The 72,089-nt window shown below is 38.8% G+C and overlaps 1 protein-coding gene across 1 annotated transcript; it reads right to left on the reverse strand.

Moving 5' to 3' along the window:
* Positions 1–14,596: 14,596 nt before the first annotated feature.
* Positions 14,597–45,381, reverse strand: LOC308689562 (zinc finger BED domain-containing protein 4-like). Its single transcript, XM_081363344.1, has 5 exons — positions 45,300–45,381; positions 44,535–44,676; positions 16,142–17,199; positions 15,670–15,986; positions 14,597–15,525 (listed from the first exon to the last, which is right to left on the reverse strand). Exons 3-5 carry the CDS (start codon positions 16,903–16,905, stop codon positions 15,155–15,157), a joined length of 1,452 nt encoding a protein of 483 aa, XP_081219470.1. The 5' UTR covers positions 16,906–17,199; positions 44,535–44,676; positions 45,300–45,381; the 3' UTR covers positions 14,597–15,154.
* Positions 45,382–72,089: the final 26,708 nt, after the last annotated feature.

Here is a 72,089-nt window from a genome sequence, read left to right on the forward strand (position 1 = left end):
GTTAATTGGCAGATTTTCTGACTGAAAAAAGAATCAGGCAACCTCTAGTGCCACCCATAACAAAGATTATAATCTTTTCATTTTTAAATGTTTAATTATACCACTACCTTGATATAAAAACTAGTTAACGCTATTGCGATGTTTCCAAAAGTCGTAGAAACAGTGTCGTGCATTTATTATTAATACTTCCGATACTGAAAACCCCCCCCGGAAATGCGAAAATGGTAACTACCAAGAGTCCGCATTTTCGCGGCTAAATTCAAGGTCATGAGTTCAAGAAGTCATCAGTGTTGAGGTTGAGGCTTGGTTGTTTTTATGTACTGTAAATATATATATTTTTTTATTATTATTACTGCTTGTAAAAAAAGAAAAGGCAAAAAAAGAACATGAATCTAACGACAGAGCTTTTACTTCTGCTCATCGATAAGCCAACTAAGAGGACTACTGCACGACTCATAAAATGGCTTCAGAAAAAGAGACTTCTAGCAAGGAAGATGTTGTGTCGGATATGTGGCCGTCGTATGAAGATGAAAAGACGACATGATACATCAGACGGCTTTCACTGTTAAGTTATGTGTTCTATTAGAATTGTAAATTTCCCTTGGTACGATTTTATTTGACTTCTAAAATGCTATTTTATGTCAATATACATGGTAACTTTCCCCACCTAACACAACACCGTGTCTACACCGGGCGCGAGCGGCGTAACGCGATGCGTCAAAGACAATATAACCCATTATAATCAGTAATATTGTCTACACGTGATGCGGCGCAACGCGATGTGACACATCAAATTCCCGACAGTAAACTGATTCCCCTTTCTATTTCTGACATAGTCCAAGTGCTTTGCAATGGTCCATTTATTGTGTCTGGTGTAGACACGGTGTAACGCTACTGTGGCAATCTGTCATCAGCCTAGTTAGACTGTAGTAGTCTATGCTTTTGTTAGTGAACTATTTTACAACTAAATTTCTTTTTGGCTATTACATAATAGAAATGGTCACAGAGCAAAACATACTTTTAATTACATTTAAAGTACAGATGATGTATCTAGATATTGTATTTAACATTGATTTAATGTTACCTTACGGTTTATCCAGGGAATGCAGACATAAGCCACAGAGACAGAAAATGCAGTAGGACTGTCAGAGCATAATCACTATTTCAGAATTCAAAAAGATCCCTGTCTTCATGGATGACATTTATTTACCGGTAAGTCAGCATTGTTTCCCCAACCCATGTGGACTTCAGTAGGCTACATGTTTGACCTGGCTTAGGGAGTAACTTCGCAAAATCAGGATACAAATAATTGGAACTTTAATAATTTACAGTTACATAAAAATAAAAACTATTAAGATTATTGGCACACTTTGACAAAAAAAAAGGAATACATTTATTATTGCATTTTTCCAATTACAACAAAACAAATTCATCTTTTGACATAATGCAATGTAGATGTGTGCATGAGGTAAGAGTTACTGTACCTTATAGTTCTGATTTTCTTTTACCGGTCACTTCCTGGAATATCCATACTGGATTAAATGTACCACATTATGTTTAAGTTTGTTTAATTCAATGCATTTGTTTTAATTGCATTTGGTTAAGAACAAAATTACTAGGCCTAAACATGACATTTAACATGAGAGAGACATTTTGTTTTAAATCTAAAAAGAACAGAAACATTGTATATTAAAAAACGCTTTTTCACGTGACTGTATTTATATATCTGACCTTGAAGTGATCCAGAAAAAAAAAAAAAAAAAAGATTGTTGATTTCATATTGTTCTATATAGGAATACATTTTTACAATAAACCTCCAAACCTGAATTTGACATAATCTTACCTAACCTGAAATGCCACATGGTTTGTTCCAAGAACCATCTGGGTTGTCGTCCTAAACTATTTACAAAAGGGTAGACATAGGTGATTGGATAAATGTCTGTTTATCATGGACTAACTTCAACCAATCCAAATAACAAACCATACCTGAGGAAACAGAATTGATCTCCTGCTAAAGCTAGTTGGTAGGAGAATTAAAACATCTTTGCCAATGAGAAGAGCCTTCAGTGCCATTCTTTGCTTTCAATAAAGAAATACTCTCCAGTCTTGATATAACAGATGCTGTATACTAATTTTGTTATTTTTAAATGAACTGTCTCTTCTGTCATCACACCTAAAACACCACATAACTTCCGGGCATGTTAAATGCAGTCTGTAATTTGAAAAATAACTAAGCTATGCACAAATCGACATGATGCAAGATGGGATTGCAAGAAGTTCCCGAACTATGTCCAAGATGGCTGCAACTCTAAGAAAGGTCTGCAAGTGTGCTATGAGGCGTTATACAAGAAGAAGTGGGCAAATTATAGGACATTCCAGAGAATTTGCTGTTATTGACGAAAGCAGCTTCCGTCATAAACGTAAGGTGAGTTAAAGGGTGACAGCAGAATATTCACATGCTGAAGTCACAAAGGATTAACCTACAGTGGAGATCAAAACTAGTGAACAATTTATGAACACTTGATTTTTTTCAGAAATAATGTTCTTTATCATTCAAAATTTGAAGGAATTTTAGTTGTGGCCATACCGTGCTAGTAGAACAGTGTTTTACAAGCTAAATAAAGGAACTTCAACAAAAAAAACTTATTTTGATCAAAATTAGAGAACCGCAATGATTGTAGCACAAATAAAGATTACAACTAAATTTTCTGACAATTACAGCAGTCAAATAGTAGTAGGAAGTGTACAGGCCCTTTCTTTGAATGACTTCAGCACATCTGCGGCCATAGGACATCACCGGTCTCTCACACTGCTATGCCGTGATCTTGAGACCTCTCCTCTTCCATTCTCTTCCACAGTTCGGTAACTGTAGTGGGTTTCTTAGCCATAACTTTGTCACAAAGGATTTTCCAGAAATTTTCAATCGGGTTTAGATCAGGTCTTTGGGCTGGCCCTTTAATTATTTCAATGCTTTCAGCTTGCTTTCATCTCTGAAGTGAACTTTGGACCGGTTCTCCTCGGTCCACTCAACATGATCCTCAGCAACAGTTATTCTAGCCTTTTGATAAGAGCTTTGGTCACTGCAGTCCAAATTCAAATTCTCTTGAATGTTGAGAAACTGTATTTCGAGGCAGATCCTTATCCTGTTCAGTGCTGAACTGACAAGCGATTCCAGCTGCAGTGTTGAACCGATTGTCATTATCCTGTCCTCTCATGCATTTGTCTTTTGTGGATGACCAGCCTTTTGGGGGACTTGAATGAGTTAGAGACATTGTAAAATGCAATATTCTAGAAATCACAGACTTGGAACTACGACTTCTCTTGCTATGGCAGAAAAGGGTCATCCCTTTGGCCTTCATCTGGACAACCTGCTGTCGGAGGGTTTCAGTCACTTTAGAACGGCTCACTATCTTGCTAAGTCAGTGTAAAATTAGGCTGCTAGGTAAATAGGGTGTGTCAGATAATTAAGAAACTGGATGCCAGATTAACACAATAAACTGGGAGGTATCTGACAGTGGTGTCTACTTTTGATCAGTGTTCTTTTCAAGTATCTCATTTAAGTTTTTATTCTGCGCTTCAGAATATATGAAATATGCTTAAAAAACGACACATTCACTCCTGTTCAGATAACTTCAAATGACCTCGAAATTTAATACATTGTAGGTTGTTCTCTAATATTGATCTCCACTGTATTTTATTTTAATAATCACTTTTGTGTATTAAGTTAACCTAATTACAACAATTTAAAAAAAAAAATTGTTTAAACTATGTGCTGCTGAAGACAGTCATCATTATTCATGGTAACTGCATTTGATCTCCTCTTTAATACTAACTTCTGCCAACTTTGAGCAAATGACAACAGAGACAAATTATTTTTGTAATTAATAGTATCTAATACATATTTTGATCCATTATAGGCATGCTAAGCATGCATATGCATTTTTAAGTGCTTAAATGCAAGCCGTTTCATTACTTTTGCCATGGAGTTATATTTTGTTTTTGTGTCAGGTCTTTGCAGACTAGACGTGTTCTAATTTAATATTCCGTTTATTACAGTATGGCAGAGGGAGGGCAGCCACAACTTGGAGACGAAAAAAATGGGTCTTCGGCATACTAGGAGTAAAGGATGAGCGACGGCATCCAGTTTTATGACTTGTAAAGAGAAGAGGAAGGCAGAATCTTGTACCAATCGTGGTCAAGCATGTGTGACCTGGCACCACCATTATAAGTGATGAATGGAGAGCTTATAGAGGTGCATTAGCTGCCATGGGCTACACTCACTTTAGAGTAAATCACAGACAGTGGTTCATGGATCCCCATAGTGGAGCCCACACCCAGCATCTCGAGAGAGCATGGCTAAAATACAAGTCTACTATTTGGAGACTTAGAGGAAACAGAACAGAAAAAATCCTGAAGCAACACCTCTCGGTCATTGAATGGACTCACTGGCTGGCTGGCAAACATAGCCAGGGTCCCCTTGGTAGACTGTTAAAAGACATTCGTCATCACTATCCAGTGTAGGAGTTTACCACAAAACACACATGTTTTTTTTTTTTTATGACTTGGTGTTTTTATAAATCTGCTGCTTGCTTTACAATTGCTGTTAAAAAAATAAAGGTGTTTCATTACAATGTAATGTGTTATGGAAATGTGTTTTTGTAAAGTGTTTAATAAACAGCTTTTATAAACTCAAGTGATGGTTATTAATGATAAATTAATCATTAGCTAATGGTTTGCAAATATATAATTATGTTGTGACTTTACTTGTTGAGGCACATTATTATTAACTAGTCATTTAGTAATTGTAGTAATTTACACATGAATTTGCACTAATAATGCAGTAATTAATCATGTATTAATGCATATTAGTTTACCTGTATTGTCTGGAAGATGAAATACAAGGCTTTGGCTCATTGTGGTAATTAACATATTAATTAACACTATTAGTTAAAAAAATGAGTTATTAGGGAATTCATCCACAATGACATATTTAATTAATAACAATTCATGTATGAACTAATATATTAACCAGACATACTCTTAATTAGTTCCTAATGTGGTAATCATTAATGAATAGATTAGATAATCATGAGTTACACATTAATTCAGTATTATCTGTGCATTAGTTAAGCATGAATTAATGCTTATTAGTGCACCCGTATTGTAAAGTGTTATCCTGTTTTCTCTACTGTGGAAATGTTTTTTGTTTTTTTTATACTGAGTTTGATTGGTAAAAGCCCCAAAGGTACTTATTCTAATTGAATGTATCGATAAAATGTAAGAATTTGACATGAAAGATGACAGCCTAAGCCGTCCTTGCTTTCTCTCTCAGTTCATTCACAGCCAAATTTAGCTTTCCATTTGCACTTATTTTCAGTTTCAGTGTAGTTTGTGGCATGATCAATTTTGGTCATACCAAGGGTTAAATTCTGTCATTGGCTAGTTTTTTAGGTAATTAAATTAACATCTGCTCTATCTCCCTGCAGCATATAGCCTATATTTCATGGTTCTGTAGGTATCCTCTTACATTTGCCACATGAGCACCTGTACGACGAGTAAAAAAAAAAAAAACATCCCATCATCAATTGGGACAGCCTTTGTCACACCGTGGTGACGCAATCTGCCTTCGAATGCGGCAGCCTTTAAATTGAAGTTAAAACGTTGTCAGTTTTAGGTTCTGGGAAGTAGGTTGGACTGTCAGGCGGCAGGTTTCTATAAACCTTTATTGATTCAAAGAGCTGATCAGGTAAGCTGATAAGATGTTCAGCGAAATTGATAACCTGCTTAATAACTGTGCACACTGTACAATGTGACCTTCTAAATGTAGGCTAAAGTTGTAAAATAAATGGAAAAATAAACAAAGAAAATTAAATAAACTAAGGATATGAAATTAACTTGTAAAAACGTTCTTAGCACCCCTCTTAATTTTCTTGTAAAACATACTCTAATAATCATTGTTTTATTTACATAATTAATTTTTAATTCTTATTTTTTAATTCTTAATTCATAATTCTTTTTTTTTACTGTGTACACAGGTACTATTGAACAGAAATGTAGAAGTTTATTTTAAAGTGCAAAATAAAGTTGTGTAAAAAATTTGCAAACTATTTTTTACAACACTGTTGATTGGGTAATCTGCGCACAAATTTCGTGTTCACGCTCACTTGGGCCAAATACAGGAAATATGTTGGGTGTGTATATATATATGTGTATATATATATATATATATATATATATATATATATATATATATATATATATATATATATATATATATATAGACTTATTTTTCCTCCCATATCATATTTTTTATGAGATGTTTTTTTTTTCTCATATAAATAAAGCCGATATTACAATGTTCTTAGAATGTTTAATGGACAACATATTGAAAATTACATGCATTCACTGTCACTTCAGTGATCAATCAGAATTGGCAAAACTTATTTTTTTTCTTTTAAGTTTAAAGTGTATCACCAAGGCTCAAAGAGTAAAAAGTAAATGTCCAGCAAATGTAGGGTAGTTATGTACATTATCATGGACCCATGTATTTTCCCTGAGACGCACATGAACGTGATCTCCCTCCTCTAGAGTCAAAATGGTAGAACTAGATGCTGCTTCATAGCGGTCACCTAAAGCATTATTGATTGTAGCGATCATCTGCTGTCCATTTTTATAGAGATACAGACACATTTGTTTGGATGTGTGGTGTATTGCACCGAAACTGAAGAAATAGATCCCTTTAACAGGGGCTGTGAAGATGCCTGTAATAACATAGGTATTAATTAGCATGCCATGTCCAACATCCTCAGCATGTAGTTTGCAGAATGTCATGCATATATGCATATTAATACATGTTCCACATACCAGTGGTTGGGTTGTAAACTTTATCAGTATTCACAAACACATTTTTGAATACCAGTGTGACCTCAGTGTTGAATGGACCGGTGTTTCCTGGGACTCCAAGTGAGGCAGCAAATGCCACTTTATATTTTTCTGCACATAAACCAGTGTACAATATAACAAACAATTGTTTTTCATCACTAGAAATGTTTACTAATTTTTCATCTGTAAATTGGATATAAATGAAATGAGACCAGACAGGAGGTTACCTTTTCTCCTTAGCTGCTCCAAATGTTCCTCAGTGACCTCTAGTTTGTTCTTCAACTGTTTCTCATTGACCTCTAGTTTGTTCTCAGTGACCTCTAGTTTGTTCTTCAGAGAACTCACCGTGGATTTCAGCTCTGCCAGCTCAGAGTGGATGCTTGTGAGGCAGCATTGCTGAAACTCACCAGAAGTCAAAACAGCACCTCTTACTTCTTTCAAATGCTCAGTACTATCAGTCTGTACTTCCTTGTCCTCTTTCTGGACCTCAGGCGCACAAGCACAGCGGGACATTGTTACCTGTCACAATCATATAACCTGAACAGCTGTGGACTGAATGAGTTTGAATGACCACTATTAATTTTTTCAGTCTGTCATAAACATTTAACCTGACACTTAAGACTGGAGTAATGGGTGCTGAAAATTCAAATAAATTACATTTTTAAAATATATTCACATAAAAAAGTCATTTAAGTTTCTAGTAATATTTAAAGTACTATTTTGACTGGATTTTTGATCCAATAAATGCAGCCTTGGTGAGCGTTCAAAAAAAAAAAAAAAAAAAAAAAACTTCATTATTCCAAATATTTTACCAGTATTGTTTTATGTTTGCTCAGATAATTGCGGTTAGCTAAAATATTTTTAGAATGGTATACAAGCATACACTGACAGAAGTAATACCACATAAGAGAACGTACCAGTGGTTGGATTTTCTTTAAACCAATGCGATTTCAGAGTTGAAGGGTCCAATGTTTCTTGTATTAACTTGATGTATCAGATCCGAGTAGTACAACTGTTACAAGAAAAATGGAAAACCAGCTGATACTGACTTGATACTTTATACCATGTGGATTAATGTTTAATTTACAACGAGGAAAGAAAATCTATATTTTAATTGGCCGGCAGTTCAGCAACGTGAAAAGTTGTTTATGTTCATGTGTGTAAGATTGGCTTGATTTAATGACAAAACTGGACTCATGAACTTTCACAGAAGTAGTACACCATGTAATAAAACAATAAATATACAAACCTGGAGAAGAGATCACGAAGCAAGGGCACAAAAAGTCATTTGCCTAATATTCTCTGCTCACCCATCCTAAGCCCCTCTCTCTTTCTCTACCAGGCTCAGGTCACCAAAAGTTCATGCAGAATGGCAAAAGATCACTAAAAATGCTTGTATACCTCATATAATGTATCTTGTGTTTCCATTGTTTTGTTCATGTTTGGTATAATTTCAAAAGTTTCAGACAAGCATCAGAAAAGACCTTTACACTAGTTACTAAATTGCAGAGGGGAAAGATGATATTTCTCACATTCAAGGTGTGGACGAACACTGATCCGTGATTGCCCCACATGGTGAAATAGTTATTTTCATGGCCCTCAGAATATTTTGTTGTATGAATATCTGAACATGCAGTATATCAGACTATAAGAAAGAACAGAGCCTCATTTAAAAAAAAAAAAAAAAAAAAACCTTAATGCATTATTTTTTATCAACACTTGAATGTGGGTAAGTTTCATGAAAAAATATTTTGAGAATTTTTTTTGAGAAATTTGAAAGAAATCGGCCACCGGGGGCGCCTTCGTGTTTTTCACATGCATAAAGGATAGTATACCACGCCATTTTTTTTTACATGCCCACGGCATTCATACAATATGGTAGAACTCATTCTAAGCAACTTTGCTGTCAGTCGAATCGTTCGTTGATTATCGGAGATTATTTCAAAAACCTTCTTTCGCGAACTAGTCCTAGGTTTTAGACTAAACCTCAACAACTGCAAAAAAGCTTTAAAACTCCTAAATTTCCTTAGATCATAGATGAAAAGGACAATTTACAGCAAATACAGGCAATTTACTTAGTAAATTACTCTCATGTTGTTTGAACTCTGTAAGAGTTTCGTTCATCTTTGGAACACAAATTAAGATATTTTGATGAAATCTGAGAGCTGGCTCAGTCTTTCATAGGCTTCTATGTAATTTCATCTGGCTGGACTATTTTAACTGAATCCTCTTAATATTCTTATTTTTCCACCTCTATTTAGTATGTATGTTTTTTTTTTTTTTTTTTTCCTTTTTGTTTGTTTTGTTCTTTTGTCTCTGGTATGGTATGTCTGTATAAATGTTTGATTGTATATTGATGGTTTTACACGTTTGTTACCTTCAATAAAATTAAAAAAAAAAAAAAAAAAAAAAACGATGTATTTACTAACTTTTCTTTGCTTGCAGATGAAATTATGTAGAAGCCTATGAAGGAGTGATCCAGCTATCAGATTTCATCAAAATAACTTAATTTGTGTTCCAAAGATTAACAAAAGTCTTAAAGAGTTCAAACAACATGAGAGTGAACAAGTACTGACAGAATTTACATATTTGGGTAAACTAACCCTTTAATAGTTGACCAATAACAATGCTAGTATGGCATACAATGTAGTATTTTAAATTCATTTTAAATTTTAAATTAAGTAAAAACAAAAACAAAAAAACAGTACATTTACTTTCAAGTCAATTTTTATAGATTTATTATATAGAACATACTATCAATTACAATTACGTCTTTAACAGAAGAGCAGATGCATTCATAATTATGTATTTTAATATCTTTTTAACTGTGTTGTAATTGAACAGTGTAACTCTGGAACGCTTGAACTCTGGAACATCAATGTTCAGTCTGAAAAGCATTAGCATAAATGCTTTATTAGCATAAACAGATGAAAAATAAAAGCTGTAACAAGTATGTACTGATGGCCACTTTTAATAGATTAAAGTGACGTTTATTTATCATACATAAACAAAGTTGTGTTCAGTTATGTAATGCAGTATTGTAATACAGATAGATAAGGTAGTTGATATTCATCAGTGAAAATTAACTCCAAGTGTAAGCAAGTATAAGTAGTTGAGTCAATGTCTGGAATGTGTGTGTGTGTGTGTGTGTGTGTGTGTGTGTGTGTGTGTGTGTGTGTGTGTGTGTGTGTGCGTGTGTGCATTTGATTTATATTACATTGTGGGAACCAAATGTCCCCACAAGGATAGTAAAACCTGAGATCCCCTCCATTGTGGGGACCAGCCAGCGGTCCCCATGAGGGAAATGGGTTAATAAACATACTAAATTATATTTTTTTGAAAATGTAAAAATGCAGAAAGTTTTCTGTGATGGGTAGGTTTAGGGGTAGGGTTAGTGTAAGGAGATAGAATATACAGTTTGTACAGTATAAAAACCATTAAGTCTATGGAGAGTCCCCACAAAGATAGTGAACCAGACGTGTGTGTGTGTTTGTGATTTTTTGATTGATTGAAATCTTTATTTCGAACATGAGAGAAGAATATGTAAAATAAAATACAAAAATGTTTAAAGCATTTTTTTTAAAAGAAAAGAGAAAAAAAGAAAAAGAGAAAAAAAAATAACACCAGATAAGCCGTAACAAATTACAATTTTTTTTTTTTTTTTTTTTTTTTGTGTGTTGTGTAACATACCTCTGAAGAGTTACGTTTATGGTGGCAATGAACTTGTCTTTGTTAATTATTGAAAGGGTGTTGAATTTTAGTGGTCTAGGTGAGGTTCAGAGATAGTGCTGAGAATTATTTATCGTTTGTTGTTTTAGGAGACTGAAGATCATTTTTTGTGGGTTGACTTTTTTGGCTTGTTATCATTTTTTGTGGGCAGGCAAGGCGCTGGAAGATTTCTGTCTTTTTTTTTATTGTTTAAACTTGGAAAAAATATGAACTTTTTCTTTCTTCTTATATGAAGTATTCAAGCAGGATGTCTGCAGGTTGGGAGATGATGGGTAACTGCCAAATGCCTTACCAATCTTTTACAGGGACGATCACAAATAGGACATTCTAAGTCAATTTGTCAATTCTAAGTCCTCTTTACTTTTGAATCGTCCACTTGCAAAACTGAGGATTAACCTCAGCTCGTCTTTATTACGCAGTCCATGAGTGTTTTTGAGGTGTTGGCTCATGTTTTGGTAAACATTACCACACATAGGGCAAGTTGATGACATTCTCTATCACTGCTGTATTTTGCCCTCCCGATACGTAAACTTTTCTTTTGTCTTCGTCTTCCACTTCTACTTCTTCGATTTAGTCTTCTACTTCTACTTCTACTTCGATTTCGTCTTCTACTTCGATTTCGACCACTTCTACTTCTACTTCTACTTCGATTTCGACTTCTACTTTAGATTTCTGTCTTTTGTGGTGTCTTCAGTAGTTGTGGTTTGGGCAGTGGATGTAGTTTGTGTTGTGTTTGATTGTTTTTTCATTTTTTCTGGTAGTTGATCATCTGTGTTAGAGAGCTTGTCCTGTGCAAGGTGCTTCGATGTCTGTGGAGTGTCTTGTTGAATGGTTGTTGTAAAAACAGATGTGTCTTCAGATGTAGAATCACACAGCTCTTCATCACTGGCGTGATGTTGTTCTCCATCTTGGGTATGAATAGTGATGGTTTTGGAAAGTGCAGTTATTTGGTTTTCATTGGTGTACTGTACCATCACAGGGCCTGCTGTTATCAGTAACTCCTCAATGTCTTGTGAATCCATGTTTGTCAAGTCACGTTGCTGTTTTATGAATCTGCTGAGTACAGAATTGCCAATTGAAAGTCGAATTTCTTGATCATCAATACGGAAACTGAGCGTGCCGTTGCATTTAGTGAGGTAGCTTTCTGTTTTGCGAAGGATTTTGCAGCTGTGGCATCTGTGGAACTGATTTTTTAAGGTGAAGTCTTTTTGTGGGGTGTGGCACTTTGGGCAAAGCTTTAGTAGGTTAATTACTGCACCTTCTAGTTCTGCGGTCAGATTGTGGTGTAGTGTAGTCTTCTGGGTTGTTGCTGCCACTGGTGAGGTGAATAAGATTGCAACCCACCATCACTCCATTAGAAATGCCAGTGTTGTGGTGAGTGTTGTTTCTCCCATGAAATGTCTTGTGTGAGATTAGTGAAGATGTAGGAGTTGTTCGGTTTGATTAAGTCAATATGACTCTCCCACAGTGCCAGTTCTATATCTGCTGTTGAATCTGCAATAAAGCAAGTTTGGACCTCACATGTGACCTCTAAATGTGACTGTGTTGCTTTTGATGGTGGCATGTTGTAGACTGCAGCTTCTAATCTGGAGACCTGCAGGTGATAAATGATATTCATTAACATTTTCAGTAAATATAGTTAACCTTTTTTTACCATGATAAAAGGTATTTCACAGGAAATATAAATGGTTGCTTCATATCTTTGTTGCATTGTAAATTTTAATTTATTTATAGTGGGTAGTTTTTTTGTCAATTCTTTTGTATTTGTTTTCTTTCTTCAAAAAAAAGATCAAAATAAAAAGGTTTTATTCATTAAACATAATTTGGTCATAATAATTATTTGCTTATTATGAGACTTAACTGGTTACAAGTGTTAACAACTGTAAGATGTTGTGTATATATATATATATATATATATATATATATATATATATATATATATATATATTACCTCAGGTGCTCTTTGGTCATTTCTGACTGGAAAATTTTCTGTTTTGAATTTTAAAAAAATCACTGCTTCCTCGGAATGTTACGAAACTTGGTCACTTTTATGTGAACAAAAAAATTCTCACATTCTCACCCACATCTGAATTGTGCTTAAAAATATATATTTTAATTTTTAAAAAATCACAGCTTCATCTGAATGTTACGAAACTTGGTGACTTTTACGGCATTAGGTATGTAAATACACAAAAAAATTAAGGTATGAATCGAGCAGACTAAATTATTGTAAAAAAAAATGCTGTAATTAAAGCATTACTGTTTTTTTTTATTATTAAGTTGTAATGTTACCTGTAACAAAATGCTTTCTCTTATTCAGGTTTGACTGAAGTAATAATGCAAAAACGTGTGCACTTCACATGAAATTTATTTATTTTATTTTTTATAAACCTTGGCAAAAAATATTATTTGAGAATTTCTAAAGAATGCATTCAAATCCACATTAAAAGTAAGTAATTTGGTCCAAAAACAAATAGAGAACTCACAAGCCTCTCCATAAGAGAGCTATACAGGCATCTAGTGGTAAACCCATGCAATAACATGTTTTATTTAATTTTCTATCAACAGATGGCGCTAATCTGACTTAAAAAAATGGATTTAAAAGGCCTAGTGACTATTGGGCCTGTTCATGTTCACATATATACATGTGTGATTGCAAACATACAGCCGTTCGACTTGTGCAGTTGTGGATACATGCATAAACACGCTACCCAAATTCATTATCACCTTGCTTTAAAACACACATATTATCGTCTTTTTCATAGAGAGAAATTTTATCCTAGTCTGAACTGTAGCCTACCTAATATCCATTTATCCATCTGACAATCCTGAACACACACACACGCAAAATATCTTTAATTTGCAGTGACCTTGTTTCAATAGAATCTTTTACATGTTCTTTGTTGTAATAATATTATAGTTTCCAGTCATCTTCTAATGGAACTTCACTGCAAGATTTAATGTGCAACGTCTCCTTCTCACTAGTGTTTTGATCAATGATCTGATGAAGAACATCATGCACACAAGGTTTCTCACCATTGTGCTGCTATAAAATGAATGATGAGTAAAACCGTGTGAAGCATTTATACAGTTCTGTGCTGTAAAATCTATATGTACATTTTAGTCCCAAAACACAATGTAATAATATTTTGCCTGGAAACTGTGATGAAACAAAGAACATGAAATAAAGATTCTTTTGAAACAGGGTTACTGCGGATTAAACGTTTGTGTGTAAACCTTTTTGGTTGTTTTTGTGTTGTATTTTTATATTGATGAATGGATATGTGATGCAATTAAAGGTAGGATCATTTTTTTCTCAGTGTGTAATACTTACAATAGTTTGTGTTGTAACGTGCCTGTGTGTGTGTTTGGGTAGTGTGTGTATGCATTTATCTACACCTGCATAGGTCTAAGGGCTGTATTAGGGCTGTGCGATCTTCGATCGTGGACGATTAAAATGTCTCTACGATCTGCTTTTGAAGAATTATCGGAGTATCAGCTTACAGTGCATTCTATCCGTTACAGTTCTGGTGCCTCTGTCTCAACATGCTGTACAACACGACGTACACATCACATGTTAATGCAGATGCGGGATACTGCAATTTACAAAAGCCAGGGCTGCAAACTCTCACGCATTGGCCGTGAGACATGCATTTGATTGGTTTCACACACTCACACGCAGAGGCGGACAGAGTACACAGCTTCATTACTTGAGTAAAAGTACAGATACCCCTTGCTAAATTTGACTCAAGTACAAGTAAAAGTACTACAGTCAGATGTCTACTTAAGTAAAAGTACTAAAGTACTTGTTTTTAAAAGTACTTGAGTATCAAGAGTACATTTTCTAAATATTGCATTACTACTGCCACAGTGCTTACATTTATGTACAGAAACGTCCTACATGGAGTTATGAAAAATGTTAATGTTAATACCTTGGAGAATGTAAAAGGAATTGAAAGTAAAATCAAGTCATTTTCATCTTTTTACCATGTTGCTTTATTTAACATTTCTCACTTGCCCACAAGGCAATAGCACAATGGCAACACTCTGACAAACCTCTGCTAGAGTTTTAATGGATTTTTTGCATCCACATTTGAACCTGCCTGTGTTAAACACCGGCATACTCAAGAACATCAAAGCAAATGATCAGCTTACATTAATGTGTAATATCAGAAAAGAAAATTCAGCTAACAATTGTGTACATGTGAGTTTTTTCATCAATCAAATCAATAAACTTAAACCAGCAAAGAAGGCAATATAGCAATGTTCTGACACACCTCTGACCGTGTTATACACGCAGCATAGAGCAAAGAAGAGAAAATAATAATGATTAAAGAAAATCAGCTGTGTTTAGGTCAGCATACAAAGAAGGAAAAATAAAATTCAGCTCATTTGAGTGACAGTATTAAGCCCCTTCCTCTCACACTGACATACAGGCAAAGGCAGGTGAAAATACTTTCAGCTGAATAACACCATTCTCACACACACAATCTATGTGTGACAACTCTGTGTGTGTGTGTGTGTGTGTGTACTGTACTTCAATTCAATCAAATGTCATGAAGTCCTTGTTCAACTTGAGGAGAAGTTGGTTCTCAAAATTCTGTGAATGAATTGATCCCCTTCTTGGGGTGAAAAGCAAACCCGCTATGCTAAAAAGCCTTTCACACGCTGCTGAAGCTGGCAGCGCTGTGTTGAGCTTTAGTGAGAGGTTACGCACAGCTGGATAGGGGGCCAGTGTATTCACTCCTTCAGCTGTAGCGGCTAGGTATCCATCAAGTTGCTTACTTATCTCATGGGAATGCGTCTGCTTGACATTGGAGAAGAAGTCATCTTCATCAGAAGAGGTTGATGTGGTATCAGGAGACTGAAGACCTTCATCGTGTTCTGGCAGATGTTCCTTGATGTAACTAAGGCCTTGATTAGAAACACAGAATCACAACAACAAACACATATTTTTGTTATTATTACTCTGCAAGTAAACAACTGCATAGAATCATTGTTGGATGTAAAGGTTTTTGAAAAAACAAGCAAACAAACAAACAAAAACATTTTCCTTACCAAGCTGTAGGACTGTCTCATTGCTGGTCCAGGAGGTTTTGAACCTTGGAACGAGAATGGCTGCTGCAATTAGCTCTGGCTCTGACATCATGCTCTCAAACCGCTTCTTCAAACCTTCAAGAAGAGCATCAACAAGTGGCTTGCAAAATCTGAGTGGCGGTCTGGACTTTTCAAGCTTGGTTGTGAGGGCGGTGATTGTCGGGAGCAGCCAGCCCATCTGAACGTTGACTTCTCCTTGTAGTATGTTCAAGGACTTCGCAACTGGACTCATGGTGGTGACATATTCCCCTAAAAAGGCCATGTCAGCCAGACTGTACCTAATAGAAACAGAAGAAAATAAACAAACACATATTTCAACAAAATGTATACAGAACCTGGACATTTATTTATTTGTGTACCTACAGCAGATAATGTGGTAAGCATTACTCTAACAAAATAAGAACACAATTATACATTAACATAAGCTACTTACATTGGAACATTGAGTGCAGCACAGACCGTTCTCACAGACCCCTCTCCTTGGTCTCTAATGATTCTGACCACACGTTCCACGGCCATGAAAGAGGAGTTCCATCGAGTTGAATTAGGCTGTACCAAGTGAAGCTTACAGTGTTCCTCTATAAGCTCTGCATTTTGAGGAGACCTTGATGCTTTATTCCAGAGTGCCTGACATTTAGAAAAGGCTGATCTGGACAATTTCTTGTAAGCTTCTGTCTTATTAGCCCGATCAACATCGACTGTGGAAACTAAATTTAGTAAGTGGCATGCACACCGATGATGTTTCGGCAGCTGATACTGAAGCCCATCATCTTCCTCCAGAATGGCTTCCACATCCATGAATTCCACCTCCTCTTCACCATCAGATGCATCACAATCTTCTCCTACTTCTTCGATTGTGCCTTCTGCAACTAACTCTTCATTGTTATTTTCGTCCTGCTGACCAAAGACACGGAACGCTTTGACGAAATTCGACCCGTTGTCTGTTGTAGTTCTAACAACCTCTAGACTTATTTCATACTCTGCATGAATGTCGGTCAAAACAGCTGCCAAGGCATCGAATGTGTGGGAGCCCCTTAGTTGACGGCAAGCAAGGGCAGCTGAACGGCGTTCAAAACTGCAAGGATCGAGCCAGTGGGCTGTTACACCTAAAAAGCTCCTTCTCCTGGCCGTCCAACAATCAGTAGTGGTGGCAATGTATGGTACCTTTTTTATTTCGTTCTTGAGACGTTCTTTCATTTTAGAAAGCTGAATCAATCTTGCGCCGAATCAAACTGTGCGGGACATGACGGCACTACTCGGTTGTAATTCTACAATAAGGTCTTGGAAGGATGGTTTCTCAACCAGGGAGAAGGACTGGAGACCTTGAACGATGAAGCGGAGGATAGCCCGATCAACCGTCTTCTGAGACATCTGCTTGGTCTCCATCAGCTTCAGTTGCTTCGCCTTGAAGCCTGTTCCACCTTCTGATGGCCTCTTGCAGGCTGTTGAAGTCAGTTGACAGTATTCCTCCAAATGTGTCTCATGCCTTCTCTGTAAAACAGTATAATATTTCAGTTTGCACTATAATAAACTAATAAATATTAGAAAAGATACCCATCATTTAGTCTACATTGCAATATTATTAATTATGAAGTGCTGGTTGTTCATAATTTTCCAATGGCTCCAGACTAACTTTTTAAATTGGTTTTACTGGTTCAACAAACTTTAATTTCCATGGACCAGCAAAGTATTTAGGTGCTTCTGACATTCTAACAAGTGCTGCAATATTAGGTCAGGTCAATACAAGACTTTGGGTAACATATCTCTCATGTATTTAACCCTCTGGGGACGGATTGGGCGGTACCGCCCAAAATGGCATACTTTTACAAATGTGTAATTATCTTAAAAACTATTAATGATAGAGAGATGCAGTCTTTTTTGCCGTCTTCCTCAGATTCCGCTGAAAACAATGGTATATGGTATACACACTTCCTTGTTGCGCAATACCACTGCGTATAAGGCCAATGAAATCGATGTTGTTAGGAATATTCCACGCGCTAAGACCAATGGAAAAATTGCTGCTGGGAGGAATATTTTTTTTACCCAATCAGAGGAAGGTTACCATGATGTATTATAGCTTATCAGAGGACTCTGTAGCCTTGCAAGGGGTGGTACTATAGTAAATGATATGACGCAAACAGCGTTGAGTGGAGGAGACAGCGAATGAAGCGGATTGATTTATATGACACACAGAGATTTATATGACAGAGAGACAGAACGATTATAATATTTATTTATTTATATATATATATAGCATTATTATTATTATAGCATTATTATTTTATTGTTTTATCACTTTTATGATGGCAAGCAGTAAAAGATTTACCTCAGAACAAGCTCTGGAACAATTGCTACTGGAAAGTGATGAGGAGAAATCCGAAGCTGACAGCTTTTTGACAGATGACGAAATATTTTACCAGGATGGGGAAGATCCATTTGAGGACTGGTATGTAACTTCAAATAACCTCTTTGTCATTATTTATTGTCTCATGCATCTTGAGTATATTGTATGTACTGGATTTTTAGTCAGAGAGAGAGATTGAAACATGAAATGTTTGTTTTAGTGTACCCCTCCTCCCTTCCCTGTCAACTCAGTTCAAGAGTGGTGTGAAATTTGTTTCAATAAACTGACTTACCTCAAGAGAGGTGAAATGTGTTTTTAGTGTAAAGTGGAGTTTCATGAAGTTACATGAGTTTATAGTGAAGTTTTTATTTTTTTTCTACATTGAATTTTGACACAAAAATAATCTTCCAGTTTCATTGTGTAATTGCTCTCTCCTTTTACATTTATTTCAGTAATGATAATGACCCAAGCACGTCATCTACACTGGCAACAGCACCTCAGCTTCCACAGAGGAGCGAAACAAACCAACCAAACACATCATCTACACCGGCACCAGCACCTCAGCTTCCACCGAGGAGGAGATTGAGCCATCCAAGCACGTCAGCAACACCGGCACCAGCACCTCAGCTTTCACCGAGGAGGAGACGCAGACAATCTACGCAGAGTGTTCAGAGGCCCACACTGAGCCGTGATCGCTCCCCACACCGTACAACACCTGAACAACACTGGAAAACCGAAAGCGATCTAGATGTGGCACCCATTCTCCCCAGGTTTGCCCCTGCCAGGCCCCCAGGAGTGCAACTGGATAAATCCAAAGTGTACAGTCCACTTGATTTGTTCCAGCATTTTTTCAGTAATAATGTAATCAGAAAATTGTGCAGTAACACAAATAAGCAAGCTACAAAGAGGATAGCAGAAGGACTGCAATTCAGATGGACTGATGTCACCCCCACAGACTTTCTAAAATATCTTGCACTTGTCATTTTCATGGGACTGCTAAAACTTGGATCAGTGAAAGCTTACTGGAGGCAAAAAAACATTTTTTCAGTGCCATTTCCAAAGAAAGTGATGCCAAGGGACAGGTGGCTCTCCATTTCCTCAAATGTGCACATGAGCAATCCGGCTGAGGACGTTGTGAATGACAGCAAAAAGGGCACATCAGACCATGACCCACTGTTTCGGCTCAAGCCTCTGATGACAGAAATCAAGGCAGCATGCAAGTCCTTTTACCAGCCAAACAAAAATCTGGCAATAGATGAGAGGATGGTGCAACAAAAGTCAAAACAGGGATGACACAGTACATAAAGGACAAACCAACTAAGTGGGGATTCAAACTGTTCATCTTGGCTGACTCTTCAAATGGATACACTTCTAGCTTTACCGTGTACACAGGGAAGGCAAAGTTCCCCACTGGCTTTGGACTTTCCTATGACGCAGTTGTGGGCATCCTGGACAAACCGTATTTGGGAAGTGGTTATCACATTTATTGTGATAACTTTTATACAAGCCCTCAGCTATTCAGACACCTGTCGTCTCTGCACTTTAGAGCCTGCGGTACATATAGAGAGGGGAGGAAGGAAACCCCTAAATCCACCGTGAATGCCCTCTCCAAAAAATCCCAAAGAGGCACAATCAGATGGATCCGAGATGGTGACTTGCTCTTTGTCAAGTGGATGGACACAAGAGAGGTGTCCATCTGCTCGACCATCCATCAAGCCTACACAACTGAGAAGGTCACAAGAAGGCAAAAAAAGAGAGATGGAACCTGGGAGAAAGTGAGCATTCCAGTTCCCACTCCAGTTGTGGAATACAACAAATACATGGGGGGTGTGGACTTGTCTGATCAGCTCATCCAGTACACCTCTGCTCACCACAAAGCACACAGATGGTATAAGACTATGTTCTTACACTTTGTGGACATAGCCACATGCAACAGCTACATCCTCCACAAAGAACTGTGTAAAGAACAAAAGAGTACACCGCTGACACACAGAGCCTTTACGGAGGAGCTCTGTGCTCAACTTGCTGGGGTGACAACTGAGGTTCAGACAACAGTGGCTGCAGACAGGACAACTCATCACACACCCCTGCCCATTGCCCCCTTGGACCCAGCAAACCCTGCACACAAGCCTGCAGATACCAGAAAGTACTGTGAGCACTGCAAGGCAAGCAAAGTGTACAACAAGACCCCCTGGCAGTGTGGGGCATGCCAGGTGGCCCTCTGCAACTTCCTGGAGAGGCCTTGCTTTGCTCACTGGCATGCCTAAAAAACGCCTGGGACTGTTTGTATATAGTTAATTATTTCATTGTTCTTTACACTTTTTATTGAAAAATTACAACTGTCTGTCAAGCAAAGGGTTTGAAAAATATATTTTTTGTTCAAAAACTGTTCACTATTGTTGAGTGAGGTGTGATTTTCAGTAACAAATGACTAAAATAAAATTTTCGTTTTTGAAATTCTCTAGTTTATTGTACATTTTTTACTCATACTTCCTTTATAAACACATTACATGCATTATTATGTTAGCTTAGGGTCTTCTGAATCCATAGATACCAAACACATGGTGTTCCATCTCCATTACATAAGCCCAAATGTAAAAATAGAGAAAACGGACCAAAAAGGGCTTAGTCCCCAGAGGGTTAAATACAATTGTAGGCTACAACCATTTTTTATGGTATAACAAGACAGGTATAAGTACACTCAAGAGCGTTAATATTGTAATCCTGTCTAGGCCAGCTGAACTGTTATTTAAAAAAAAAAAAAAGCCAAATAGCTCCTGTACAGAATTTATGTCATTTATGTAATAAATAGAACCTTATTGTAAAGTGTTACTTATTAGTTAAACCGATTCAGACGTCTCCTGAGTTCACTGTTGGAAATATCAGTTGTTTTAACCATTCATTAAAATTAACCAGTTCAAACTTAGTTCGCGAATTGGACGTGTCATGCGCGTTGTGTGATTATCCCAGCAGTTAGGACATGGACATCCAAGATTTCTGTCAACACAGAACACATTTCATCACTGGATAGTTTTTTTTTCCGTTTAATTAAAGTGTTGTTTTATGTCAGCTGAATGTCCGGAACGCTTTTCAGAGAAGATAAGGCAACTTATTTAGCACAATTCACACCCAGCGGTAATTCAGAAAAAAAAATCTCCGAATGCTCCACATGAAACTTGGTGGACATAGCTGACGTAAAACAACACTTTAATTAAACGAAAAAAAACCCCAAAAAACTATCCAGTGATAAAATGTGTTCTGTGTTGACAGAAATCTTGGATGTCCATGTCCTAACTGCTGGGATAATCACACAACGCACATGACACGTCCAATTCGCAAACTAATGACTTTTACCACCGTGTCGATTTATTTTGATTAATATGTGCGAGGGAGAGAGAGCAAGATAGCGCTTAGTTTGGACTTTACACTTTCGTCTGGCTCCGAAGAGAGAGAGTGTGCGCACGCGCGACCAGCTCTCTCTCGGTCTCTGCTGCTCGTTCTTTCAGTTAAACATGCACCCTTGTCACAAGCGCAGCAGTTCATCTACATTACTCACCGATCAAATAAGACTTTGGCGGGACAAAAATTCACTTTGGCGGGTGCTAAAACAAGTTCAATGCAGGAAAATTCATGCGTGAATTTAACTGAGTAACTTAGTAGGCTACATGACCATGCACTCGCACAAATGCGACCATATATAATTTTAACTTGCACATTCTCAAAAAATGGTCGCAGTCTGGAACCCTGATTATCTATGTTACACGATTAACTTGCCTCGGCTTATGCTAACTATTGTCAGGCCAAAGTTATCCATCTGAATGGCTAGCTTACAGCTGGCAAATTGGCGGGTGCATGTGGCTTCGACTACTCAAACGTAACCGAGAATGTAAGCTGCATTATCGCAGCTAGCCAATCATTTAGTGCACTTTTCTGAAGCTAGAATCTAGCTTAGAAATGTAAGGAAGTTTATTTCAATGTACGTACCTTGACATGCTTCCGCAAGTTGGAGGATGAATTTTTGTAGGCAGTGATGAAGTTCTGTTTCGGTAAACACAGCAAACACTTGAAGCGAAAACTATCATTTACTTCTTCAGAAAACTGAAATAGTCTGGCAAGGTGGGGCCACGGGTTGGCACATTCCCGGGATGGACCTGCTGCGTGTTCATCCATTGTTTCGTCTCTTATCTAATCTGACCATGGAGTTGACTTTGGCGGAAAGCTGAAGGTGATTGCTGATAGGCTGTCCCAATCAGTGGCGCCTGCACAATCCAATCACGTTTGAGAGGGAAACAACAAATTGAGGGTTTCCGAGATTTTTCTCTTTTTTTTTATTCTTTTTTTTTTAGAATAAGTAACGGGTACTCATGTTTATGGATAGAAATGTAGTGGAGTAAAGAGTACAATATTTGCCTCCCAAATGTACTTGAGTAAAGTCATGAGTACTCCTCAAAAATGATACTCGAGTAAAGTACAGATCCCTCAAAATTGTACTTAAGTACTGTACTCAAGTAAATGTACTCCGTTACTGTCCGGCTCTGCTCACACGCAACACCCCCGATTTCTCACGGCTCAAATGCCTGAAAGATGAGTTAATCTATAGATATACCTGTTGAGCCACTTGTGATCGACTAGTTATGCTTTCGGTGAGGGGGTTCAAGAGCACCCCGCCCTGTCTGTGGAATTTTCGACATTTTCTCACATATGCAATGCAACTTCACAAGCCATCCCAGGCGCATTTTCCCCCGCATTTCCCCCCGGCTTCAGGTATGTATGCTTTGAGTATTTATTGAGTATATTTATTAAGTATATGCTTGAGTATTTATGCTCTTAAACTTTATAACGTTTGCTTATTCGTTTTATGTGAGTTGTTATAGTAAAGGCATTTCGAGAGCTTTGTGAACATAATTCATTTGTGACCCTGGAGCACAAAACCAGACTACACATGTATAAACTTGATTTACCAAAAATCCCCTTTAAAGTTGTTCATTTATGTTCGCGATTGTGCTGCATTCACTTACAAAAATAAATGTTTTATATATTTACGGTAGGACATTTACAAAATATCTTAATGGAACATGATCTTTACTTAATATCCTAATGATTTTTGGCATAAAAGAAAAATCTATGATTTTTACCTATATGATGTATTGTTGGCTATTGCCACAAATACCCATGCGGCTCATGACTGGTTTTGTGGTCCAGGGTCACATTTTAGTAAGGGCTATATTACATGCTGTAATTGATACATTAGTGTAGATGTATTAAACATGATCATTTAAATTCCTGAAGGTTTCAAGTATGCCCCGCAATAAGGCAAGGCCAGGAGAAAAGAAGAGTAAAGACATTTTGTTTTTTTTTACTGAAAGATCAGCCACAGCAAAAAAGAGCCGCACAACAGACAGAAGAGCAACAGACAGGACAGACCGAATGACAGACAGAACAGCGACAGATAGATTTGCTTGTTGCTGATTCTGATTCAGAACAAAGACAGACAGAATGACAGGCAGAAAACCACCAACAACAGCAGCAGCCCGAGCAGAGGTCGAAGATTAGAGCCTTGTGTGGAGCTGCAACATATAGATGCAACTTCAAGAAAGAGTGGACCACAAAATGGCCATTCATCACTAAAGGTAGCCTCAGCACACATTACTGTTGTTCTGTATATCGTGTGGAAAACACATGTTGCCACCAGGGTGTTTCAGATATTTTGCGACATGTTAAGAGCAAGGGCCACCAGGAAAAAGAACGGGCCATTGTAATCCACCACTACAATTGACAGATTTTCAATGTCCTCTCCCTCAGTTGGTGGGATGTCAGACCAAGAGGCTAAGGTATGGTATGTGTCATGGATGGTCCTGTCAAGGTTCAAGAGTTTTGTGTAATATACTGTTCTGTCATGGTTGATAGTTTTGAGTAATTTACCATCTTGTTTAGGTTTTGTATTTCTGTGTTCTGTTTCACAGTCAGGTTTTCTTAGTTTTATCTCCGTCTTTTTTGGTAAAAGTATGCTGTAGGTTGATGTTAATCAATTTGTTCTATTTAGATAAAACCATGCCTCTATAGTGCTTTAAAATTATGTGTGTGTGTGTGTGTGTCTATAGGATATACTGTATATACAAAGCATCATATATATGCATGCATTTTGTCTTAATAGACAGAATTAATTATGTATCAACCTATACTTATCTATCAACGGCAAAAAAGAAATAAAATAAAACAAAACAAAAACAATACTACTTGAGAGCTTATTTCCACTGTGTTCTTGGCTCATTCTTCACAGGTGACAGGTGTAGGCTGTGTTCCCGAGGCTTGTCACCATAGCAAAGATTGTCCTGGTGCTACCCCATTCAAATGCTGATGCGGAGAGAGTGTTTTCTGTGGTGGGACTCAACAAGACAAAGACCAGGAACAGCCTTGCCCTGGATGGCACCCTGTCATCAATAATGACAATAAAAATGGCTGGCCTGGAGCCCTGCTTCAAGTGGGAACCCCCCACCAGTCCCCCTGGTGTCCAAAAATGGTTATTTCTATTTATTTAGTTTTGAAGGATTAGAATTTATGTAAATCAGTGGTCCTAGTAGATCCCTTTGGTAGACCAATGTTAATTTAACTTTGGGACCCTGGTCCCTACGCTGAGAACCTCTCTCTCTCTCTCTGTGTGTGTGTGTTGATCTTTTTTTATTATAATTTATGTTATTTTTTTGCTGTATGGTAATGATGCTGAATGTTAACTCCATAATGCACCTGCGTTTGGTTGATCTACGACGACGCCCTGCTTCACTCCTCAATTTGGTAGAACACATTATAAATGTACTGTATTGTGGAAAAAATGATGAGGAAAAAAAGATAGGAATAGTAAATAAAATTATATTGGACATATAAGAATGAATGAAATGTAAAATGTTTTGTTAACAGTCGCGGTGTGCGTAACTAGGCAACCACGTTCTCATTCACATTGCATGACGTCATCGAAGTATGTCCCAGAACGTGCATACTCTTTTGCTACACACTCAAAAGTATGTACTTTGCCTCACAAAAAAAGTACATACTTTTAGGTCGTAGTATAAGTAGGCGAATTGGGACTATTGGGCGAAGTAACAGAGGCTGAACGGGTGACAAAAACGCTCAGCGAGCGGAACCCTCTTGACGAGTCACGAGTTTCCCGAGGGAACGATTTGTGTGCGACACATCCGACTCCGGTTCAGGGTGTGGCAGAAACATTGTCCGGCCTGATTAGCGCTAATGCACTGCAGGTGCGAGAGAGAGGAGCGGCGTTTACACAGGCTTCCTGCTTCACAAGCCAAAGATAAAAGGGCCATTCAGAGAAGTTTCTGGGCGCAGCTGGTTTTCTCGGAGCAGTTTTGGGCACAAGCTTGCTCGGGGAAGTTGTTTGGGTGTGAAGGTCTCCTGCTGAAGTCTTGTTGGGGTGAAAGCCGCCCATTGAAGCCTGCTGGATCAGAGTTCGTCTGTGGGAATCTGCTGGACTGATTTATCGATTGGATCTGCGCTGTGAAGGGAGAGAGAAAGTTAAGTGAATTGATTTCATCTTACAAACATTTGAAAAGCTTGAAGAGGATGCAGTGAATGTAAATCTGACTGTTGGGGAAGCTATGTGTTTCAGAGTGTGCTGAAGAGGAATTGAGGATTGAATATCCCCCACGAGAGTGTAACGAATGGATTGAGGCCTCTGATCAGCCCTATCGTGTGAGTGAATTGCATTGCTTTTGCCTTATTGATACACATTGATTCATTGCTGTGGATTTGAAGTGAACACGAGTGCGGTGTGCTTTTGCTGAGAAGTGGCCCCAACCTCTGCTTACACGTTTGTGAAAAGTTATTATACCTGCTCTCCATTAGAATTCCAGAGTGATACAGCTGAGCTGGTGAAGTATCTTCTTGCGTTATCCTCTCTCGGGCCGTCTGAGCTCTGAGTACTATAATGCCTCGCTGAAACCTCCTCTTAATCCACTCTCTCTGTTTGCGAGCGCTAGGAAGGAACATATTGCTGTGGAAAAATCCCTACCTTCATACTTACCGTCTGAGCTCCGAAGATATACAGCATTGCTGGCGAAGCCGCCCATTAACTTACTCTCTCACTAATGTGGCCCGACGAAAGTGTCTATTACTGAGAAGAATCCTTACCTTCTACTTACCGTCTGAGTCTGGAAGTATGCAGCATCGCTGGTGAAGTAAGCTTTTAAACCACTGTCTCACTACTGTGCACCGACGAAAGTATCCTGTATTGAGAAAAACCCTTACCTGTCTACTCACCCTCTGAGTCCTGGAAGTATGCAGCATCGCTGGTGAAGTAAGCTTTTGAATCATTGTCCCACTACTGTGCACTGACGAAAGTATCCTGTACTGAGAAGAATCCTTACCTTCCTACTTACCGTCTGAGTCTGGAAGTATGCAGCATCGCTGGTGAAGTAAGCCTTTAAGCCACTGTCTCACTCACGTGTACTGACGCAAGTATCCTGTACTGAGAAGAATCCTTACCTTCCTACTTACTGTCTGAGTCCTGAAGTATGCCGCATCACTGGTGAAGTAACCCTCCAAGTTCACTCACTCACTACTGTGTATCGATGCAAGTATCCTTGACTGAGAAGCATCCTTACCTGTATACTCCCTGCCCGAGTCCTGAAGTGAGCCGTATCATTGGTGAAGTCGCCGTCAGGGTGAAACTGCAACGTTAGATCAGTACCTACCCGTAGCTGAAGAAGACCTAGAGGACACTGAAGTCTATCATGCTTGTGCTCATTGATATATTGTGTTCAATAAAGATTGTAATTCCTTTGAAATTATCTCTTGTCTGCGTTGTCCATCTGTTGCGGACCTGTGGTGTCGGCTCCTCACGGTGGTGTCTAAGTCTGGGGTGGCTGGTCATCCGAGTCCGCCCCGGCCCGCACCGGTGACAGGCGCGAGTTGCGGTAAAATCGCAAAAAAAAGTTTAATGCTATTATTCAAGTTAGCCGCGAGGATTTTCACAATGTAGTTGTTTTTGCCCCTGAGAAGCGGACTTTTTTTGTACAAGCTGAGAAGAACCGAAGCCCTGTGAAGCTAAACAATATCAAAAAACGCGTTAGTAAGTATGGTGTTTGTTTAATTTTGTGTTAATTTATGCTGAATTATCAAAGTAAAGTTAAGTGTTTGTTTGTTTTTAGGCTCCGATGGGAGCGCGTATGATGTTCAATGTGGGCAAGGCAGTGAAATGTCTGTGGTGAAGTCTCTGGCTTTTTCCTTCATTTCACAATATTTTTTATCAACATTTAGACAATATTGCAAAAGTTTATCGCAAATCTGTAATGGAAACACAGCTATTGATATCCCCATGACTATACTCTAGTATACTCTGTATTAGCGATTACATCCAAGTTACCTGCCCTCTGTATTAGCGATTACATCCAAGTTACCTGCCCCTTGACACTGATTCATATTTTGGGTTGTTAGTGCAACATTTATCTACAATTCAAATAAATTATTAAATAAGCATTGTATCTTTCTTTTTAGTTGGCAAGGTGCATTAAATAAACAAATTAAAATGCACATCATACATTCTACAACAATATTTATCTAGAACTAAACCTCTGTTAATTCTCAATAAGAACGTTTATGGAAAACTGGTTAATAATAGGTGAAGATTGCAATGCTGTTTTGTGTTTCTTGTGTCATGTCAGAACTTTTGTTGTACTTCATGTTTCTAGTGCCATATTTGTTAATTAATTTTATTAGTCTAATTGTTCCCAGGTAGGCTACATTGTGCCCTTGTTTCCCTTCTTCTTTGCCAGTTGATGCATGTTTGGTTGCAGTGTTTTAAAAGATTAGTTGTCAATGAGCCAATGCATAATCTTCTTTTTAGAACAGACAGGCACATGTTCAGATTATAAACGGAGTTTTTATTTAATTTTTTTTGTATTATCTTTTAACAAATTACAAAACAATGACAAACACAAATTACCTGACACACAACATAGAAGATATTTAATCAGAAATATACATAAGATGACAGCAAAAGAACATTGCTCTACAAATCAAAATGTACAATTGGACTAACAAAACCGAGGAGAATACACATGATATCTAGACACTTCTGAAACGTTATGTCATACCATACCACATAATGTCCATATGCAGTTAAAAGTGTCCATTGTGAAGTGGATAATACATGCCAAAAGTTCCAAGGAAATAGTCTCTTTAATGATTGAATGCCAACCTTTAATGGAGGGAGGCTTATCACTGATCCATGACATCAGCAGATTAGAGTCCTGCAACGGGTCGGATTGTGACATTCCTAAAATTCACGGGCGGGGATGCGGGCGGATAATGAACTCCTTGCGGCGGGTAGCGGATGAAAAATATGTTCAATATTTGTATGTCTAAAATACCATTACACATACGCAAATATGTGTTTTAGTCAGGCCATACTTAAAAATATTCTTGTTTGCCGTAACCTGACCGACCCTGTCAATTTAGGACCGACTCAATTCATTTTTTTTTTTTACTTTTAGTCCGACCAACTTTCCGGTTGTAAACTTGCATTAAGACAGACCGATTTTGTTTTTACTCTTCAAACAACTAATACAAATGCAATAAAATATTAATTATATTTTAGTAGGCTAAGTATTGTGTATATAAATTGCCCATATATAGGCCTACATACAAACGTAGGCTACGCTCTTTCTTTTAAATAAAAACCCATGGCGTCATCTATGATTATATGGGCTGTAGGCTATATGCGAAATGAAACCGAAATCGCAACACTCAGGGCCACGAACCTACAATTAAAACTTTCACAGAGATCTCAAACAGGCATTTCAAACACCAAATATTAAGAATTGCCATATCAAGCAAAATAATATTCGATGATTGATCGAAAATCATATCTCTCCCCCCACATGCTCACCGGCAATGCTCCGACATTAATTTTCTCTGTACTATAGGCTAATAGGCCTATGTGTTGAAGCCCAGTCATTAAAAAACAATTTAGTTTCATATTCATGTTTAAATAAAATAATATTTTTTATAACATGTTGATTATCTGAAAAGTGAAAAGCATGAATAAGATAAGATGATCCCGAATATCGGGAGACAAATGTGTGTGGGCAGACATGATTTTGACCACTTCATTAAGTTTGTTTTTGTAGAAAGCCTTTCTTTAAAGTGCATTTCGTTTTGTATTAATTGTATCTCAATTTTAATCAATGTTTCATCAACCAATTTCCTGGATTTAATAAATAAGAGGTAGGCTAAATATCGCAGGAAATATAATCAGGACACGGAGGCATCTGCGCATGAGGCTATTGTGATGTTGAGAGAGGTGCGAGATAAAAAATAAAGCACTTTAATTGGAATGATTTTAGCTTGTGTGTGATTTATCGCAGGCACGGGTCGGGTAACGGGCCAAATATTAACGGGTCTGGGCGGGTGCGGATTTAATTTTGATATTATCACGGGTGTCGGGTCGGATCTGGTGCTGAACTTTGCGGGTACGGGCGGGAGCGGGTCTCCAAAAATGGACCCGTGCAGGACTCTGCAGTAGATTCTTTCTGGCATCAAAAGTTAAGTGACTAAAAAGACGTCTTTTATGTTTATTAGAAATTAGCCTACAGGGAAAACCCAGAAGAAGTAACAATGGATCCAGTCCCAAAGCCACATCCAAGATATTGTTTAATTCAACCACAACTCTGGACCAGTAAGCCTGGATCACATGCCAGTCCCAGATACAATTAGTAGTGGTCGACCGATATATATCGCCGAGGCCGATATATCGGCCGATATTTGGAATTTTTTAGATATCGGCATCGGCCTATAAATATTTCCGTTTGGCCGATATATTTCAAAACAGTTTGTGACTGTGCATTAGCGCTTTTTTCCACTGACACGAACAGAGCGAGCGTGAATGAACTAAATACACTCGCTCTGCTCCGCCCAGCACCGTAAGACAAGCCACTCAGAAGTGAAGCAGACATCTGACAGACACAGTAAATGACCATTCGCATTCGCTTTCTAACCTGACGCTACATTGTGTTACACACAAAAACACTCCGGCGTGCAGCAGAGTCTATTCAAACAGTACCGTGATATGTCAGATCCGCAGCCCAGCGGCTCCAGTGGGGGTCACAGATGGGATATAAACGAATTCAAACAAAACTGAAAACATTTTACCTCACAAACAGTCAAAAATCCTGTGACTGGCTGTTCCTCAGATACGCGCGTTGTTCTCGGGTTACATTTAAACTAGACGCTGTTTTCCAACGGACTCGCGTGCACGGAAAAGCTGAGTCGCGTGCATTAGCCTACAGATCAGTTGGTCGCGTGAGGTGGATGAGAGGAGAACACTATGTAATAATATTACGTTTGAAAATAAATCCTTGAAAATGTTATTCACTATCTACTGTATTTATTTATCCATGATTGGCGTAATATCGTGTGTAGTATACATTTTCATATGTTCATGTGTCATGCAAATACATGTGACGGCTTGCAACGTTTTAAAGAAACAAACAAGCAAAACTAAACACATAAATCATTATTATTTAAATATACTTGAAGTAAAACAACCTGTTTAAAGTAAATAGTTAAATATAAATCTCACATAGTTTATTTACACTATGTATTGTACATAAAATGTATAATTTCACATACTATTTTGTCATTAATTTATGAATATTGTTTCGATTGGTTCATTACTGATAAATGTTATTTGTAACCTGCAGTAAGCAGCAGTAATTATTTATGTGACTGAAAAAATGACTAAATATTAAAGCAGACAAGAAGCTGCACTAAAACTTTATTTATTGAAGTGTTACCTTACCTTTTTGTTTACATTTTAACTTCTTAGTAAATATTTTTTTATTGCAAAAATAATTTTGCATAAATAGTATGTACAATAAATGTTCATTTAGTTTCACCAATATTCTTTATGTCTCTCATTTACTGTATTCACATGTATTGTATCGGCCTCATATCGGCCAATCGGCCAGATTGCTTTCTCAATATCGGCATCGGCATCGGCCATTAAAAATACCATATCGGTCGACCACTAACAATTAGTATTATCTCATATATTAGACTTGCATTTAGGGCAGAGCAGTGAGAGAGTTGGATTGTATTTATGAATTACATGAAAGGTGAAATATGTATTCTGTGCAGGATTCTGAGCTGAATGGCTCTTGCTCTCTTGCATACTGAAGGCCTATTAGCCTGGGACCAGACAGTCTCCCACTCCTCTTCCAAAATATCCACCTCTTGCTCCCTTTCCCAAATCAGTCTGAGGTGTGAGGTACTAACTGTACCATAGTAGCATAGAGCTTTATAGAAAAGGGAAATCAACTTGTGCGGAGGAGGGTTCAGAAAGATCTTCTCAAGAACAGATAGTGAGTAATTAGAAGTGAGTTTAGTATTTTTGAATATATAGGTTTGAGAGTATTAAGCACTAAGGGACTGCTACACAGAGTATTTCTCAATTGCCAATTGGTGCAATCTAATGTTCGGAAGGTCCAAACCTCCCTTTGCACTAGTGAGCTGGAGGTTTGATCATTTCAATCTAGGTTTTATTTTGCTCCTGATAAATGAACTTAGCCACCCATTCAATTAGTTTGGAGTTTTAAGCAACCAAAAATATGATCAAATTAAAAAAAGAATACTCATTAAAGGTGCCTCAGGATGTGGGAAGGAAAATTGTCTCTGAATTTAGTACTGATCAGTGGAAAAATCAGACTGCAATTACCTGAATGTCAATGTCTTTTAGCCATAGCAAATAATATATATTTTTCTGTGTAGTGATGTACTTATTGACTCTTTTCCCGCCAGCGGTTTTAATTTTTTTTTTTTTTTTATGTTGCCAGCCACTGCCAGCGATTTTGGTCATTTTCACAAAAATGTCATGGCCCCCAGACTATTTTGTTGTATGAAAATCTGAATATGTAATATATCAAAAGAAAGTGCAGACTCTCTGCTTTTCAAGAAAAAAAAACTTTTATTCTAGATTCATGCATTCTTCTTTTATAAACACTTGAATGTAGGTACGTTTCATAAAAAATAGCAACATTTTGAGCAAAAAGGTGGGAAAGTCACGTTTTTGTCAAAGACTACACATCCAGATGTGATTCACAAACGATGATCAAAACACAGATGGAGTTGATCGAGTCCATCAACACCCCTAAAGCTTCACAGTCCTAAAACTCGTCCTGGGTCAACATTTCATGCACTGACATTAAGAGTTGATTTATATCTAATCGTATTCTCTTTGTCACACACTGTATACACAAATGTACCGAACATAGACTGTAAAAAAAGATGGACGACGTCCCTTCATTCTCTTCCATTGGTGAAAAGTGAAGCCGCCAAAGTCCTAATAGGGCGCTGGCATCTTGCGCAGACTTGGGTCCCAAATCTGCGCAGTAGTGAGCGGGAAGTAAAGCCGCAATATCAAAGTCCCATCCACACTCCCGCAGAAACGGTTACTACAAAGTTTACTGTTTGAAATAAACAGTTATGGACATGTAGAAATTAAAGTTGAAGCTCCAATCTCCTCCCGAAAATCCAATAAAAGTCTGTTGGTGCCTTGGTGACTTTATTTAGAGAACCTGTCAATCATGATGTCACATTCCCGTTTTTGTCGCATCAAATAACGAACTAAGACCGAACTTATTTATAACAAACAAACACAAACTTAAATCAGCATGATAAAAACTACCTAAAATGACAGAAAACATCTTTGAAAAAAAAATATATATATAATTTGATTGTTTATTTTCCATCGCGTCCATTAGACTTCATGGGGAGGCGGGGTTTATGACCTATACTGAGCCACCGGGGGTGATCGAGACGTTTGGCTTCACTTTTCAGCACTTGTGCGGCACGCTTGGTACCAACGGTGAAATTCTTAGGTGGAAGTCTCTGAACATGGCAGTATAACAACACAATGTATGAACCAGCTATTTAATGTTGATGATTGCATTGCATTATTTTTCATATGCAATATTGTGTATGATATTGCTAGTTTCTGCATCATCTTCGCCTCTGTTTTGATTCTGGAGATATGACATCTTTCAGAATCTTCCCTTACCATATAAAACACAAGGCGGCCAGAAAATTTCATCAGTGGTGAGGAAAGAGTTAAATTTCAGTGATAAACCATCTTAAGTTAATGAAACAATATGAAACTAGTACTTGTTTAATTAGTGTTAGTTTTACAGACAATTTGGCCCCCTGTTCTAAAGTGAAAGTTTATCCACGTCACATATTTAGAGTCTAATGAAGAGGAATATGGTCAGGATACAAAATTAAAGTTGATATATGCTAAACAAAACAAATTCAGGTAATTCCACAGGTGGACAGCAATGAAACATGTATTACATAACAATACCGGACAAAGGAACTGAATTAGGGATGCACTGATACCATATCGGCCCGATACTGAGCTCATGTACTCGTAAAAATGCTCCGATACCAACAACCGATACCAGGCAGCGTGTAAACAATGTTTGTGTCCAGACAGAAACACTGACAACAGAGGGTATAATTGGGATAAAAAAAAAGAAGGCTGTCTTTGAAGTTATTGTATCTTATTAGTGGAATATTAAACGAAATATAGTAACACCTATATAGCTGTGGTGCACGAGCTGATAAGAGAAAAACGTGCAGTGGATTGAGCGCGCAGCGGCACAAATGTGTGCGAGCTGGTCGAGCACATCCCTTCTGTAAGTGGAAAGTTTGTAATTCAGTCGGATGTCAAGAGAGAGAGAGAGCGCGCACTTCTGTTGAATGCTCTTGATTGCTGATCGTTCACTCAGCACGTGTTATTTGGATTAAAACTAAATCGTATATGCAAGTAAAACATGAACTGTTACCTGATTTATGTATAACGAGTGGTTCCCTACATTATTAAAGGATGTTTGCAGGTCAAGAAGTTCCATGAACGAAACATCCAAAGCGACCGCTCCGAAAACCCAACGTCTTGATAGACAGTGCACGTATACTGAATTGAATTGTCTTTCATGTCTTGCGATTATACAGACGAATTCATAAAAGTTTATGTAAAAACGTCTGTCTTGGCGAGTATCCCAAGAAACAAAGTTGGTTATATCTTAAGTGAACGTAGACAGTATATTCAAATGGGGTCCGTGCGTTCGGTCTTAAAGGGCCAGCAGGTTTATTAGAGCAGGTTTTGATTAGTGTTTTAATGTTAATCAAACAATGGACAAATAAATTACTCACTGATCTTGACTAAATAGGCTATCCTTTTCAACTTTACAAAAAGTTCCATCTATATTTAATTTATACAGTAAAGAATATGCAATGTTTTTTCACATTTGATTACTTAATTCAAATTTCTGTACCTGTTAGATCTACCCAAACAACTCTAAAAACATTATTTCATTTGTAGCCTACTCTTTGTTCTATTGTATTTATTTGTGCTATATATGTGTACTTTGATTATTTGTTCTTATTTTATTACTGACTGCTTGTCTTTAATAATGTTTTAAATTCACATTAATTAGGCTGGTAGTTTTTGTAGTATCAAAATTGGAATAAAGAATTGATATTTCACTGGTGTCTAAACATTTGTACCACTGACCCAGTCCTCAGCACTGAGCCCTTCAGGAGCTGCTCTAAATATGTGATGTGCTATTAAATGATAGATAAAATATGATAGAGAGAAAGTATGAACAGTGAAAGTAACAGAACTCATTCAATGCATTTTAGCAGGCTTAATTAAGCATGAAAATAACTGAAGGAAATATATATTTGATGAACAAATTAAGCCAACTAATATGATTTATATTATTTTGGTTTATCTTCTAATACATTTAAAAATTAGAAATGCAGTGAAAATACAGGTATCGGTTTTTAGTATCCGTATCGGCGAGTACCAAAAATGGGAGTATCAGTATCGGACTCATTCTGGAAAAAGTGGTATCGGTGCATACGTAAACTAAATACTAACAGGTATGCTGTAATTAATGAAAAACCAAGGTAAAAAAAATGAGTGGCAGGAAAATGAGGGAAAACAAATTTATCCAAAACTGAGACGCTAATACAGTACGGATGAAGACAATTTCACTCCCTGTTCTAAAGTACTTTCCAGTAACCAATGCTGATTTTAGGAATCCTCCAGAGCTGAGATTCACATAATGGGCTTTTTGTTTCTACGCGCTGTAACCGGTAGACCAATCACAACACTGCTATTTCCGGTATGAGCTCGCAAATGAAGTTTCAGGTCTCTTCGATATGTGAAACTCATATCACACTGAAGACACATGAAAGGTTTCTCTCCAGTGTGAAGCCTCATGTGGACTTGATAGTTTCCTTTTTCATTGAAACCTTTTCCACACTGTTGGCAGGTGAAAGGCTTCTCTCCTGTGTGAAGTCTCACATGAACATCGAGGTTTGATTTGCTTGAGCAAGTCCTTCCACAGTAATGGCACATGAAAGGCTTCTCTCCAATGTGACTTATCACATGCCACTCAAGGTGATTGCTGTCTGTGAAACTTCTTTCGCATTGGTGACATTTAAAGAAGTTTTCTCTTGAGTGTAGCCTCATGTGGCCATTAAGGTTTAATTTACGTCTGAAACTCTTTCCACATCGATCACATGTGAAAGGCGTTTCTCCAGTGTGAATTCTTTTGTGGTCATTCAGCGTTCCTTGATGTGCAAAACTTTTTCCACACAGTTGGCAGGTGAAGGGCTTCTCTCCAGTGTGAACTCTCATGTGGACTTTAAGGCTTCCTTTTCCAGAGAAACCTTTCCCACACTGTTGGCAGGGGTAAGGACTCTCTCCATTGTGAATTCTCACGTGAGCTTTAAGGTTTTCACGTTTACTGAAACTCTTTCCACACTGAAAACAGGTGAAATAACGTCTACCCCCCGTCTTTCGAGCTCTTTTTCGTGAGGGAGTCTTTTCAGTCTGCGAGCAGCTAGGATGGTTTTCCCCAGTTATGAAATCATGTTCCTCTTCCTTTACAACATTAAGTTCTTGAATCTCATCTTCCAGCAGCATCGGGTCTAAGGTGAAAATAGATAAATACAAGTTTAAGCCCAGTTTAATGGCACAGAATGAAAAATAAATGCATACAAGGTTCAGACTTCTCAAGCCAACATCAAATTTTTTTCACAAACTTTAGCCTCTAGTTGCAAATTGTGGCAAGCATTCCCATCTCGCTTTATTAATGATGTCATCAGCGATTAGTCAATGTCCGCTCGACTTTAAATCACCATAACTGTATATAATATGATGCTATAAAAATTCTAAGATCCACACTGGGAATATGGAATATGGAAAAAATAAAAACACAGGCTTTAGTTGGATAATATAGGATATGGTAAATGTAATGAGTCAGAAGTGTTATGATTTCATGCCTACAGTGATATGGTCATGCAGATCCACTTTCCTGCAGAGATCAGCTCCAACCCTGATCAAACACACCTGAACAAGCTAATCAAGGGCTTTAGCAAATCAGTCAAGTCATCATTTATACAGCGCTCTTAACAATATTGTTTCAAAGCAGCTTTACAGTGATAATAGGAAATTAAAGTAACAGAGATTGTTTTGGCTTTACAGCAGCTCTAGAATAAAGTTATTGTCCAGCTAAAGTTAGTTTTCATTGATTCACTTCCGTTGCGAAGATCATTAGTTATTAACTTACGGGCCACTTACACGACACCGTTCTAACAGAAAACCCTTAATGCGCCCCGACCATTTGCACAACAACAGTGCCTGGTGGCTCGAGAACGCAAACCTTGAAATAGGTTCCAAGGTGCAAGCGTTGAATAATTTTGAAAAACGTTATCATCTCTGTGTAAACTTAAAAAACGTGAATCTGTGAAAACACTGGCGTGTACATGCATATTACGTGTCTTGACTATAGGTATGAGTGTTTGAATGTGCATAGTCTTTCTTTACAAATTTACCTCACCAAATTATGTGTCTAGCCTTAAACAAATCATAATACAGATACCAGGGAATGTAAAGCCAGCAGCCATATCACCCTGTAGCCCAAGACTGGTTGCCCACTGAAGCTAAGCAGGGCTTCGCCTGGTTAGTACCTGGATGGGAGACCTCCTGAGAAAACTAGGTTGCTGCTGGAAGAGGTGTTAGTGAGTCCAGCAGGGGGTGCTGCTCACCCTGTGGTCTGTGTGGGTTATAACGCCCCAGTGTAGTGACGGGGACACTATACTGTTAAAGAGCACCAGCCTTCGGATGAGACGTAAAACTCAGGTCCTGAGTCTCTGTGGTCATTAAAAATCCCAGGATGTCCTTCAAAAAAAAAAAAAAAAAAAAAGTAGGGGTGTAACCCTGGAATCCTGGTCAAATTTGCCCATTGGCCCCTGTCCATCATGGCCCCCTAATCATCCCCATATACTGATTGGCTTCATTACTGTCTCCTCTCCACCAGTAAGCTGATGTGTGGTGGGCGTTCTGACACAATATGGCTGCCGTCACATCATCCAGGTGGATGCTGCACATTGGTGGTGGTTGAGGAGATTCCCCCTTCCATGTAAAGTGCTTGGAGTTTCAGAAAAGTGCTATATAAATGTAACTAATTATTAAAGTCAGAGATATCAACATTTGGAGAATGTTTAAAAAAAATTCACAAGTGTTTTTGCAAAACTATATTATATATCTGGAACACTAGGTGGCGCTGTATTCATATCATTATTAAAGATATTGCAATTTATGACAAAATTCAAAAAGACGGACTAATGTTTCGTCTGATCTGGACAAAATCAGCATAGATTCAGCATGACACCAAGAGACACCAATATTATAAGTTTCTGACAAGCTGTTAAAAAGTTAATAGCAATAGCTATTTTTTCGTATCTCGTGACCCATAGGCGGCGCTGTTCCCATCTTTTGTTTCCCCTCAGAACATGGATTTGATGAAGTGTACCAACTTTTGTTTTGATTAATCAAAGTCTGGCAAAGATACAGCCTCTGAATCCTTTGGTAAACATTAAAAAGCTTGTGATTAGGGCTGTGCGATATGACGATATACATCGGATGGATGGAATAAAATCTCTATCGTTCATATTTTGCTCTCAGTTATTTGGTGGTGTCGCAAAATACATTGTTTATGGCAATATTTTTTCATAATTTTGATGACTGCAATCTTACACGCCACCATTAGGGGATAAATAACATGTCAAGTGAAGGGGAGACAGAAACTGGTGGCCCGAGCAGGACCAGCCAGGACAAATTGAGGAGCTCGTTTCTAAACGAGGGGCTACCTCTAGCATGGACATGGTTTGATTATGAAAAGTCTGACACGGATCAAAAAACTGTACTTTGCAAATTATGTCGGACGCCGGATCCCACAACAGGTTCAAAACACCACTAACTTCACTCGCATTATCGACGTAATACATCATTCTTCATATCATATATAACAGCACAGTGAGGCGGTGGTCACGCTGCACGGCAGATTGTACTACGGACTATTTCAATTGAGCAGTGTAACTTTCTAATATGTTTGGTTGACTATTTTATTTTGATAATGAACAATGTAGCAAATTGGCTCAAAATAAATATGAATAAATCAATCATAACTTGTAAATAAAAAATATTTGGATCAGTTTATATAATTAAATGTAGTCAAATTAATATTACAATCAATCAACCTGTTTGTCCCATGAAAACTCAGTGTTAATTGTTTATTAATTCTAAGAAATGTTCATTTCTGGGGAGTGAAATGTCTTCCTTACTGTTCCATTACTACTAAGAGCCTGTAGTCAAAATCTAAATTGTAAAATAAACTTTGTTGCAAGCAGAGAATCAGAACCTTTTATTCAGAAGTTTTATTAACTAAATTACAAACATAACTAATCTAAACACACATTCACATAAAAATGGTAAGTGACAGTATGAAACCGTGAGCAGGAAATGGAACTATGGAAAATATCCATCAGCTTATCATTATCAGACCACCTCATTAAATGTATACATGCATGGCCTTTGCAGTGAAAGCATTTTGTGAAGTTCCTGAAGAGGGATTTTGATGGTTCCATGAGTCTGAGAAATGTTCGCAAGGCTGGAGTGCAGATTATGCAGAGCAACCAGCAGAAGGGAGGAAATCGGAAGAGTTGATGGTTGCGATTGACGACTTCTGCATTAAATTAAGAAATTGTTCCACACTCCTGATGTTGTCCTTGATTCTGTTGTGGTTGGTCCTCTCTCCTGAATGAGCACATGGCTGGTTGTGAGTGAAGGCCTGGTGCGGCCCCGCAGGACAGCAACCCGAACGTACCGAGAAGCCAAGAGAGGGAAGGGCTTGAGTAACCGGCCATTTAAAGCCCCCACCTCTCAGGGTTGGCTTGACCAATAGTAAAGGTGGAATTTCCAAACGGGAAATTGTTCTCCCTCTGTTTGGGGGATTTAGGATTCTGTATCAAGTGTGGTTACATGTGGGCCTGGCCGTCCATTTATACTCAGATTAAATATAACAAACACACACTGCCTTCTAGGGTTGTGCCGATAGACGATAGTATCATGTATCGACGATAGTCAGAGATATCGCTAATGGCAGATGCCTTTGACGATATCAATATTATAACTAGGGTTGGGTATCGTTTCATTTTTAGCGATTCCGATTCCGATTCTGCTTATCGAATCCGGTTCTTATCGATTCTTGTTTCCGATTCCAATATTTTTTGGAGGGAGAAAAAAGGGCAAATACTTGAAGAATAAATATTTCTACCTTTTATTCTTGCCAATTTTAAGCAATAACCAATAAAATGGCTCAAGTGAAGTCTCTTCATATAAAGGTGTTGATTACATTATTACTCCAGCAGTAGGTGGCAAAAATCGACTGTTTTTTTCATTTAATTATTTATTGAAGAAGACTCGAGAGATTCGTTCAAAAACGGTGAATCATTCATTCATTAAACGTAAAAGTATTTATGAGACACTGAATTAATTAGTGTTTGAATTAATTATTCAAACTAGTTTTTTTTAAATAGACTATTAGACTAAACATGTTATTCTGAGTAGTTGTCTGATGTATGTAATCGTGATCTCCATTTTAAACAAAACAAAAATTATTTTAAGCCACATAGATTCCTGAATTAGGGACCGTTCACATATCGCGTCTAAAAATGCATGGAAAAGCACGGCCGCTCCGCTTTCTCCTTTCCACAAGCGCTTGCGCTCCTGTGGCGTCTGTCGTTGCTATGCAACCAACCATTTACTAGCCTACTAGATATATTTATGGAGATGAGAAATAAAAACCCGCCCTGTTCAGCTATGATCAGCTGTTCAGCCGAGCTTTTGATGTTACAGAAAGGTCGGTTGTTTTTTTGTCACTTGACCTGCGCACCGCTTGCGCCATTCTGAAAAGTTGTTTTCATCTCGCCGAGGCATAAGCGTGCAAAAACGAGCGCCACGCACCGTATGCTCATCGCACCCACGGCACTTCGATTATGAACGTGCTTGCCGCGCGCCTACATTTGAAGTAACGGATAGTCAGGAATCGATAAGAGGAATCGTAATGCGTGCGTCTTATCGAATACCCGTTTTTTGGAAATTTGTTAACGGTTCTAAAATGGAACCGGTTCTCGATACCCAACCCTAATTATAACTGGCTCATTTTACCATTAATGTATTAAATTATTATTATTATTATTATTATTATAAAGCTAGTATTGTTATTAAATTAATATAGGAACTAAAATTAATTTGCCTTGCCTAAATTCATAACGACATCACCACATAGCCTAACACTTGCGACATCACCGACACGCGCGTATGAGGACTCCCCTAAGAAAATGTTTTTAAAACAGACTAAAAAACTACATCCCACATCAAAATTGAATTGCAAGGTGATTCATTCACAAATTGTCAAGAGTGCTTGTTTCAACAGACGCATCATTCAAGATGAAAACACCATCGTTGTTCGTCAGTATTTTGTTTCCATAGCATTAACAATACATAGCCTATATATAATAACTAATAACACTAAAAACAATACAATTACAAAATATTAATAATAATATCACAAATGATATAGGCCTAATTTAGTTCACGAACGCAGCACAACTCTGTGAAAATCAATTTCAAACACTTGTTTATAGGGCTGTAAAAATATGCGATATGAAACCGAAATCGCGACACTCAGATCCACGATCCTGTTTCGCGGTGTGAGAAGGCAAAACCGCGACACACCCCTTCCAACTCTCAGAGTAACGGCCGTTTCACACATACTCCGTTTGCAGTGCGTATGCGGTGCATATTTTTTTCCGTACCCATGTTAACAGGTTAGAGCTTTCACACTGCACGCGGTTTCCGTCCGTCGATCTGTTCCAGTTGCGGTGCGTATACAGCAGTGCAGCGATCGTTTCCGCAACGAGTCTATTTCTTTTGTGCTGCACGCGCTAAATTAAAGTGACAGCGCATGGTTCGTGGTCAAAATGAAAACAGATTGACAATAAATGCGATTAATTAAATAAAATGTAGTAATATCACCATAAATGTATTTAATTAAATACTACTTTTTTCACTTTAAGACTGGGGAAAAGCAAGAAAAAAACACAATTTACCTCAACTTGGAAGGTTTGATTGGTGGTTTGCAGCACAGGCAGTAAGCCTCAGTTACCTCAGTGTGAAACAGTAGCCATTTAATTTACTTTGTAAATGTAAGAGAACTTGATTGAAGGAGAATTTTCAACATGCTCGAATCATCACCACAATGGAGTTTAGTTCTGTTTGTTTTTCAACAGTATTTTGTTACAAAGAAAACAGAAGTGTTATAGCTTTGGCTATTTATTTATTTTATATATGGCTATTTATATTGTTAATAATTTGCATAGTTAATCTTGTTCTTTGGTGTTCAGTTTATAAAGGTTTTACAAATGTTATTTAATAAAACATATTGTTTTAATAAAAATCATTCAGAGTCAAGTCATAAGTTTAAACCGATCGACTCAGCTAGATTTTTGCCCCTTACTCTGATTTCTACCGGCATTTAAAACACATTAACCCGCGCGGGTTCTTTGGGCTTATTGAAGTGCGCATGTGAAGTGAATCCAGACAGAGAGAGCACTGGTAGGAGGACATATATCACAAACTCCGACTCTTTTTGAACCCAAGAAATGATTGTGTTCTCATCTCGTGCAGAAGTACAGTCAAAATGCTGCATCTGTAACGGCATGAGAGGATAATGTGTGTCCGTAAATTCCCCACTGACATGTTGAAATACTCAGAGTCAGACTGAAAAATGATTAGGATCTTTTTTTACCTCAATATACCGGGAAATAACTAGGGATCGACCGATATGAAGATTTTAATGCCGATGCCGATTTTTTTTTTCATCAGCCTTAGCCGATGACCGATACGGGCTGCCGATTTTCTTGGGCCGATATTTGGAGCCGATACTGCTTTTGCTCACTCAATTTACATCATAAAAATGACACAATGATGATAACAAATGTTACAAGTCTCAATTTAAAAAAGGAACATTTATTGAACTTAAAAAAAAACAATATTTGACAAATATTAAAAACGTGAGGTAGAACAAGTAAAAAAAAAAAGTTCTGTGCTGAAAATACTGAAAATAAATATTTAAGCATAATTCAAATTCTGAAAATAAATTCTGAAAATAAATATTTAAGCATAAATATAATAATTACACTATATTGCACACAGTAGCAACAAGCAAGCAGCATAATAAACGTCTGTCGTTGCTAAGCAACCATGAACTGTGCTCTCCATGATGACGAGGAAGTAAGGATTAATTTATTTCTAGCCCTTTACGACTACATATATTTATGGAGATGAGAAATAAAAACCCGCCCTGTCCAGCTATGATCAGCTGTGCGGCCGAGCTTTCGATGTTGTCATGGAAAGGTCAGTTGTTTTTTTGTCACATGACCTGTGTGCGCTTGCGGCATTCTGAAAAGTTTAGATGTTTTCATCTCACCACGTCATAGGAGCGCCTGAACAAACGAGCGCCTGGACAAACGAGCGTGCTGCATCGCATGCGTGTCACAACCGCGTCGCTTCTTTTATGAGCACACGTCCAAACCTTAGCCAGGTGGTCGCTGAATAAAACTCCCACAAATATCATGGAACAACGTCGGCATTATTTAATCCTATGACCAGTGTTCGTAACAGCTGCCGTATGCATATGGATAGCCTCAAACTTAGCTATTTGCAGCTCCCTAAATACAATGACAAGCAGTTTTATAGATGAGGCATTTGGCATTCGTGTTTTCCATTTGGACCCACAAACTCATATAGAGCAACGTGTTTCCACTTTCAAAGTGTATGGCAATATTTCAGCTAAGACAAACAGTTAAAAGATGCTTTTAAAGTTTAAAACTTGCCATTGTCTTGAAGAGGCTTCCAGCACTGTGTGGGAGGGGCAGTGCATGGGCTGCACGTGAACTGCAGCGTCTCCAGCAACACAGAGCTGCCTGCGGACGCCTGTCTGTAAATAATGGCGGGAAAAAACTAGCGGCGAACGCAGCATCCGCGTATCAGCCGATGCCGATAAACGTCAAACCCGCAAATATCGGTCCGATATATCGGTCGATCACTAGAAATAACCTGATTTAGCCTATTAATAAACACTTCACCTTTGCAAGCAAAATAGAAAAAGATTCTCATATTAGTTTGCTTGTTTTCTTACTTCATTTTATATGAGTAAATTAACAAGTTAATAATCAAATAATTAAGCCCCACCCCCCAGGATAATATTGTGTATCGCCGATCTCGCAGGCTGACGATAGGCGATATGAAAATGGAGCATATCGCCCAACACTACTGCCTTCTATGAGGAGGTGATGCACACTAAAGTGTGAGTCGTTAAATAAGGATTAATTAGTTAAGAGACACGATATAGGTGGGGTTACATTAACTAGTAGTTCTCTCCCAAAGCACGCATAAAATAAATATAAATGCAAGAGACAGTATACAAGACACACAAATTATCACACACAATGTCCTGGGATGCATGCTCATTCAGATTGAATTAATTTATAGTGTTCATATTCATTTATATAAATATTTACTTCATGTTAATTTATATATTTTCTCCAACAGCTCATATGCATGTTTTTTCATAAGTGAAAAGGGGTTTAAATAATAAACTAGCTCAATAGTGGATTCCAAGTGATCAAGGGCTTCCGCTAGTAGTGGCCACTTGTGCAACGTAAACAATGACACACATCCAAGTGAACGAGACGGAGGGAAGTTTGCGACTGAAGGGCATAAAAATTTGGAGTGGAACCCAGCCCTGGTGTTTTAAAAATGCAGCGCTCCCATTGAAAACGATTGGAAAAGCACGCTACCCGTGGGGAAAAAAGCCGTGGACACACAGCCTTAGTGTTTGTCTGGTCATGTTATCTCACCATGTCTGTCCACATAAGGCTTGATGCCAAATAATAGTGCTTTATTTAGGACACTCATATGACATTCTTTAAAATTATCATTAATTTCTGTACAGCAAGAGATTTTAATAAGGATTAAATCTGTGAGAATGAAACCAACCTGTTTGTTCCTCAGTATCTTTGTGTTTCAGTGTTTCATCAATCTTCATGTCTTCACTCTCCTCTTTAATAAACTCCATCTTTATAATAGTGTGTCACGTGGATCTCAGTCGCTTCACCAGGAGTTTTTCTGTGTGTTTGTCCTGTTTAAGATGAGAATAATTAACGTTAAGAAGTATTTCAATCAGCTCTATTTCAGTAGTTCAGTTCACTGGTAAGAGTCAGAGTGAGTTAATGGACTTAAACATTAGCCAAAGTGATTGAAAAAACAAAAAACTACTAACTTAGGCTATATGAATAAAAGAGCACAAACAGACATGCACACATCATTAGCCTACTATGATTCGTTTACTTAGAATTTATTTTGGTGTGATGTGTAAATTAATATAGACTGCACTTTCATGAAAACATTCGCTTTTGTTTGTTTTTTTACTAACGTAACACGAGTTCGTTAGACTCGGTGATTCGAGCGCTTCGAATCACTGAATCATTTCGCGAAGCATTTGGTTTAATTGATTTGAGTCAAAGTCTATAGAATATGACTTAAAAGGTTTGTTTGAGTTGCCAAAAGCTCCGTTTCTCCATCCCTACTGCGCTTTACTCACATTCTTTAACGTTTGTTAATGGTTAAGCATACCAACGTTACATTCACATTCAGTGACATATAACTCATTTCAAAGCTCTCATAAAGCTATAAAACAGTGCAAGTCATAATCTAACGGAGCCAAGCAGGATTTGTATCGATCTAAACAATTAAAACACAAACCTTTATTCAGCCGAATCACAGTAAATGCAGGAGCAAAGAGGCATAGCAAAGGCGCAGCCATATGACGTCACACCACCGAAACAAAATAAAAGTACCGGCCAAAAGTTTGGACATTACTATTTTTAATGTTTTTGAGTTTCTTATGCTCATCAAGCCTGCATTACTTGATAAAAAAAACCAGTAATATTGTGAAATATTATTACAATTTAAAATAATGGTTTTCCATTTTAATATACTATAAAATGTAATTTATTTCTGTGATGCACAGATTAATTTTCCTCAGCCATTACTCAGTCTTCAGTGTCACACGATCCTTCAGAAATCATTCTAATACACTGATTTATGATTAATGTTGGAAACAGTTGTGCTGCTTAATTTTTATTTTTTTTGTAACCTGTGATACTTTTATCAGGAAACTTAAAAAAAAAAAAAGAAAAGAGTTTATTCAAAATAGAAATCTTTTCTAAGAGTCTTTACTATCACTTTTTTATCAATTTAACACATCCTTGCTAAATAAAAAAAAAATTACTGACCCCAAACTTTTAAATTGTACTGTATAAATTAATAAAAAAAAGAGAGTAAGATTTTGCAAAACAGTTTATTCCCGATATCACAATATTCAAATGCAAATAGCTCCATTTTAACATCTAATTTAGACAATATCTGCCCCCTCTCCTCCAGGCCAGCACACGCTCCTCCCTCTAACCCCTGGTTATCTGAGGTTCTTCGTGAGAGGAAATGGCGCAAATCAAAAGACACATCTGACCTGACTATGTATCAGTCTCTGCTATCTTCCTTTTCTGTGGATGTTCATGCTGCAAAATCTTCATATTTCCAAAACAAGATCAGATAAAGGCTTATTAATTAAAGTTTCTGTCAAAAAAAATACATTAAAAGGACAGCTATAAAAAAAAAAGCCACTGTTGGTATTTGAAGCTGCTGGTGTCTCTGGAGTCTCAAGAACCTCTCCATGCAGACTGGCAGTTGTGTGTAAAGTTGCATTTCAGCATCCCCTAGATCAGGGGTATTCAACTAATATTTAAAGAGGTCCAGTTAGAGAAAATTTCTTGAAGCAAAGGTCCGGAAGATCATAATATCTAACTATTTAATGTGATATATATTTAAGTAGCCTAATAGTTGTATCAATACCTGACTGTCAAATCAAATGCATATGTCTTCTTCCGCTTATCCAGGGCCGGGTCGCGGGGGCAGCAGTCTAAGCAGAGATGCCCAGACTTCCCTCTCCCTAGACACTTCCTCCAGCTCTTCCGGGGGGACACAGTGGCGTTCCCAGGCCTGCTGGGAGACATAATCCCTCCAGCGTGTCCTAGGTCTTCCCCAGGTGGGACGTGCCCGGAACACCTTCCCGGGAAGGCATCCAGGAGGCATCCGGAAGAGATGCCAGAGCCACCTCAGCTGGCCCCTCTCGATGTGGAGGAGCAGCGGCTCTACTCTGAGCTCCTCCTGAGTGACCGAGAGCTCATTTCGGCCGCCTGTATCCAGGATCTTGTCCTTTCGGTCATGACCTACAGCTCATGACCATAGGTGAGAGTAGGAATGTAGATTGACCGGTAATCACCATGACAGAACGGTACATCGACCGCTTTACTGTTGCCTTTGGCTTGCTCAGTTGGGGACATTTGGGGATATTTAATTTAATTAATCAATCAACGATACTATTGATCAGCATTACCAAACGTGGACGTTCCACTAGAAACAAACATTGATGTATTGTTTTAATTTAATACTGTGAAGCTGCTTTGATACAACCTACGTTGTGAAAAGCGCTATATAAATAAACTTGACTTGACTGCAGAAGCTGCACCGATCCGTCTGTCAATCTCCCGTCCATCCTTCCCTCACTCGAGAACAAGACCCCCAGATACTTGAACTCCTTCACTTGAGGCAGGAACTCTCCACCAACCTGAAGTGGGCAAGCCACCCTTTTCCGACTGAGAACCATGGCCTTGGATTTGGAGGCGCTGATTCTCATTCCAGCCACTTCACACTCGGCTGCAAACCGTCCCAGTGCATGCTGAAGGTCCTGATTTGATGAGGCCAACACGACAACATTAATCGCAAAAAGCAGAGACAAACCAAATGCATTCAGTACAATTCAGAAACTTGTTGACAATATTTATTGTCACGTAACATAGAACTGAACATATATGTATGACTGCAGATATGTATAATGTTCTCATTAACTAAATAAAAGTAGGGCTGCATTTCAAAATAAGAGAAAATTAATAAAATGTGAAAATTGTGCTTAACATCAGTAAAAATAAAATAAAGGGGGGAAAAGCTTGAAGTTCCCCTCTTTTGTTTCACATCTTGACTCTACTGTCTCAACCAATTTTATACATAATAAATCTCAACACGTCTTAACAATTGAACAGTTTTACAGAATAACTTTCTTCCCCTCTTATATCCCACTCCACCACTTTTTTTGTTGAAGCTGGCTATGCTTAAGTACTTACATAGATTTATACTTTATAATTAAAACTTACCATTCTGAACAATATTTCTATATTTTATTTTCACCTGCTGCCATGTTCTTTTTTTCTTCACTTAATTTGCTGCTGTAAAAGTTACACACACACACACACACACACACACACACACACACACACACACACACACACACACTTCAATGTATTGTGACAAACATTTAATTTAACTTTAATAAAATATAGTAATGTAGCAACATTGCAACATTAATTGCTACTTACGCATTGAGACGATCAGCAATTTCCTGCCAGCCTTTTTCTCTCGTTTTATTAATTGCTGCGGTATTTCCTTTTTTTGTAATCATGTGTTTAAATTCTTCGTAAGATTCGAGAAGTAATTGCTGTTCAGTTGCCGTGAACATCGCTGCTCTCTCTTTCCCTTTAGTTGCCATGTTAAATTGATGAATCTATGCTCCACCATCAGGGCTTCTTAAGAATAGCATGCACGCGCAATTATCTAGACTAGATAAACCTGGTTCAAATTAGTGAGATTGCGTGAACTTGAATTACCTTTTATGAAACCGCCTTAAGCCCCAACTGATTTGTTAGGTTAATTCAAGTCGGGTTTTGGAGCTTAATCCCCGCTTTTCTAAGCTTCTTTTATGAAAAAACCCCCTGGACTTACTTTTAAAGATTAGTAATAAAACATTTTCTCTTGACAACAGGGAAAGCTAGTATGTTTGCTTAGCATACCGTCAAAAACTACAATTTATGAGTTTAATATCATGTTTTGCTTCAAAATCAAAATTACTTGAAATTACTTCTGTGGTTTCATGTGTGACAATATATTATTTTATTAAATTCTATAATACAGGCTATGTTGATTAGCATTGCATTAATGGGTTAGTTCACCCAAAATTGAAAATTAGCCCATGATTTACTCACACATAATTAAATGTCCTGGCTCCTCCAAGTTGAATGGCTGGAAAAAATTTAAAACCCAAAAAAGTGCATCCATTCATGATAAAAAAAAAACACTCCACATTGCTCCAGTGGGTTAATAAAGGCCTTCCTAAGCGAAGCCATGGGTTTTTGAAAAATACCCATATTTATAACTTTATAATCTAAAATAACTAGCTTCCGCCAGACGATCATACGCATACTAAGTAAATTGACTTGCGCCACAAGAGTAACCTGTGACACATGTATGATGTAGAATGTAAGAGTATCGTAAGCTTAGACGCCTCTCGTGGTTTAAATAAATAGGGCTGTGCAACAAACTGAAGCTCCTCTTCTATAATATACATTGTGCGTCGAGTCAGGTGTTACCCCCAATTTCCACCGGCTGCGTAACGGCTGCGTTACGGCTCCGGCACGGCGGCGGAGTCAATAGGTTTCCATTAAAGTCAATGAGTGTATTTCCACTGAATGCGGTACAGCTGCGTTCCGACTCCGGCGATCCGCAGCCCTCCGGACCAGATACGCAGAGCTTCTATTTTTGTCGGATGCCGGAGCGCTCCGCAGCACTACAGGGCAGAGTACGCAGGACAGGAAGTCGAGTGACAAAACAGAACAGCCAGAAACAAAATAAAAGATCCGTTTAATTTTCAAAATAAAATACACCGCGCTCATATTTCCCTACACTACACCTTGAAAACGTCATAATGGGCGGAGACAGGCTTGTTGAAGTTTTAACCCCGTTGACACGATGGATGAAGAAATGTTGATTATTGAGGTACAGAATCAACCCATCATCTATGACCCCTCACATCCTTTTTATAAGGACAACATTAAAAAGGATGCAGCGTGGAAAACTATTGCAGAAGTGATTGGTGTGGATGGTAAGTCACTATTTTTGTCCAAGAAATAAAGATAGAAAGCAAATAGCTAGTTATGTACTCGTAATGAGGAGTTATATAGCTATACAGGTTAAAAACACATTAAATTTTTTAATTAAGTAGCCATTGCAGGATTGTTTGAATAGCATGAAGAACTTTATTTACAGATATTATGTTTTGTAACGTTAATGAAATATTAAATTTGAGTAAAGTTATAAATAGAATAAGGATTTTAGACATTAATTTATTTATATATTGTGTGTGTATGTTTGTAATATATATGTGATTTAGCCATTTTTTTAATATTGTGCTTGACATAAGAGTGGAAAAAAGTTTAAACTGTGGTTTACTGTATAAGTTTATTTTATTGTGTGTGGATGGTTCACACTGCTAAATGATGAGGCTGGCACATAGTTAGCAAATCAATGATGATTCAATAAAAAAACCTCAAATTCACAAAACTTGAACTTTATTACAATAAAATACTTCACACCAAAAAAAAAAAAAAAAAAACAGTAAATGCATACACACAATCCAAATATACCAGTTTCAGTCAGTAAAGATGTTTTATTAGATCATTCTGTCCTGCCATGACACACTGCCCTCGGGCGAGTTGAAGAAAGTTGCAAAGCTCTCCCTGATAGCACAGGCTTCTCTTGAAGCCCTGTTTCCCCCATGTTCCTCACTGGTGCCATGCGTCTCCCCAGTTCTGATGCCTCTTCCAGCAGTTGAACATTTTCTGTTGGGGCAAGGAGGAAATTGTGCAGAATGCAAGCTGCCACAACAAGAGTGTCCACATTTTTGGGGTGAAGGTTAATCCTTCGATGGAAAATCCTCCAACGTGACGCCAGAATGCCAAAGGCATTTTCAACTACCATCCTTGCCCTTGAGAGTCTGTAATTGAAAATCCTCTTCCTGTGGATGAGGTTCTGTCCTGGGTAAGGTCGCATTAGGTAGGGCTTCAGAGGGAATGCTGCGTCACCCACCATGACATGTGGTACATTCCCAAGGTGAGCAGCACCAGGCAGAGCGGTACTAGGAGGAACGTGTAGTGTGTTTCCCTCCATTTCCATCCCCAAATCTGACCCTGCATACACCCCACCATCAGATGTTCGGCCAAAGTCCCCAACCTGTATGCACCTGAACCGGTAGTCTGCATCCACAAGTGCCAAAAGCACTATGGAGAATGTCTTTTTGTAGTTGAAATACTGACTACCGGACAGGGGTGGTGCTTGAATAACAATGTGCTTTCCATCGAGTGCTCCTAGGCAATTTGGGAAGTTCCATTTTTCCCAGAACCGTTGTGCAACCTCCTTCCATGAATCTGCAGTCGGCCGGGGCAAAAATGACTGCATCATGTGTTTTTCAATGGCAGCACACACCATATGTACGGAGTTCATTACAGTTGTGTGGCCAAGGCGGTAGCTAAATGCAAGGCTGATCAATGAGTCACCAGAAGCCAAGTATCTGTAAATGGAAAAAACAAAACAAAGATTAGTTATACGTGTGAATATTATTTTAATCTGTCTGTCTCTTTTTTCTTTTTAGTTGATCTTTGCAAGGCAAAATGGAGAAATCTAAGGCACAGTTTTGTGAGGCACCGAAAAAAAGTGCTTGCAAGCGGTTCAGCAGGAGGAACACAAAAGGAATGGAAATATAGTGAAATGATGTCCTTTATTTTGCCCCACCTGCTACCAAGAAGGTCTGTATTTAATTAAATATCAGTATTGTTGACAACATCATCGTTAAATTCAATATCCACATTTTAAAAAAGTGATAGATATTTTTTGTGTGTATGACATAATTGTGTCAGAAGGTCAACCAATTATTTCATTTTTTTTTAAGTTCCAAAAGCAATTTGAGCAGTGGTTTGTCCGAAGAAAGATCTTCAACACCACTCTCTATGTGTGGATCTGATGAAACGGGTCCTATTAGTTCATCAGTGCCTCAGGGCAGCCAGGGACCAGAGACAACCACACCATCGGGCAACACTACATCTGGGGTTACAGACAGGCACCACAGGTCAAGGAGCCCAAGGGATAGGGTGCCTCAAGTCCCAACTGCCACTGAAGCAAGGAGGAGCCACAGACCACAAACATCAAATGTGGAAGAACGGCTTCTCTCCATCTTACAGGAGCCGCTTCCTAAACCAGAATCCGAGCTGGATGAAAGTTATCATTTTGCCTTAAGCCTGGTTCCACTGCTCCATAAACTGGATCACAACAGGAGGCAGCAGGCCAAGATTGGCATTTTAAACTTACTGCAACAAATAGAAAGCAGCCCAGCTTTAAGGCAGGAACCAGGAGCACATTCCAGTGCATTTCATTCACACCCTCCCCCTATGTTCCACACCCCCACTGCAACCTTGTCTAGGCCAGGTACTTTCAGGCCATTAACACAACCCCCATCAATAAACCCAACCGGAACATTCACACAGATGCTTTCCTCTGATCAAGATACACAGTGGGGGTAGGGCAGCACTCCTAAACAAATTTTGTATATTACCATTTTATGCTGTAAATAGTTATTTTGCTGTGTTTTTTGCTATTTATAGATATGTATATGTTTTAGATAAGATTATTAGTAAGAATTTGTAATTTCTGTTTGTAAATGTTCCTATCTTGTTTAATTTATTTTTGTTATTTTGGAAATAAAAGTTCAAACCTATTGTGATATTTTTTTGTGTATTAAATCTGAAGCTCACCTCAATCCAACAGCCAGTCTCTGCTTTGGTTCTATGGCGGACCTGTAGTTGGTATTCTGTCTGGTGAGTTCAGGGCCAATGATTGAGAGAAGCTCATCCATTTTCTCTGCACTCATCCGAAAATACTGGTGATGCCGTTGACTGTCCAAATGCAGTTCTTCCACAAGATGATAAAAATCACCTTGTTGAGGCCTGCGCTGGTTCAGTGGATGGACCCAGTATTGGCTCCTTCTCCTACCCCTCCTTCGTAGTCTTGCCAGCAGAAGTAAAAAAGCAATTGTTCTCCTCCTAGTAAAGGGAACTGAAATACACAGAATAATTTATTGAATTAGTGTATTAAAAATAAAAAATAATTTTACCATGAACACAATATACATGGGGTGACTATTCAGTGTGCATTCAAATGCTTACTGTTAAGCAAACTTTTACTGTTAAGCAAATTTTGAATGTTTCATGCAGCCTTAACTTCTTATCTGTAGACTATATTTAAAAAATAATTTTGTAAAGTTTTACTATAAAAGTTTGTTACTTATTATTGTCACTCATCAGTAAAACATGTTTTATTCCAATTCAAACAAGAACAATAGTTAAAACTTTATTTACTACTACACAGTACATTACATTACAGCTACTTTCCCAGTACATTTAAAAAGGAACAAAAAATAAACAAAGCATTTTATAAGTTAATTATTTAAATATTGTAGGCTACTTACCCATTGTAGAATCAAAATCCACAGAAAAGAGAGATCGGTAGGTAATTCAGAAAAGAGTTCTATCCTATACTCCTCCGGATGGAAAACTGTTCCTGGTTTGGTAGTTCTGTTTATAGAAACTACATATCGCGCGATCACACCAGAATTCGCGAGATTACATGGGGCCTCGTGACGTCATCTGTCAGTCATGACCGCAGCCGTTCCGCAACAAAACCGGACCTGGTGGGTATTGACGGACGACGGAACACGGAGCTGTCACGCAGCGGAGCCGTTCCACAGCCGTTACGCATCTGGTGGAAATTGGGGGTTAGTCTTCCACCGTAAATCGATGCGTATGGTCGGTCGTTTGGCTGAAGCTAGTTATTTTAGATTATAAAGTTATAAATATGGGTATTTTCCTTACACAAACACATGGCTTCACTTCAGAAGGCATTTATTAACCCCCCTGGAGTAAAAGTGGAGCAGTTTTATCATGGATGGATGCACTTTTTTGGGCTTCAAATTTTCTTTAGCCATTCACTGCCATTATAAAGCTTGGAAGAGCCAGGACATTTTGTAATATAACTCTGATTGTATTCATCTGAAATAAGAATGTCATATACACCTAGGATGGCTTGAGGGTGAATAAATCAGGGGCTAATTTTCCTTTTTTGGTGAACTATCCCTTTAAAGACATACATCATTCTTATGAAAATACCCAAGATATCGCTATCATGTGTTTGTCTTCATGTTTCTTCAGTCAAATGTCTCTATTTGCATGTTATTATATCCATATTGGCATTTCCTGAAACGTCATAAGTGAATCATTCTATGAATCTCACTTGTAGACTTTCTGCGCGAGGTATGAATCAGTGTGTACTGGGCTTTCAGTATGAATGAAACAGAATTGACATGAGAGTGTTTAGCGCTCCATATCGCTATCATCTCCCCATTTTGGGTAAAAATAGAAAAATAATACTAAAGTACTTTGTAACGTAGTTACTTGAGTAGTTTTTAAGCAAACTACTTATTTTCTCTTACTTGAGTCATATTATTTTTCAGTACTTCTACTTGTACTCAAGTAAATTATTACTTAAGTAGCAATACTTTTACTTAAGTACAATTGTTTAGTACTCTTTCCACCACTGGTTGGTTGGCACATTTTTCACTCACTGCCATTTTTCTCTGGCATAATTTATGTTAGAATATTCCAACAAGCAGCAAATGCAAGGCTACGGTCTCAACTATAAATATATTTATATAGTCATGTTGTGCATTTGTGCTCGCAGTTACAAAAATGTTTGCAGATAATGTCTGAATGTATACCATAATTAATGAAAACCAACTTATATCCCAACTATATAGGGCCCCACATTAGCTCTTGAAACCTACCCCCAGATGCTTATGGCCACCCCTGCCAGACAAGACCCCTGGTTCGGGCATCTGATCAGGATGCCTCTTGAGCACCATCTACGGGGTAGATCCAGAATGCGCTGAAGGGATTTTAATCTCATCTGGTCTTGGAATGCCTGGGTATCCCATTTAAACCAGCTAATAAACAAGATTAAAGGAATAGCAGCTATGCATATAGCAAATTCAAATATCAGCATATTGCTTTGGTATTGGGGAAGACTATAAGTCTTATTGGAATTGCTTCAGCTGTGATCTTTGAGGGTTTACAAAGTATATTCTTTGTTGTCATGTTTTCCATCATCTTTCATATTTGTGATATGTTTGTTCTCTTTCTACACTGTAACGGATTTCTGTAATTTGAACAGTATTTTACTGTAATATTTACAGTAAGATACTGTAAAATATGTATACAGTATGTTACTGTAAACAGCAAAGGATTATGGAAAAATATAGGGTCACTACTGTAATTCTTCCCTACTGTTAATCAATTTACAGTAGTGAACTTGCCCGTGAAAAACTGACCAATTGCAAGAGAGATTTCTTTTCAAGTGTTTTTTTGAGGGGTGAAGTGGCAGTTAATGCACGGACAAAAGAGTATGTAACTCACCAAAAAGGTTAGTATATTATTTCTATTTTATGTAAAACAAACATTTTCAAATGTTTTGACTTATGTTAACAGCAAACTAACATGATTTATCGTTTTGTTTTCATCTGAATGGTTTTGATGCCTTATTACTGCCTTTTTTCCTGACTGTCGGCGGATCGCTGTCACGGTGATAATATTAACTGGTGAGTAAGTAAAGTTCACCTATATTAGCCGAAATATTCTTTAGTTAAAACGATAAAAAATAATGTTTGTGTGTTCCTCTGCCTCTTTAACGCAAGTTAGCTCATCAGGCGGGCGGAGTCGTTGGTAACTTAACATTAACCGAACTAACAGCGAACTAACATGAAATACTGAGGTAAAGTGAGATAGACGAAACCCTTGTTTAAGTGCGGGTTTTAAACAATATTTTCACGTATATGCTTTGATTTATATTCAGGTTTGTGATCTCGATATTGCCATCTGCAATCTGCAACGATGGAGGTGTGTGTTGGAGCCTTTTCATTGCCGTCATTATGAGTAATAGTGATAACATCAACTGGTAAGTAACGTTATGGTTAACTTCACCTAAATTAGCCTAAGTAAACTTATTAAACAGAGAAGCATAATAACTTTGGTATGTTCTGTCTCCTCTTTCACAACTTTTTGTACATGGACAACTTAGATGTACAACGTAAATACTGAGTAAAACTAAGTTAAAGGGCACCTATTATGACTCTTTTCACAAGATGTAAAATAAGTCTCTGATGTCCTCAGAGTATTTATGTGAAGTTTTAGCTCAAAATACGCAACAGATCATTTTTTACAACATGTTTAAATTGTCATTTTTTGGGGCTCAGAAAAACGCGCTGTTTTAGTGTGTGCCCTTTAAATGCAAATTAACTGCTGCTGCACGGCACAGGGGGCGGAGCCTCACGAGCTCGCGCTCAGAGTCAGGACAATCTCATCTGATAATATCAGAACAGAAACTCTCAGTTGCGGTGTTCATTTCGACTCGGAGTCGGACAATAATGCCCACAGAGCCAGAGAATATATGCTGTATGGACATAGAACACACTGTAAACCCGAATGTTCAAAATAATTAATTGTAATAAGTAGTGTAAACTTAAAATGTTCTTAAAGTTATACTTACTTAAAAATGTTGAGTGCCAGTAGCAATTTCCTTCTTTTTGAGTTTATTAAACTTGTAATTTTTGAGTAATATGAACATTTTTGTATTTTATGTAACTGCTACTTAAAATTATTAACTCAGAGTTACTTAAAACTATATGTATTTATGTCTTATTTTGAAAAAACAAATAAATAAATCAAATCAAAAAAAGTGAAAGTGACGGCCAAGTATGGTAACCCATACTTGGAATTTGACCTCTGCATTTAACCCATCCAAGTTAATGCACACACATTAGGAGCAGAGTAGTGAGTAGTTAACACACACACTGCAAACGTGGATACACACCCAGAGTAGCGGGCAGCCTTTGTGTGGCGCCCGGGGAGCGATTAGGGGTTAGGTGCCTTGCTCAAGGGCACCTCAGTCATTTCCCACCGGTTCTGGAATCGAACCAGCAACCTTGGGTTACCAGTCCAACTCCCTAACCACTAGGCCATGACTGCCCCTCAAGAATCAAGAACCAGTTAGCTGTATAGGCTACATGGCTAGCTAGGCTAATGTAATTGTAAAAAACTGGTTGAGCCCAACGTGCAGCAGTGGATAGTAAGGTATCATGTACTGCTCAATAAAAACTCGAAATCTGTGCTGGAGCTGTGTCAGTGTTATGAGTGAAAGCAGAAGCTAACTCCACGTGTTCCTTATGCTAACTGAAAGCTATTCTCTGCAAGTTGAATTAGCTTTTTTTTTTTCTTTTTTTTTCTATGATAAGAATTTTATGGATGCTACCAGCCCAATTTTACCTAACTTTGACTTATTTGTGTAATAAAATGTTTTGAATAGTCAAACAGGCATCTTACACATCTACTTTGTCTTAGTCAATGTTGGTGTATATTGTTGTACAATTTTAGTATGAGGATTATACTGGAGCTGTGTCAGTGTTGTGAGTGAAAGCAGAAGCTAACTCCACGTGTTCCTTAGGCTAACTGAAAGCTATTCTCTGCAAGTTGAATTCGGTTTTATTTTTTCGTTGTTTTTATTGCTACGATAAGAATTTTATGGATGCTACCAGCCCAATTTTACCTAACTTTGACTTATTTGTGTAATAAAATATTTTGAATAGTCAAACAGGCATCTTACACATCTACTTTGTTTTAATCAATGTTGTTGTATATTGTTGTACAATTTTAGTATGAGGATTATGACTGCAGTTTTTGATAGTTCTGATAGAGGTTTAAACTTCATGACAGGTGTCCTGTAAAATAAATTTTTTTGTGTGTGTTTTCAGGTTGGTGCAACAAATATGACTTGGCACTGTAAGTTGTGTTCAGCTTCTTTTACCACTAGAACCTATTTATTTAAACACTGCAGACTGCTGCACAGCCACTTTTCAAAAATTAGCCCACTCCCATGCCTCCATGATGATTGCATGTGCACATTTCAGACACTTAGTGCACTGAAAACTCATCTGTCAAGATATCATACTCAAGAACATAACAGCAATGCAAAGGGGATTCAGGAACTTGTGACTTTCAAGTGTCCTTTATGCACATTTCAGCAACCTTTTTCTGAGTCTGTACTCCTTTGTCACATAAGATCACACTTAAAAAAGCATGAGACAGTGCTATGCCCATACAAAGGTTGTAACTATAGCACAAATGTATACTCTTCTTTTAATTCCCATAAAAATAGAGTGCATCAAGCGAGTCTTGCGTCAGACTTTGGTAGTAACATTGTCTTTGAGCATTATCAGAATCTCCAAGACACAAACTCTAACGTCACTATTGATGTGGATGAAGAGTGTCCAGTTCAGAGCACAGAAATGCCGGATGATGAGCAGTGTGATACTTCAAAACTAAAACATCAACTCAAACTTAATGCAGCATCTTTATTTTTAAAGATGCACGCTATCCTTCATGTGTCAAACACAGGTACACAAGAAATAGTTGATCACTTGAATCAGATCTTTTCTTTATCTCAGCCATTGATCAAGGATGCAATTAATGATATATTGCAGAAACATGGTCACAGTATCACGGATTCCACACTCAATGAAGTTGTCAGTGCTGTCATGGACTCGAATGTTGTATTTAGTGCAACCTCCAAAGGTGCAGAGTTGTCCTCTTATAAGCGAAGGAAGACATTTATAGAGCACAACTATCCAATGGTAATGCCAGTAGAGTACCATTTAGAAGTGGTATATAACTATATAACTACATAACTATAGAACCCATTCTAAATGCGCATGTGAACGCCATCAGCGTTTCTCACAGGTTCGCGTTTAAAGTCTGTGTAGAGGGAATGGTGTCGTCTTAGCGGCCCCTAATTTAATAACAAATGATCGTTGCGACGGAAGCAAATCAATCAAAACTAACTTTAGATGGAAAATAACTTAACTCTGCTATAAAGCCAAAACAATCTCTGTTACCTTAAATTATACGCTTATCTCTGTGAAGCTGCTTTGAAACAATCTACGTTGTTAAAAGCGCTATATAAATGAAGATGACTTGACTTGACTTGAGAAGCACCTGGGCATACCATCATGTATGTTCCAATCCTTCAAATGATTCAGGATCTGTTTAAAAACACAGATATCCTGAGCATGATCAGAGAACAAAACACTGAGCCTGGTTATTATGTGTCATATCGTGATGGCTCTCATTTCCAGGAAAATGAGTTACTCTCAATAGAAGATCTACACCTAGCAATACAGCTATATATTGACGATCTTGAAATTGCTAACCCTCTCGGCACATCACGTAAAGTTCACAAACTTTGTGCCGTATACTGGGTCCTAGCAAATGTGCCGCCCAAGTATAGATCAGCAATGCACACTATACAGTTGGCCATGCTAGCTAAAGTGACAGACATCCAGAAATATGGATATGCAGCTGTACTTGCTCCACTGGTTCATGATGTTCACACACTTGAACAGGATGGTGTTTTCATTGAATCTGTTGGTCAGAATGTGAAAGGCACCATATTCTGTGTTGCTGCTGACAATCTGGCTGCACATGGGTTAGGTGGCTTTGTGGAGTCATTCAGAGCAGATTATGTTTGCAGATTCTGTATGGCCACAAGTGAACAGTTTCAAACAACTGAGGTAAAAAAGGAGGAATTTGTCCAGAGAAGCAAAGCGAGTCATGACATTCATGTACAAAATGTCCTCCAAGATGAGAGTTCAAGCAGCCAATTTGGGGTTAAAGGTGATTGTGTCTTCCGTGAGTCACTTGAGCACTTCCACCCTATCACAGGTTTTCCTCCAGATCTACTACACGATGTTTTGGAAGGAATGGGAGGTTTTGATGGACTTGAAAGAGTTGGTGGAATTAGCATTGTGCCCATCATTTTCTGATGAAACATTGGACTATTTTGTTTGCAAAATCAGTGACCACAGACAAATCCTACAAGAGGCTTTCCCTGAGTTTAGGCTTCGTCCTAAACATCACTATGTGGAGCATTACCCCACCTTAGTTAAGTGCTTTGGGCCCCTGGTGCATGTTTGGACCATGCGATTTGAAGCTAAACATCGCTTCTTCAAGAGGGTGGTGCATGACGCTCAAAACTTCAAAAATGTCTTGAAGACACTGGCAATCAGACACCAACACATGATGGCATATCACCTTGGTTCACCATCGTTTTTCAAACCAAAAACGCAAACATCCAGGGTTGACTCTGTTTTGGTTTCAGCTCTACCAGAAGTAGCTCAGACTCACATTAGAGGACAAACAACTAGTGACACTGTTTATCGTACATCAAAGGTGACCATTGATGGCACAGACTATACCAGTGGCATGTTTGTGTCAGTTGGAATCAGTGGGGGACTGTCAAAATTTTGCAGACTAACAGAAATCTACCTTGTGAATCACAATGTTTCTTTTCTCTGTTGTGATTATGACTCCTGGTATGTAGAGCATCTTTGATCCTACGAGCTGTCAGCCACACAGGGAAGCCTGTCTATCCACCTGCAAACTGACTTCAATGATACAATCCCACTCTCTGCATACAAGATTGATGGCTTGCTGCTGTTGACTCCCAAGAGGTTCATACAAGTGAGACAAAATTAAGACCACTCTATGGTAAGTAATTCTTCTTAAATCATTACTTGTTAATTTATTGGAAAATGTGCTCCGTATAATCAATCATTATATACATCCACATTAGGGCTGACCCCAAAAAAATCGAAGCTTTGAAGTTTTGTTAGTTACCATGGTAATCGGTCATGAAGTCTGATCGATTTTTAACACCGGTTCTCATCGGCAATTGTTACATTGAAATGAGTAGGTTACTTGGCATTCCCGAAGCCTGCCTGATAAGTTTTGGAGACATGCAGCAGTTGTTTTTCCATACATTCATTATGTCCGCCAGTCAGCCGGCCGTCGGAGCTTCGATTAAGATCAATTTTGTCTGCGAATAATCAATTATCTAAACATGGTAATCGGGACAGCCCTAATCAGCATACATGACCTGCATTTTTGAATTGCACTCTGGTAACTCATTCTAAAGAACATGTCTATAATGCATTAAAAGCACAAATATAACTGGCTTATGTTATGGTAGTTATAATGTACTGTGGAACCCAGGTCTCAGGTTTTTCTTTCAAACACTGTCACTTTGGCTTGTAGGTATAAAGCATTATGAATGCCGAACACATTGGAGGTTGTCATCAATGATTATAAACATTTAGAAAGCCTTATAAATGCACTATAATGTCTGTGTGCTGATGTGTTTTTAACCTCCAAATCTCTTCATTTATTAAAGTGATGGCAGCTGAAGCCCTACAAAACATGATCCTTCGTGTCATCCAGGCAGACCGTGTTAGAAAATTAAAACTCAGCTCCCGTCCAGCCTCTGTTGATGCACTGATTGAGATTTTGAAAGAACAACTGGAATTGGACTGTGACTTCAGTTTGCAATACGAAGATCCTGACTTTGATGGAAAACTCACTTGCCTGGTTGACATCGAGGAGTTACCACAAAAAGCCTGTGTTCATATTTCACTTAAACAGGACTCAAGTTATCTTACATCAACTGATACCCTTTCAGATGTGTCATCCCCAGAACGTCTGAGCAGATGGCCTCCAGGTCCTTTTCAAATTCCCACATTTGCATTGGATGTTGAGCTGACACTTAGAGATGGGAATGCTGAATTTGAAAAGAATGAAACACCTCTTCAGTTGTCAAGGGACCAAAAGCACAATATTTTAGACAAACTGGCATCTACCATATATGGTTTTAAGGCTTACCCCAGTGATAAAGAGATAGCAATGGTGGCTGAAGCTCTTGTGAGGAAACACCAATGTTTAAAAGAAGCAGGATCTGACAATGGATGGAACGGCTGGAAGAACAGCATCAAGTTTAAAATGGGCAATTACAGGACCAAGATGAGAAGGGCTGGATGTCAGGAAGTTGCTGTAAATGCTGGGAAAAGAAGCCGAAAAAACCCTGAGAATGAAGCTTCACACTCCAACATCAAAAGGCCTAAGCGTGCAGAGGTCAACTTTCTGCCTAACTTTCCTAAAGGAGAGGATCCCTCAAGTCTTGACCTTATGAGGCAGGCTATTGTTGACGAAGTAAAGAAGACTGAGAAAAACCTACCCCTTATTGGTAAGATGATGCAGAACACGTTTGCCTTGCAACGACAGACTATTGTGATGTCCTGCCCACCGGTGAAAGAGCTAATGGACCTCTGGCCTGCTCTTCATATGCAGTCTGAGGTAATATGGGTCAACTCTATCATCTGTTTTTATCTTTGGTAAATATATGTAATAAAATCATTTTTTAGGTTCTTTTTTTCTATTTTTTTCTTTGCTACTGTATGTCACATTGTGTGTAATGTTGCCAAATGTTTGTAATGTAATGTTGCCAAGCTTCCAAAACTGGAAAGACTGCAGATGCTTTGGTAGACATTTTCAAAGTCCATGATACACAGGTGATTATACATTTCACAGGTAGTCTTAGTATAATATTGGGAGTTTAATGCTTCAAATAAGCTATTCTACGTTGCACCAGTCAGCAGGTTATTAGTGGATTTATGTGCAGATATTGGTAATGAATTAATAATTAGTTGAGACTGTTTGGCATTGGTTTGATTAGTAAACTTGTCACAACACTATTTTAATCTTCTAGGAATTACATGATGTCCACACAAGGCGTACCACTGTTCTACATGACCTTCCTTTGTATCTACGTGAGGAAGTCTCTGGATTTTTCAGAACATGTGTAGTAAGTCCCATTTAAGAGATATTAGGCCTATTGTACTGTAAATTAACCAATTCATATTTTCATTTCCAACACACTAGAATTTCTGTATTTGTACCAGTGTTTCAACTACAAACCTCTGGCAAGATGTTTATAAGTGTGAAGTGTCATTTTGAGCCCATTACGGCATCAAAAAAAATCAACTGCAAAGAAAATAAAGTAGCAGTCATTAGCCTAACAGTGGAACATATAAAAGTCATCTTACTTTCTCAGCAACGAGAGCACAATGCAGCAGAATGAACAGGAGTCTTTCAGACTTGTGTATTTATTGTTATATATGACATCCAACTGTAATCAAAATTGTCACAGCCATAGTTTCATTGAATGTGATTAGTATGTGATCTCCCTTTCATTTTTTTAAGGATGATATGGATGAGCCAGACCTGGGGGATGCATCAGTGGTCCTCCTTACAACCGTCAGTGATGATGCCACAAGCCCAGTTCACTACCACCCAGTGAGAGTCTCTGTCGTCCTAGAGGGTGATGTGGTTGTCAATCTCCCCAGGCTTGCTGATGCCTTCCTGGTAATGTTCGGCCTTATCTATGCACTACATCTGAGCTATCCCAAGGGACTGACAAACACTTTTGAGTTCACACAGAAAATCTTACTTGGTCTTGATGACTCTAAACTGTCACCCAAGCTGCAGACTCTTAAAAATGACCTGATGTTGTATGTGTAACTCAAGATCCAAAAAGGAGTGGTGGGTTCTGATGGCTCACTCTGTTAGAGCATAGTCCACAATGAGACTGTCATGTCAGGTCCATGATGACTACTGTTCAACTGTTGATGTTAAAGTTGCTGCTCTACTCAGCTGGTTTTCAGCCAAATGGCACAAAGTACACACTGTTTTTGTACTTGTAAATGTAACTTTTATTGTTGTTTAAACTGAAATGCAAGGTTGAATTAAGTGTTTATACACTATGGCATTTTGTTTTTCAAAGGTGTACTATATAGTTTTGGGAAATATTTTTTTTATCAGAAAAGAAAGATCTTCATTGACACCATTTCATAAATAAATAAACAACTGTCCTCAAAGTTTCAGGCTGCTTTACTTTAGTAAAGTAGCCACCTTTCTAGTTGAAAACAGTCTGGGACTTTATTTTCTTCTGAGGATGGGATGTTTATTCAGTTATGGAAATGGATCAAATAATTAAATAATAAAACTAGTTATTTTGCTTTTCGAGTTTGAATTACTTTTCTAAAACTCTACAGTGCACCCTGATGTTGCTAGATTTGAACCAAACGAAGGCTACACACTGCCTTTGTACATGTTAATGTACAGTTTTGAACTTTTAGCAGTTTTAGTTGTGAAGAATTTACAAGCTTGTTTGTACAATGCTGCACTGCAAGTTTACAACCAGATGGAATGTGCAATTATTTTTTATTACTACTGATATTATTATATTATTAATTAGGTTTCATTTTGTGCTAAAAGGCACAGGTGTGGGCAAATATTTCTAAACTCAAATTTTTGGTCACCACCCAAGACTTGCTGATGCCCCCCTGGTAATGTTCTATTAACAGTTTATAAGCTATTTGTGAAAAAGATATTTTCTTAATGTAATTTTAGCTTTTCAGAGTTTGAATATTTTCTACTAGTTCATCTTAAAGTATAAACAACATGGCCAGAAGTAGACTTGTTAATTGATATTTGTTATTTATGTATTTATTTATTTTTTATTTCATATATTTTTTTGCTAAAAGACTGGCCAAGGAAAGTTTCTACTAAACATCTGAATAGAAAAAAATATATATATATTTTCACTTTTAATTTGATGTGTTTGATCTGTAATCAATTTTTGAAAAAAATTGTTTGACTTTTAAGTCAAGTGTACTTATTATTTTCAAGGCAATCGGTTGCCACAAATATTTTAAGTTTGGAGGTAAATGATTTTGAGTTGTAACAAGTCTATGTTTTTGAGTTATGGGTAATCAGAAGATTGATTGAAAAAACTAATAAATGTTATGTTCATGAAACATAAAAATTCTGAGTTTTCATGCTTGAAATTATTAAGTTCTCTTGAATTATTGCAATGAGAAAGATGAATAAATATTCTGAGTAGCAGAAACTGAAAATGTTTGAGTTTGCTTAATCAGTAAATTTAAGTTAATTATAATTTTAAATTATATTTAAAATAAACTCCAAAAATATAAGTGATGATGTACTCAAATGTTTGAGTTTATGAACTTAAAAAAATTGTGGCAACTGATTGCCTCACTTTTTTTAAGTTCTGCTTACTTATTCAGGTTTACAGTGCAGGTATAGTTTAGTTTAATTATGGTTATAACTTATTTGTCATCTGCTTTTATCCACTAATACAAGCCTGCTGTAGCAAAACCCGTCTGAATGATGGCCAAAATATACTGACGAGTTCAGTGAAGTTTATTGTACATCACACAAAATATGAGTGTTAGTTTTACTCCAGAGAATCTCTGTAAGAGCTGAATAAACATAGTATAAGAAGTGCGCATTAAAGTCTTATCCATAAACTCTCTCTCTCTCCCTTTCATTATCAACAACATGCACAACGAAGTACACAAAACACTCGTTACAACTAACAGCGCTCGCACTTTCATTTCTTCCGTGTCCAGTCACGTTAGGCCTGTTGCTCCGGAGAGTGTAAGCTTGATCACAAACAGTACAGATCCATCCTTGAGTAACAACGGGAGTAAATGAAGACTGCTATGTTCATTCTTACATCCATCAACAACACACCTCAATCGCTTAGGAGACATTCTTGTCTACAGCTGCTCAAGCGTCGAACAATGGCGGACTCTGTATCCAGCTCACTCAGGGTGGGTCTAGGCTCAAACTGAAGTGTCACTCAACAGTCGTTGGAGGGGCCTGCTCAATTCTACGTCACATTGAGCCGAATCTGAGAACAGCTCATTCTGAGACAGTGCTTATGATTTATTGAGATTGTAAAAAAAACACTGGGTGGATTTTTATCATTCTAGGGTGGTTTTGCTCACACACTGCCAACACACATTTTAGGGGTGTCAAAATTAATCGTTTCTACGATGCATCGCGATGCAGACGAGGACGATTCGGTATCGGTTCAGTAATAGACCATAACCGATTATAAAGTACTGATGCTTTTCTGACGTCATTTGTCGCGTACGTGCTTTGTTGCGGTAGCATACAATGGCAGAGGGAGGCGAGACGCGAGTGTGAGAAAATTAAAAATGCTCCAACTACTTTAAAGCCGACATCTGGGCACATTTCAGCTTTGATGAACAGCCTGGTAAGCACGACCTGCAGAAGACGTGCTGTGTGCGCTCATTTCACGCACAGATAGAATATGCAGGAGGTAATACCACTAACTTGATAAACCACGTTAGCCGTTTCACCGCGAGCTGTTAACGCCTGGCAGAGTCTGGCTGCTGTAGAGACGCGCGGATGAGCTCCAACGTCACCCGAATCCACAGCCAAAAACAAATCATCCGCCCGCCCCAATAACTTTCTGTTTTAAGTATCCGCACCCGATGCTCAAATTACAATTATTCTGTGTTGTTACGCGTGATTATAAATGGATGACCGTCACCTTCAACAGCGGACTCGACGACGGTTGATGCGCGCATCTTTAATGGTAACAATACACTGATTAATGAGCGCTGCTTTTAAATTAACATTTCTTTAAAACAAAATTTATTTGACAGATTTTCCTTTTCTTAATGGCATAAACAAGCTTTACTCCCTTGAAACTTGAACTGGAATGTCACTGATTCTGTCACTGCGACTTTCCGAACAGGCGACTGAGGCGAGCGCGCACACACACTCGCGCGCACACATATCACTTTTGAAGTCAAATTAAAATTGAGGATGCAGTGCATCGCGATGCATCGTAATCGAACCGAACCGTGAGACCAGTGTCGGTTCAAACCCCTAACACATTTATGTTCAAACACCATGTAAAAGTGAATTTTGCATGATAGGTGCCCTTTAAAGGGATAGTACACCTTAAACAGAAAATTATGAAGATATAAACCTGCATGAAGTTCTTTCTTCTGAACATAAAATAAGATATTTTGAAGAATGTTGGTAAATAGTTGCTGGTCCCCATAGACTTAGAAAAATAGAAAAAATACTTTGGATGTCAATGGGGACCAGTAACTGTTTGGTTGCTCATGTTCTTTAAAATATCTTCTTTTGTATACAGCACATTAAATAATTTAATAGAAGTTATGAACAAGTTGAGGGTGACAGAATTTACAATTTTGAGTAAACTAACCCTTTATCCAACACCATTGTTAATTTCATCTTTTGTTTCATTTTCAAGTTTGTGGTCTGAATTATGTCGTCTGCAATGTCAGAGGTGTATTTTGGAGTCTTTTTTTGTGATTGCCTTCTTAACGGTGTAACATCTACAGGTGAGTAAGATGACATCAACTAAATTAGCTGAAGTATGCGTTAGTTAAGCAGGCAAACATAATATAACTGCCGATGAAACCAACAGAAGGGGCGAAAACGTACTCTGTTACCTAACGTAACCTCGGTTCTCTCTAGAAGAGGGAACAAGTATTGCGTAAGTTGCTTACGCTACGGGTAAAATCATCTTTTCTCGCGATCTGAAGCCAAAGAATTATCCTTAATTTTGTATTTATTGTCAACGCAGTGCGGCAGCCAGCAGACCATAGCAGGCTGTATCAGCGTGCTCATTGGCTGTCCTGCGGCAACTGCAGCAGCCTACCGGTGAGCCCTGCGTGACGTCGTGCCCTCCACGCGTCATAGCCCGCCAGAATGGGTGCGGCTTAGCGTATATTAGGAAGGGCTCAACAGGCTGAACTCTGGTTTTCATTGACTGAAGCAAACAAGCTCGTGGCGCGAGCACGGCAGGTTAGTCTAGACGGATTTTTGAAAAATGGCCTTCTATAAGAAGTGAGGAGCATTTATGGGTACAAGTCGGGAACCGGCTTACCTTACATATTTCAAGGGTGCTGAATCCGAAAAAACTGGTTCCCAAGCGAAATTTTTAGTTGTTGACCTTCTAATTTGCATATCAAAATGGCCGCCAAATTGCCTATCTTGCTCAGTCGTTGGACCATTTTCCCCAAGTTTTTTTGTAAGTAGGCAATCAAGATGAGGAAATTAAGTTTCTAGATCGATAGTCAAGGGTCAGAGCAAAGATATAATGGAGGCTCACTGCCTTTTTTATGTATATATATATGCAAAATACCAACTTTTAAGGTGAAATTAAGCATTATTTGTGTAATTTTTTAAGGCTGACATACCAATATCACTCTTAAATGTTCCCATATGATATGTGATTATTCCATATTACATAATAACTAAGAAAAACACCATTGCAAGTTGTCTGAGATTTCATTTTTTATGCAAACAAAGCATTTATGCGTTTAATTCAAACATCGAAAAACCCAAGTGAACAGAGAAAAAAAAAACACCATGAAACTTCCCTTGAACAGATCTACAGATCACATCTTGTTTCTGTATATTTTCTTTCATATTTGTAGCTTAATTGCTTTGCTTTGGAGGCCGCACACACACACATACACACACCCCTCCCCCTCCATGCACACCGCGTCTCCATGAGAACGAGTGATCAACGTTGAAAGCAAGTTTGCAAAAGGTTGGTATCTCATGAACACCTTTACATAATCACGCATTAAAAAGTGGTTTAATCTTTTAAATTCTGAATATAATTTTGTCAGTGTGTTAATATCGACCCGAGAAGCGATTAACTTTTAGAAAGTTAACTAGTCGCAAGTTTGAGATAAAGATGCACTTGGGCTGTCAATGTCAAAACACTAGCCTAAGCTGTGATTCAAATGTTAAATAATGTTATGTCATTTTTACTTTTACACTGAATGCCTGCTGCTTCCAGATGAGTAGGCAGTAACGATTAATTTAATTTAGTAATTTAGTATAACGATAGAGTGTGAAACGTACTGGTTACTTTCGTAACCTCGGTTCCCTTAGAGATAAGGGAACGAGTACTGCGTTGCAAACGCTTATGGGAAAACTCCTTTTCTCGAGAATATTGAAGCCTTTATTTTAAAACGCATTTGCTACAGCACAGGCGAGAGCATCAGACCCACGTGAGTGAGCTGATAGGCTGTGCTGTGGGCAACTGCACGAACCAATGGCGGATAGACAGAAGCGCGCGAGCCAATCAGGGCGCTTGGCGCTCTGTCACTGTCAAGCGCGCGAAACTACACGTGACCATAACATATAAATACAGATAGAATCCGCCATTTGACAGGTATAATCGACTGAAGCGACAAACCTGCCATAAGAAAAATAGCACGGCAAGGCAACGCAGTACTCGTTCCCTTATCTCTAAGGGAACCGAGGTTACGAAAGTAACCAGTACGTTCCCTTACGAGAACGTTCTCTCGTACTGCGTTGCAAACGCTTATGGGAACGTTTCCATTTAAAACGCCGTGCTATTAATCTTTTGGCCGCTCTGACTCACCAGAGTTCCGGGAAGTACAGAATAGCCAGGATAAAAAGAGACCGAACATCGGGCCCATCAATTATCCGTAATAAAGACTGGCCAGAGCCAGTCATTTAACCCACAAGGTGATAGCCGTGTGTTTAATATCAAACTAGTCTGGGTCCGCAGAGCCAGAGTCCAGACTGAAAAGACTGTAACTGCAAAGCAGGGACATCAACTTATAATCAACGAATCTGGCAAAGCCAGTCACTTAGTCCACAATGTGATAACCGTGTGTTAAACATCAAACTAGTCTGGGTCAGCAGAGCCAGAGTCTAGACTGAAAAACTGTAGCTACAAAGCAAGGGCATTAAAGCTATAATTCAACAATGTGGACGGAGCGGATATCCGGCCGCCGCACATATGCTATAGATGGGAATACCCAAGTGACCATGGTTCAAAACTAGTCTGGATCCACAGAGCCAGAGTCTAGACAGAAAGAACGCATGTCTGCAGAGCAGGGACATCCAGATTATAGAATCTCACAAATGTGGACGGAGCGGACCAGCCGGCCGCCGCACAAATGTCTTCAATGGGAATACCACTTGACCAAGCCCACGAAGAGGCAACACCTCTCGTGGAATGAGCTCTAACACCTATGGGACAAGAGAGGCCCAGTGAGGTGTAAGCCAGGGCAATGGCGTCAACTATCCATCTGGACAGTGTGGTTTTAGTGACCGGGAGGCCCTTGGATCGGCCCCCGAAACACACAAAGAGCTGTTCAGACTGTCTGAAAGAGGCCGAACGCTCCAGATAAATTCTCAAAGCTCTGACTGGGCAAAGCATGAGAGAATCGCTATGCTCCTCGGAGGAGGGGAGAGCTGACAGAGAAATAACCTGGGCTCTGAACGGAGTTGAGAGCACCTTAGGAACATATCCATGTCTTGGCCTAAGAATGACCTTGGAGTCATTAGGACCAAACTCCAGACAGGAAGCGCTGGTAGACAGCGCCTGTAAATCCCCTATTCTCTTTACTGACGCCAGTGCTAGAAGCAGGGCGGTTTTCAGAGAGAGAGACTTAGGATCAGCTGACTGACGTGGTTCAAAGGGAGGTCCCTTAAGAGCCCGCAGGACCAAGGAGAGGTCCCAGGCCGGAACAGACGGTGGCCGAGGCGGGTTAAGCCTCCTGGCGCCCCTGAGGAAGCGAACTATAAGGTCGCTTTTTCCTAAGGAGGCCCCGGCTTCCAATACGTGAAAAGCAGCAATGGCTGCCACGTACACTTTGAGAGTGGAGGGGGAGCGACCCGCGTCCAACATCTCCTGTAGAAAAGACAGTACTCTTGGTACTTCACAAGTGTATGGGTCGAGGTCTCGAGCTAAACACCAGCTGGAAAACACTGACCATTTACTGAGATAGAGGCGTCTGGTAGACGGAGCTCTAGCTTCCTTTATAGTATTCAGGACGCCCTCTGGGAGGTTCTGGGGTACCCGTTGAGTGGCCATACATGTAGGGCCCATAAGTCGGGACGGGGATGCCAGATTGTCCTGTTGGCCTGAGTCAGGAGGTCGCGCCTCACTGGGATTGGCCACGGGTCTGCTACAGACAGCTGCATCAACTCTGGGAACCAAACCTGGGTCCGCCAGAGAGGAGCTACTAATAGCACTGCGCTTTTCGTGTTCCTGATCCGTTCGATGACCTGAGGGAGCATCGAGACCGGGGGGAACGCATAGAGAGGAAGGTTGGGCCAGTCGTGGGCCAACGCATCCCTGCTCTTTGAGAAAAAGATTGGGCATTGACAGTTGTCTTCTGAGGCGAAAAGATCTACTTCTGCCTTCCCGAAGACCTCCCAGAGCAGGAGAACTGTCTGAGGGTGGAGAGACCATTCCTCTGGGGGAACTCTGCCCCGAGAGAGCATGTCTGCTCCTGTATTCAACGTGCCTGGCACGTGAGCTGCCCTGAGCGAGCGCAGATTGGTGTGAGCCCATAGCAAGAGCTGTGAGGCTATGGCAAACAGGTTGCGGGACCTGAGGCCGCCCTGGCGATTTATGTAAGAGACCACCGACATGTTGTCCGTCCGTACCAACACGTGGTGTCCCGCCAGGTATGGGAGGAATGTTTTTAGGGCTAGAAAAACTGCTCTCATTTCGAGGCAGTTTATGTGTAGGCGTTTCTCCGAGCTCGACCAGAGGCCGGAGGCAGGCCTGCCCTCGTACAGAGCTCCCCAACCGGAGTTGGAGGCGTCTGTTGAAATCATCCTCCTCTCTGAAACTACCCCCATGCTTACGCCCTGCTGGTACCAGCTGGCGTTTTTCCAAGGGGCCAGGGCTTGAACACAGCGCTGGTCCACCTTGATAATCAAGTGGCCTGAATGCCAGGCGTGGGGTGGCACCAGAGGAGCCAGCCACAGCTGAAGAGGACGCATACGCAGTAGGCCTAGTTGGAGTACTGATGATGCAGAGGCCATCAGGCCAAGGATCCTCTGAAACGTTCTGAGGGGTACAAGAGAGCCCTCTATGAACGATGCCGTGAGCTGCTGAATCGTTAGAGAACGGGCCGGTGTGGGCCATGCTCTCATAAGTACGGAGTCGAGAACTGTTCCCAGGAACGTGATACGTTGGCTGGGCAACAGAACACTCTTTGCAACATTGACCCTGAGCCCTAGACATTCTAGATGGCTGAGGAGCCAGGCTTTGTGAGTATGTGACTCCGCCTCTGACTGGGTCAGTATGAGCCAGTCGTCGAGGTAGTTTAGGATGCGCATTCCCCGCTGTCTCAGGGGGGAGAGAGCTGCATCCATGCACTTCGTGAATGTACGAGGCGCTAGTGCCAGTCCAAATGGAAGAACTGTGTACTGGTATGTCTGCCCCTCGAAGGCGAATCTCAAGAATGGCCTGTGGTGGGGGTTCACTTGAATGTGAAAGTAAGCGTCTTTCAGATCTACTGAGAAAAACCTGTCGCCTGGGCGAATCTGCGCCAGGATATGTCTGGTCGTGAGCATTCTGAACGGCCGTGACATGAGAGCCTTGTTCAGATGTCTGAGATCTAAAATGGGTCTCAGGCCGCCGTCTTTCTTTGGAACAAGAAAGTATCGGCTGTAAAAACCTGACTCGCTCAGAGAAGGGGGGATCTTCTCGATGGCCCCTTTCGCCAGCAGACTTAACACTTCGGTGCGGAGGACATGACTCAATGTGCCCCTTACCGTGGTTTGTATAACCGCGCGAAAACGCGGTGGTCTGCGGGCGAAGTAACTGAAGCGAGTAACCATGCTTTATGATGTTCATCACCCATACTGAAACTCCGGGGATAGCTTGCCAAGCTAGAGCCCGCAG

This window comes from Scardinius erythrophthalmus, assembly GCF_964197995.2.
Source record: "Scardinius erythrophthalmus genome assembly, chromosome: 4".
In the NCBI taxonomy this organism is placed as follows: Eukaryota; Metazoa; Chordata; class Actinopteri; order Cypriniformes; family Leuciscidae; genus Scardinius; species Scardinius erythrophthalmus.

Excerpts from the sequence above, each read along its gene's own strand:
- LOC308689562 (XM_081363344.1), bottom strand. The coding sequence starts at position 16,905 with ATGAAAGAACGTCTCAAGAACGAAATAAAAAAGGTACCATACATTGCC. Across the intron at positions 15,987-16,141 it reads GCTGCACTCAATGTTCCAAT|GTACAGTCTGGCTGACATGG; the intron begins GTAAGTAGCTTA and ends TGTTTCTATTAG. Across the intron at positions 15,526-15,669 it reads TGAGACAGTCCTACAGCTTG|GCCTTAGTTACATCAAGGAA; the intron begins GTAAGGAAAATG and ends TTTCTAATCAAG.